The 72,089-nt window shown below is 38.0% G+C and overlaps 1 protein-coding gene and 2 long non-coding RNA genes across 3 annotated transcripts; all 3 read right to left on the reverse strand.

Annotated features, from left to right (window-relative positions):
* Positions 1–14,631: 14,631 nt before the first annotated feature.
* LOC122895840 lies at positions 14,632–22,000 on the reverse strand. The gene is made up of 2 exons (XR_006382322.1): positions 21,633–22,000; positions 14,632–17,557 (listed from the first exon to the last, which is right to left on the reverse strand). It is a non-coding gene; the product is annotated as an uncharacterized LOC122895840 (long non-coding RNA).
* Positions 22,001–38,219: 16,219 nt separating this feature from the next.
* On the reverse strand, positions 38,220–59,369 carry LOC122902359. The gene is made up of 3 exons (XR_006383797.1): positions 59,330–59,369; positions 51,365–51,407; positions 38,220–38,236 (listed from the first exon to the last, which is right to left on the reverse strand). It is a non-coding gene; the product is annotated as an uncharacterized LOC122902359 (long non-coding RNA).
* A 6,061-nt stretch (positions 59,370–65,430) lies between these two features.
* Positions 65,431–66,492, reverse strand: LOC122902365 (E3 ubiquitin-protein ligase RNF167-like). The gene has a single exon (XM_044241710.1). The coding sequence runs from the start codon at positions 66,490–66,492 to the stop codon at positions 65,431–65,433; it is 1,062 nt and encodes a 353-aa protein (XP_044097645.1).
* Between the last annotated feature and the right edge of the window lie 5,597 nt (positions 66,493–72,089).

The raw sequence follows: 72,089 nt of genomic DNA on the forward strand, positions 1-72,089 counted from the left end.
TAAATCATAACCCTTCTGATCCCCGATGTTCTGAACAACAATGTTTGTCTTCCTTTTAATTGTTTCTTTTAAAGCAATTTTCTTCACTTTCCTCATTGATACAGCTTTTGTCCCTGCAGTGGAGTTCTGTAGATTTCAGTCACATGATAGTTTCCGCTTCCTTTGCGGAATAAAAAATTAAAAATCTTTTGCACTGTATATTTTCTCAGGCCAATCACAGAGTTAAGTAAGCTACAGTAGAGTCCTGAACTTGAGAATTGAAAATCTGGCAACCAGCCCAGAGTCTGTTTCCAAAAAGAAGCAGCTCTCCTAGGCCTGTACAAAGGAGGTGGTTGCCCTAGCAACCGTTTCTGATAAAAGAAAATATGGCCGACAGGTACACATACAGATTGCTCCAGAAAGAGAAAAATGGCTCAGCCGCTGCTGCACTTACCAGTAAGGAGTCCTTGAGCAAATCTCATGTTTTAAAGCTGAATCCCTTCATTTCTGAATGCAGACATTTTCCGTGGGATCTTTATCTAGGTCATGATCAATGTGTTTCATAATTCGGCATTTTGTGGTGATTTCTGAGAATGAATGTGTCTCCCAACCTAAACACAACCACTACAAAGATGGCCAAGATACATCAGCTAACTCAAAAGGCCACTCTCAAAAAAGGTTTGCTCAAAATAAGCGTTGATTTTTTTTATCCAGTCTCTAATTACATTCTCTGATATGTCTCAGTTTCTTTTTTTTTTTTTAAATTGTACAGAACTATGACATTCATATGAAGCCTTCAAACTCCTCAAGGCCTTTGTTATTATAGTTTACATAATTAACTGTAATGTATGCTGTTGTATTTTTTAATGAAAAACTGCACATTTCTCGGTGTCCTGTTCTTTTGACTGAATATTTCCTGACACATATTTTGTGGAAATAACCTTAGAGATTTTTGTAAGAGGCTCTGAAACAGCTAAGGTCAGTAATACTGTTTCCTGGATTTTAAAGGATGGATGCATTTTTCCTGAAAAGCTTGCAAAGATTGCTTACTAGAGTATCAGTTTCTAAATGTACAATCTATTTATAGCTTTCCAGATAATTTATGAGTACAATGTTGGGTATTCACTCATATAGCAATCAGAACCTCAGTAAGAAGGTCATAAGTCACTGTTTAGTAAACCAGTTTTTAGTACATGTACTTTCACTTCCCACTCCCCCCACCAAATAGCCAGTGTTATTTTCAAAAATTATATGACATAAGGGAAAAGACCCAGATTCTTTCAGGACACCAGGTCCTAATTCTCATATTTCTATTAGTTTATGAAATGACAATAGTAGGGCTCTTCATCTCTTGAGATTTCAGAGATAACTTGATGCTTTTCATGTAAATGACAGTCCTCGGCTCTGCTGGTCCATGAAAGTAGCCTTGTATTGTAGCGAACACAACCAAAGGTTCTATTTGGATCAATACATTAAATTTTGATTAAAGCTTCTTTATCAAGTTTTCTTTACAAGTTTTTTTTTTTCCCCCTGCACAAACACTCCTGCTTTTCCTCAACAAATTAAATACTATCAGCTTTAAAACCATAGGTAAACAGTTCATTTTGTACAGTGAATGAAGAACTCTGGTAGACACTACTCAGGGGCATTTTAATGCTTTTTGATCTGGCTGTTACTTGGATTAGAGTATGAAATCCCCAGGACAAATCTAAAACCACACAGGAAGAATGTATTGATTGCATCCTAAAAATGTATAATAGCAAGGGGTAGAATAGGGCAAAAATAGAAATAACTACTTATTCTTGGCACTGGGGCATACTTACAGGTGATTTCAGGGTTTTTCATTATTAACGTGAACAGTTCTTTAATTTAATGTTTCTAAAATATGAACAGAAACATTTTAAAGAAAAAAATATTAACCTACATACCCTCTGTTGATTTGCAGTACTTTGACTATACTTGTAAATGTGTATAAATATAAAACAAGGTATAAACATCTTATGTTCAGAAGACTTTCTCAATTATAGAAACAAATTTACAAATTCAATATGAACCAAACTATAAATTCGATAAAATTAAAATTAATATTAATGTGGTTAATCATCTTGTTGTACTGAAATTTAACATTTGAAATTCTAATAATGTACTACTACCACATCATGGTTTCAAAAGCACTTGGCAAGCTTGTGCTGCCACAGCCATCTGTTAATTCAATTCACCTACCACTTTTCTCTACTCAACTCATGTGAAATATTTGTTTACGTAGTGCTTCATGACATCACTTGGCCTTCAATTCTGGGAAAACATGTTGAACTTTCGTGGTCTAGTCTTTTTTTTTTTTTTTTCTTGCTGCTGTCTATCCAAAGATGTAATCCAAATATCAAAAAGACATGAGGAACAGTTCTAGAGTAGTCATCTATGACATCCAACCTATGATCATATGATCCAACATTACTTTTTCTCTGTAATCATAAAATTAAAAACAGAAAATCAAGAAATCATGGTTGAATAGTCACAAAACCCCAGCTGGATAAACAGAAGCCTCGGGAATAATTATGTCTAAAATAAGTTATGCCTTTCTTGGTTTCCAAGGTAAGTATTCTCATGACCCAATCTCTTTATGTACTTGTGCTGTTGATTGAATAAGCAAGCAGTAGTCCCCCCTCTTCTTTCGCCTTCTGGCCTCTCCATGAAGATCTGAGAAGAGAAAGAAGCCAAATTCTCATTTTCACAGAGTAGCAACATGATTTTATGTTGGCCAATGAAATGGAAGTGGTGGAGTGTTTTGGATTTGCTAGAAATCTATTTTGCTTCACTGAAAAAAATGAAGGGTATGAAAGGATAAGTTGCTTATACTCTCTCTTCCTCTTTATTTCTCTCTTGGTAAGGACATTTTTTTGTTTTTTGGGTTTGTTTGTTTGTTTTTTTAATTACTGGAGATACCTCAGACATCTCATAACCGTGAGAGGCTAAGACATTAAGTGTAGCAGAGAAAAAAAATAAAAAGATCCTGTGTCCTTTGTGATTTCTAGATTTTTTTCTAGATTTCTTATTAGATAAATATATGTCAATATGGTTTAAACCCCTGTTAATCAGTAGTTCTAATTCTGATAGCCAGAAGCATTTCTGATACAGAGGTCCTATATTGTCTTTCAAATCCCCTAATTTTTCATTAGGTGAAAATAATCATCGGGTCTGGTGTTGGAAACTTGATGAAATACACCCTACTTATTATTCTATGAAGTATTTCACATGATATTTTATGTTTCATGTTCCCCAAATTTTGTATTACATTTGTTAGTTGTATTGGTTCCAGGATTAGCTACCTGTGCTAGGATATAATGTTGATACTAACTTGCAATAGGAAAAGGGGCTCTTTTCTGCAGAGGTTATTGAAATGGTTTAAAATTCTTAGTCCTGGCTCTGAATACATTTTCACCCCAAACCCCAGTACTTTCTGTTCTATCTCAACACTTTAATCACACAATTGCCTCCTCTCATGTCTTAGGTGTGACATACTCCCTTCTTGGATTTTGCATATGCTGTTCCTCTACCTGGCATGCTCCTTCTGATCCACTCCTCCTACCCCTGTAGCAACTCTAATTTAGCCTTCAGATCTAAACTAAACTTGACTTCCTCAAGAATACTCCATGAATCTCCCAGCCTAAACCAAGTCCTTTGATATAAGTCATAAAAGCCCATGTTCCTTTCTTCCTAAGCACTTGTACCAACCTGAAAGGACATATTTATTACTTTATTTGAGTGTCAGACTCTCCTACCTGACTCTTTGCTTGAAACCTATCTGTTTTTTGCTCATTAATGCATCTCTATACTCGTGTAGTCTTGGGCCCCTGCTAGGTACCTGATAAGTATTTGTTGAATGAATGCATGATTTAATGAATAAATAAATGAATGAATGGAAAACAACAGGAATAATTTAATGATATTTCAAAGGTGTAGATCAGTGGGAACTGGTTGCCTCTATTGGTTGCAAGAAATCTTTGTTTCAGTGTGTTTATTAGCGTCACTAAACTTCAGATCCATAATATGGATACATGCCTTTTTGTTCATTTAGCAATCCAGTGTCAGTGTTTTGGGAAATTCAGCAAGACACATAAGTGAAATTATGGTTCTGTATCTTAAAGGTAAAGATCTCTCTGTAAAGCATACTAACTTGTCTATTACATACAGATTTTCATTTTCTTTTTTTCTCTCTGTCCTTTGCTAAAACTAATCATATCTATTTTAGCATCAGTGTCACAGGCAGAGCTTTTTTTAGAGGTCTTATGCATTATTAAATAAAAACAAATATCCTACCTAAGATAATTTAAATGCCATAGGAAGTTCTATTTCCTTTTTTTTTTTTTTTTTTTAAATAGGCTCCACACTCAGCATGGAGCCCAATGCAGGACTTGAACTCATGACACTGAGATCAAGACTGAGCTGAAATCAAGAGTCTGATACTTAACCAACTGAGTCCCCCAGCTGCCCCAGAAAGTCTTATTTCTATTGAGTCTGAATCCCCTGAAAAGAATGAAGCTTTTAAGATTTACAGTTACCAATGCAAAGAATTCTCACCATAAATTATTTTGTAAATTTCTTCAGTGCGATTTTTTTCTTCCATTATATCAGTTTGCAGTCTTAAATGAAAATCAAATGTATCACTGTTTAATTTTTTCCACTTACAGATATCCTGAGACCCTTTACCTGATTCTTGGAATGAAAAGAACATTGTGATGACTTCTTCTATTCTCTTTTTAGTGCAGAAATCAGGAAGGATAAGATGTAAACTAAAAATTGGAGAACAAAAAAGTTAATATGTAAAAAAAAAAAGTTAATATGTAAAACAGAAAGAGTAGTCCTTGCAAGCTATTACTTTTAAAATTATTAGTTTATTAGTATATATTTTGTTTTATATTAAACTACACATTTTGGGAAATAGTCCAAATAGATGTGAAGAAAATATTTGGCATAATCATTGATACAGAGAAACGGAGAACACAGCTGTGTAATTTTTTATTTATTTACTTATAAGCCTACTCACTACTTGTTTATTTATATGCCTCCACATAAATTTGGCATTGGTTTAGTTTCTGTGATATGAAATAAGACCATATCTAGGGACCATGTACTGAAAGATGATAAATCTTCTCTTCATTTCATAAGTTTAAACTTTATTCTATTTGTCCTGATTTTAAAGACTATCTAATTATCCAGGTATTTTTGTTGTAAAAACAATCCATCATTTCATCATTGGTCAGATATCACCATTTTAATAAAATTAGATCATGTCAATATAGCATTAAATTATCAAATTGTATAAAAACTAACTCTTACCACCAAGGAAATAGAATTGATCCATCAAAATAAATAACCACTAACTCACATTAAGTCAATAGTACATATTGACTTGATAAAAAGTTGAACCGTTAGGACATGTTATCCCATGAGAAGGTGCAGTGGTGGAGGTGAGGGAAGGATGTGCCCCTGTGAATGTGTGTGTTATGAGCTTTATTATGGATAAAAAATAATAGGTTTTAGGAGAGCTGGGTTTAGCATGAAGAGCTTGAAGATTATGAACTGGATAATGGGGGAAAAGAAGTCATATTAAGTCCAACACAGTGGAAGGCCAGTCACTTCATTGGTATTTTACTGATACAAAAGCTTTTCTACCATTCTCAAAGGGCCTCTGTGGTGGGATAAAAACATGGTATATTAAGAAACCAAAACAAAGCCTATGTGTCTGGAGGGGAGAGTCAGGGAAAGAAAAAGGTATTAGATTAGGAGAGCAAGAACGGCAGACTCCAAATACTTCAGGGCTTTGTAGGCCCTGAGGTCGCTCTTTTGATGCTAAAGGTAATAGGATGTCATTGGAAGGATTTAAAGAAAGGTGACTGACCCAGTCAAAATGTATTTATAAGAGATTATCTGTGCCATTACCACACTGTTCAACAATTGTGCTTTTGGGCATTTAATCCCAGAGAAATGCGAATTTAGTTTCACACAAAAACCTATACATGAACATTCATTGAAGATGTATTTGAAATAGCCCAAAACTGAAGACAGCACAAATGGACCTCCAAGATTGAATATTTGACAAACTATGGTCCACCCATACCATGAAATGCTGTGGAATACTATTCAGCAATAACGAGAAATGAATTACTGATACATGTAATAACTTGGGTGAATCTCAAGGAAGTTGTGCTAAGTGGAAAAAACTATTCTCTAAATGTTACATATTGTATGATTCCATTACATAACTTTATTACAATGACAGAACTATGGAAATGAAAACATTAGTGGCTGCTGGGGGTTGGGGCAGGGGAGGAATAAGTAAGGAAAAGAAGTGGATGGTTATATCTTGGATCTGATACTGTACTATAGTTTTGCAAGTTTTGTCAATTACCACTCATGAAAATTGGATAAATGGTATATGGGATGGCTCTACACTATGTGTTCCAACTACATGTGAATCTACAATTATCTCAAAAACTAACTTCTAAAAGGATCCTCTGGTTCTAGTGATTGCAATGGGCAAAAATAGGTGCTAGAAGATGAGTGGGGGTAGGGCTTTTCTATTCACTCATTAGTCTTTACATCTCATGATACTGAAAAAGAGTCCCTCCAAATACCAGCATTTAGTGTGTACCAATCTCATTGACTTATGACCTTGGATTTTCTGCTTCTGTGTACCTGTCTTAGCTTCCTGATGAGACAGAAAACTTCTAAAGACCAGACAAAAGTGTGTAACTCCTATGACAGCCAATGACAGGCCTTCGGTGTCAGTTTTCTATGTTTAAATGACTTACTGTATGCACATACACGTACTAGGAACCCACAACCCTTTGAAACAATATGCTTTGGCTATAATTAGCTGCTACCAATAAAACTATGTGTATTTTTTATTATATCCTTTGTTATACACTAAACTGGTAAACATAAGTAAAAATAAGTAAATAGATTAATTAATTGAATGATTGATTTATTGATTAAAATACCAGAAGAGATGAAGATTCTTGTTCTTACTGTTAGGTCTGAATAAAGCTCTGTGGGCCACTGACTGGAGTATTTCTCTAGATCATAGTTCATTGACCCTGAAGTTAAAAGGGTGTCTTAGAAAGGCCCCATCATCTCTCTCCCTCATTTTTACAGAGTAGAAATGTCATGTGGCCTTTCTGAAGACCCACAGGCCAAAGGTGGTTGAGAAGCAGTGACTGGATAACACAAGAGGTGATTTATTTGGAAGAGCATCGGGTTAGGAGAAACTGCTCTCAGTAAGGGATTAAAGTTGTTTGTAGCTGACTGAAAGCAGATCACCTCGTTGGCATCTCCTGAACACGACTGTATGTATTTATGAGCAGATCAGTGATAGGTTTCACAGCGTCTGAGGACCATTGTACAAAGCCCTGATAAAACCAGAGAAACCAAAGAAGTCTTTGCATTCCCCACATTCTTGAGTGATCACTCACCTCTTGAAAACCCCCGTAGAAAGAAAATATATAGCAACAATAAAGTTTCTACTTCGTAAAAAACAATTTTCTTATTTTAGCATAAAGGAAGTTGGAGGGAGACAACGTCACAAAGTCATAGTTTTCTTAGTTGCCTAAGAAAACTATGAGAGAATTATTATAGAAATACTGAAAGATGATATCAGAATACAGTAGGGGTATTGTTACATAGACCAGTGGTTTTCATCAGGCTGCATGTTAGAATCACTTAAGGGTTTTAAAAATATCAGTGTCCAGACACAAACCTCATAGTCTTTCTTATTTATCCTGTTATTGCTATTATTATTATTATTATCATCATCATCATCATTGCACCTCAGGAGTTTCTGGTGTGCAGACAGGTCTGGGAATCACTCACATAAACCAAAGGCAAGATTATACATTCAAAATGCTCCATATTGTCCAGAAAAAATATTTCTCTCTATGCATCTTACTCTCTATCATTTTTATGAAACAGTAAGCTTTCTGTAAATCAAATTTCATGACTTATCTTCAGTCTTTGCCTGGAATTCCAGAATCAATTTGAAAAAAAGTAGGTATCAATCTACAATTGTTATTTGATGCAAGACAAGGAAATTATTACAAATATAAATATTACAACATAGGTTGTATTATCAAAAGCATGAAGAGAAAAATAAGCTAAGCTTTCGATTTTTTTTTTTTTCTGCTCATAGTCCTGGACACCAAAGTGAATGAATCTCTTCAGTAGACTTAGTTCAAAGGTAATGACATAGTCATGAGCCTAGAGCTCATGTTGACCCTCTTCTATTGAAAATGGTTCTAAACTCAGATTATTTAAGGTCGTACTAAGGTGTTTTCCAAGTCATGTAAATTATATAAATTATTCCAGTGCTTTTTATGACATCTCTAGACAATATTACATAAAGGAGTCTATTTGCTTCCAAAAAGGAGAAGAGACCAAACCTTTGAAACAGAGGGATGTGTCAGCATCGTGGCAAGGTAAGGCCATGACCAAGGAAGCAGAACATTTGTAAGATAAAAGGAAAAATGACACTTCGTCATCACTGGATATCCTTCTGAGTAGGACTAACTTTCTGGGGTGTAAAATGGACTTATGTCCCCCAGGAATCATTGCCAGGGGTTGTCATTTATTCCTCCTAAGTTGTTTGGGGAAGCTTGGAGAAATGGAAGTAGCCTGAATTTACTTGATGGCAATAAAATGAGAAAAAGCATAGAAATGCGTGCGTTATACCTTTGATAAGTTGGTATTTCTCCTTAGAAGCATGACTCAGACTTAAAAGTTAATTCATTCAGTATCTCTTGAAACCTGAATAAGTCCTTTGGGACTGTGGGAAATACAAAGATCATTACAAAGATTTTGTGACCTTAAATAGCTCATATTCTAGTGAAGAAATGGGAGTAATGACTGCAAAGGCATCTGTCTGTTTAAGTGCTGGATCTCGAGAGGGAGCCAGGTATTAGCAGCAGTGAAACAAGAAGGTAGAAACCATGAAAAATGCGAGAATCTTGGAAGTGGCCCTCCCATTTCTTATGATGTCATTTGCCCTTGAGGAATGCCAGTCAATGCTACACAGTTTAATTTCATGGCAGAGAAGTCTCTGTACCAGAAACTAAAGATGGAACAGAAACTGACTATATTGTATGGGTTCTCCCAACAAAATGCTGGTCAGTGTGATTCAAAAAGGAATAAAGTCCCATATGTTAGTTAATAGTTAGGATAGTTAGGATAGATAAGATAGTTAGGATAGAAGGGAAGTCACAGAAAGTGGTCACACATTTTGTTCATGAAGTAAACCTTTGAATTAATTTGCATTATTATCACATCATTTCAGAAGAATCTTCTGCTTTAATTGTCCAGGTTGTGGAATCTCTTCTATTCTCTTCTGGCAAAATATGCATGACTTACTCGTCGCAGATAAAAAGGTAGTAAAAAGTAAATGTTGCTGGCATATTTGAAAGAGAAATAGATTTCCCGGGAAAAGTAGACATAGGGCAAGAATAGAAGAGGAAATAGAATTATAGAAACTTCATATCCTCTAGGTTATGTTAGCAACAGGTTATAGCAATGAAGGTATCCTGCTGAGAAGGTCTGTCCAGCCGCTGTCAGTGAGTAACTACCATAAAAACCTAACTAGTAAGATGTAAACATCTTTTTAAGTAATAAGAAAATTTCCTTTAGAAATAATGGGGTTGAAAAGTCTTTATTATTGTAACACCAGCTTCATGAGCAGTCACACAAGAGCCCCAGACATGGATCAAGACCTGGAGAGCCAAGTGATGAATAGTGAAGATTCCAATAACTTCTCAAACCAGCAAACTCTTTTTTAAAAGATTGTATTAAATCCACAATTGGCAACACTTCAGAAAAAAAAATAAACTTCTTAAGCTATCACGGGAAGTTTGGCAAGATCCATCAAAATGTTAATGCCCATACTTTGACCAGAAATTCCATTTCTGAAAATGCATCCTAAGAAAGTAATCAGCGAATGTCTAAAGATATCTGTAGAACAGTACACATCTTCGTTTTACATATTATGTCAAAAATTGGAAATATCCCAAATGTTTATCAGGAGGAAATTAGTTACATAAGTAAAAAGAGGAACAACAAAATCCCAGGTAACCATTGAAAGCATGTTGGTGATTTGGGAGTCTTGTGTACATAAAAAGATGTAAATAACACTTTTTATGATCAAGTTATGCCAAAAAAAATAGAATGCATAGTAAAATTTCATTTTTATTTTAACTATATAGATACAGGAAAGTCTCCAGAGAGAATAAAATTAAATATTTAAGAACATACAACAAAGCATTAACAATAATTATTACTGGGCAAGGCACTGCACCTTAGGATACTTTATATCTTTCTGGACACATTTGTAGATTTACTTCTTTTATTTCATATTTCTGTATTTTCTGAAAATTTTCAATAAAATATATTATTTTATCATTTAAAAAACTATGATTCAATTCTGTTTTGTTTTAACTCTTAAGCTAACAGACTTAAATAGTCTGTGGTTATCAGAAGTCAGGAACAAGAAAAAGGTCAGCAATTCCCAGTGCCATGTCAATTAAGAACCAGCAATCAGAGAATGGGGGGAATTTGGCCTAACTCTGCTCGGTCTGTCTGTAACTTTTGAAACTGTTATTCATACTCTTCTTACCAGAAGTCCTTTCTTCCTTAACTTTGAATTCATCACTCTCGCCTGCAGAGTTAAAAGTTAACTCCAGTCCATGAATTTCTTCTTAGACTCTTCATGGTTCTTTTTGTTTTCATCCTATGAAAATAAGCATTTCTTAGACTTTTCTCCATTAGCCTCCTTGTTATTATTGGTTTTTTTTGGCACTGTTCCGGAATAATCTCTGCCATACTCAGTTTCATATAGTCCTCACCAGCTTTGTCAACTGACTTTAGAACCCAGATCCAGATAATTTTCCTAAGCTCCTGCCCCACATACACATCTGTTCCTTAAACATATCCAATTACATGGCCCACAGACTCCTAAACCAAAGTAAATATATTACCCACCTACCTCCTCTCTCTCTCTCTCTCTCTCTCACACACACACACACACTTCAGCCACACATTATCCTTCCCTGTTTTCTTATTGAGTAATGCTCTCATCAACTTCTCCAAATACCAGACTTTTCAGAGCCAATCTCAACCTTTTCTCCCTTACTACTCCACAAAGACTATAAAATCTGTCTCTTAAACAACTCACGTGTTTGTTCTCTGCTTTCCATTTCCACTGACACTACATTGGTATAGACTTTCTTTGCATTTATTTATTCTTAGAACCCTTAAATGTACTCCAAACCTTACACCAAGATAAGCCTTCGCCTCATATACATATCTACTAATGTCATTCCCTATTTAAATCCTTCATGGGATCATTATTGACTTCAAATTTGTCATGACCTTTTCTTACTTTTTCGGACTCAACTACCCATATATCCACATATATCTCCTTAAAGTCCCCTAAAAGTACTGTTCTTCCAGTACTTCCATACACTTTTTCATGTCATCTACTTTTAAGATTGAACTTGTCAAGGGATCCACTCCAGAGCCACTAGAAAGCTAACCACGAGTGCTCTACTCAGACATGGTTCTGTATCAAGAGAGTTATTTTTCAGAAGTCTGAGATGACATAATCAAGTAGACAGCCAGAATCATTCTCAAGAAATATCCAGATTAGTGGAATTTAAGGAAGCTCGTGGCAAAGCAATATTGCCCATAAAGAAAAAAAAAAAAAAGGAAAGAAAGAACAAAATAGAAGAGGTTAATTTGTGGACAGGATGGTACAAAGAAAAAAGAAATAAGATTTAGAAAATAGACCTTGACTGATGTTGAGACTTGAAACAACAAACTGATAGTCAGTGCTGGCAAGGCACTGGAAACTAGATCCTTTCAGGGAAAATGAGGAAAAAACAAGTGTGATTGCAGAACACAGGCTGGGGGTCAGAAGCTGGGACCCTTGGAATCAACCCCCAGTTGTCAGTTCTACCAGTTTTTCAGGCCATGGTTTGACTGAGTCAAGTGTAAGGCATATCACCCAAGCTGGACCCAAAGGCTCTCCCTTAGGAATTTATAAAGTGGAACAGGGACAACCGGAGATGAACAGCCATGTGGGCAGAGTTACATCATGGCAATAGCCTGTTGAGTTGTTGCTTTTGATCTCCCTAGAACAACTACGGTTTCCTTCCTTTTGGAGGTTTGGTTTGGACTATCCAGGGATGTCACTAAACCACTTTTGTGAGCAGAATACATCTAAATTATTTGGGAACAAGATAAGTTTGAGAATAATATATTCAATATGATTTCTTATGCTTGAAATTTAGATTTAAAATAACAACAAAATAAATCTGGACTCCAAGAATATGTTGTTTTCAGTATTAGTGGAAGGTGTCTGCTGAGTTTTGTGACCATAACAAGCCGCTCTCCTGGTTGGTGTTAGTGGCCTCTAGTTGGCATCATGCAACTTGATTTATGTGTTACAAAAACACTCAACAGAGATGGGCCCATACCAGTGAAGAGTGGCATTTGATTAAGAACAAAGTGTGTGTTAGTTGAAGCTACAATGAGTGCACTCCCCTTGAGAAGATCCCTTAGGAAGAAATGTTTCCTACACACCCCACCACTTGAAGTCAATGGATAGGTCAACAGTTTAGAGGTTTGCTTTCTACCAGATAAGAAATTAAAAGGCGATGTTGGAGTAATTGTGCCAGGATTATCCTGGTAATAGAAGTAACCATACAATCATAACAATTAAACCATTTCAGGAGAGTCACATTCAAATGGACTTACATAGCCCAGGCAGAAAGGAAAACCAGAATTGAGAAAAACCAAGGTCATAACCATGAAGATGCACTCTGTGACACATCCAAAGTTTGGGATGAAAACAGGAAAGGACATGATGGTGGTCAGCCTAGGAGACACCAAGGGTGAATCAGGATGAAGAGTGAGAAGGTGCTGGGGGAACCTCTGTGTTTAGAAACACTCTAATACGTCCCTCAATCTACAAGTTCATTACTCTATAGAACATTCACCCTACTGACCATCTTGTAGATGTCCCCTGAAACACAAAGCTTAATTCATGAATGAGAGAGACTGCAGGTTCCTGTCTAGGTCCTCAGCACTTAAGAGTATACCTGTCGCAGTTGAGACCGTAAGTGGTTGCTGAAAGCCTGTTGAATGAACTAGGACCTTAGAGGAAGATCTGGAGCATAAATAAATAAGTAAATAAATTGTATTTTAATCTAATCTAGATAAAGTTGCAAGACAATAGTGGAAACAACTCATTTAAATAAAGGTATTTCTGAAAATGCAAATAGACATTCTTCAGTTTCGTAAATAATCGTCTTATACAGAGAAACTTTCAAACATTAAATTGATGCTAGAAGTAGGAGAGAAAGAAGCAAATCCATTTTGCATGTAGCAAATTACAGTATGCATTTTCTTCTTTTGCCAATTCTAGGAAAATGATATCTTTGTTCTCTTCTTGCTTATTTATGATCATCTAGGGAAGTGTTTGTTAATCTTTAGCCACAGCAGGGATCAGTCACAATATGCTTAACAAATTATACCTTTGCCTTCACACCAAGTAAAATATTTGCACTGCATTATCAGACACTGAGAACTATACCTTTTAAAAACATCTTCTTCAGTTAAAAATAGAACTTCCCTATGACCCTGCAATTGCACTACTGGATATTTACCCCAAAGATACAGATGTAGTGAAAAGAAGGGCCATCCGTACCCCTATGTTTATAGCAGCAATGGCCACAGTCGCCAAACTGTGGAAAGAACCAAGATGCCCTTCAACGGACGAATGGATAAGGAAGATGTGGTCCATATACACTATGGAGTATTATGCCTCCATCAGAAAGGACGAATACCCAACTTTTGTAGCAACATGGATGGGACTGGAGGAGATTATGCTGAGTGAAATAAGTCAAGCAGAGAGAGTCAATTATCATATAGTTTCACTTATCTGTGGAGCATAACAAATAGCATGGAGGACATGGGGAGTTAGAGAGGAGAAGGGAGTTGGGGGAAATTGGATGGGAGGTGAACCATGAGAGACTATGGACTCTGAAAAACAATTTGAGGGGTTTGAAGTGGCGGGGGGGGGTGGGAGGTTGGGGTACCAGGTGGTGGGTATTATAGAGGGCACGGATTGCATGGAGCACTGGGTGTGGTGAAAAAATAATGAATACTGTTTTTCTGAAAATAAATAAATTGGAAAAAAATAATAAATACTGTTATGCTGAAAATAAATAAAAAATAAATTAAAAAAAAAAATCTTCTTCCTGGTGTCATCCCACCTTAAGATGTCCCTGTACCTAGTAAAGAACTGTTTCTTTGAAAATACCTACTCCAGCTTTGAAATCTCAGAATGCAGAATCAAAATCTGTAGAAAATCAAAAATTGGATTAAGTCTAATTATGTTAAGGTTTGTCCATGATCAAAATATGAGCCTAATTTGTCCCAGGGATCCTAGCGGTCCTCACTGGCAACAACAACAAATAAGATAGTAGCTAGATAAGCATGGGAAGTACAATTTTAATAAGTTTCTCTAGTATTTATAGAAAGATAATAAAAAATGTCAAAGGAATTTCTATGTATGATGAAGTCTCCCTCTTAATGAATATGTACAAAAGCTTTAGTGCTGTAATAAATGAGGCAAACATTTATTGTGAAAAAACCCCAAATAAAAGAACAAGACGTCCTCCAAGAGGCTCCATTTAAATGTTTTAATATTCCATTCGTTTTGTTTTTTTCCCCCAAGATTTCAGTGTTCAGAAAGGACATGTCCTGTTAGTACTGCTGAAGAATTTCAGAGACCCTAGAGAATGGTGGAAAAACATGGCTTGAGAAAGAACTAGAATCAAAAATGAGTGCCACCTTCGGCAAATTATGTAATCCACTCAATTGCAAGACAGGATCAATGACATCTGCCTCACTGAGTTGACAGAAAGAATGAAGCAAATGGGATAAAATGTAGCATTCCTGCTACAAGGTAGGTGCTAGAAGGAATTTATTCGTTTGAGGAGGCCCACTGTTCTTGTTTTGTTTCTTAATGCATGAAGATTTTGAATACAAAGAGGCAGCCCACTGAGTTAGAGAGGAAAGATAAATATGGTTGACAAAACAGAAGAATACAAATAGGCTGAGGTCTACATGTAACTTCTGGGTGAAAACCTGTGTTCGTTCCCTGGTATTACCATGGTTTAAGTACCCCACCCTCCCCCACCCCGTTCCACAGCCCTTTAGCATTCAGAAAATGATCACTGACTTTCCAGAATTTACGGGTTGATGAATCTGATTTTAAAAAAACCTTTGCTAAATTGTTCCTCTTTCATGTCTCGTCACCTCTGCACAGTGAGAAAATCCTCACAGAAATAATAGCCGGAATAATTTTGGGGAAATAGCCTTTCTTTCACTGCCTTTTGGACCAAATTCTAAGAGTTTGTTTTTACATCTATTACCTTAGATGAACTCCTCTTGAGATTGAAAATTTTTTCAATTTTTTGAAAATTAGTTATCATTAGCATCCCTCCTTTTAGTTGTTATTTATGTGCCTTTAGGTTTGGACGTAAGTTTTTCAAACATCTGGAAAATGTACTGCTGAAATAAACAATATAATAATAGTTTCTGTTAAATTCCACTAATCCTATCATCTTGACCAGAAATTTATAAAAGAACTTGAAGAAAGAAAGAAAGAAGGACAAGAAAAAAAATTTTTTTTTCTCTTGTTCCTGCTCAGAGGAGCACTAATGGGTTATGAACCCTTTCAGAGTCATAGAGCAGAGAGAAAAATGGTTGCCTTGGTAACAGGGCAGACCAATCAGCTGCATACACTCTCCCGAGAGCATCTAATTTATTCAGCAAATGCAGGCTAGAACAGGTGGCTAACCTAAATGATGCCAAAAAGCTTTAGCTCTCAAACATCCCCACCCTCCAAATTTTCTTATACACAAAGTTTCATTCTTGTCCCTCATACAGATTTAACGAGGTGCATTTCAGTGTGAAACATAACCTGTTAGTAATCAAAACAGCTCTCTGCATTTGTTACTTTTGAATTTTCTGACAAAAAGAAAGATACCTGATTTTTAAGAAATGATTGCACTGAGAGCTTAATTCTACCTGATCCTTTGAAAGTGGAGGCCACCCTAACTCTTACTATAAAATTCCATTATTTGTAGTTTTGATAAATCAAGTATTATTGTGCGTTCTAATAGCAAGAGGGTTTATCCCTAGATTTTACAATTCTTGCTTCAGATAATAAATAGTCACAGAAGTTCCAATTCCGTAAGCCATCTGAAAGCACAGAGGTTTTTGTAAATAACTGGATTCAAAATGGGAGAGAAAATAATACCCACCTAGTTAGAGCTCTGTTTACTATAAGGTTAAGCAATGCATTAGCTATCCCTAAAGACAGAAAAGAAAAATCTGGAAAACTAACACTAAGGTATAAATGTTTTAATACTCTATCAGGATTTTCTTATGATCCAGGCCCATTTTCCTTTTTGAACGCCATGTCCACATCCCAAATATGTGCTGATCTTTGATCAACAGGACGCCAATGAACCTGTCCTTCTTCTCGCTGCCCTTTGCATTTGCTGTATAGAATGTCCCTCCGACCCTGGGTTCCCTGCTCAACGCTTATCCTCTCTTCAAAGCTAAAAGCATTTTCTCTCCCCCAAAGCCTTTCCTCCTGCTCGCAGGAGGAATTCCAAGGATCCCTCCCTGTTCCCTCTGCAAGTGCTTCCATTGTTTCCTTGTCTACCTTCCTCACCAGATGGAGCCCCCCAAACCTTCAATGCAGGGACAGTGTGCTATTCAGCTCTCACCTCCCAAGAAGCACCTGACTCCTAGTGTGAAATCATAAATAGTTGGTAAAAGAACAAGCAAACAAACAAATGAGTGAAACTGTGCATTACTGACACAAAAACTTTTCAGACCTAGTATGTGACATTTTCAGAAATTAAAATGAAAGTTTCGCCAATTTAGACGAAGTATAATCACATGTGCTTGTACGAGTTACGACCCTGTGTGTCTCTAATGAGTTGAACGTTTTCTTCAAATGAAGTATCACACACGGCTCCTCTCTTTCAACGTGGATGTCGGGCCCTCATTTAGGCTGCTGATGTTGCTCATTGCCCCTTTTACAACATCTCTTCCCAAACCGCAGGCTTTCAAGAGCGCAGCTTAGAAATACTGGGCTCGACTTATTACACATTCGATTTTGCCTTCCTGCTTCCTAGTACGTAGTAATCACATAAGCAAGTGTTTGCTGCAAATGGCATTTAAAATAGGAGACAACATTAGTGAGGAAGTTCAGGTCTTATGCATTTCTCTATTGATCTGCTTTTGAAGTCTTCCAATTGTCTCCAAAGGTGACCCTTCCCTCCTGAGCATGTTTCCTTGGCAACAGGGGTGACTGCTTCCAGCATGTGAGAAAAGGCATCTCTGTTTGTTTGCTACTCGACTACCACCCAGAGATGCTAGATGGCTTCAAGGAAAGCGAGAAGCCCTCATTTTTATGTCCCAGGTCGTCTCTCCAGTTCATGGGCTGCATATTACTCTGGAAAACAAGAGATCATGATAATTACCTGGCAATAGTTTCATCATCTCATGAAAAAGAAAGACACAACCTCTATATTGATGCATTTTCATTCTCCTTCCCTAATTATCCCACAGAAAACTGAAGCGTTAATTGAACATTACCTTTTTCTCATGCACGCACGCGCACACACACACACACACACACACACACAAATACAAGCACATTTTTCCTGCTTACTTTTATTCATTCTTTCTTTCATTTTCTATATTTAAAGCTTTTTTCTTGCTATCAGTTCTCTGATTTCTGTTACCTATTCTCTATTTCCAATAGCAGCTTCTTTGCGCATCTCGGTTTCCAATATCTACCAATTATAAATCAGAGTTAAACGTCAACCAATCGTCACCAAAAAAAAGCCTGGTGAGAGCAACTGAAATTTGATGAGCTCTCATAACCCCATATTATTATAAGATGAAATGAATAAAATAGACCTTGAAATTAATGTCATTTATGATCAATTCACCTTGAATTCACATTGCTCCTATATTCTTTTAAATGGTATGGTAACATTTTATTTATGGTAACATTTTATGCCTCTCCAAAGCAATTTGAAAACATTTGTGTTGCAATCAATGAAACTTTTCAATGTCTATTTCATACAATTGCATAGTCATTTCATAAAAAGTCTAGAAAACCTAGTGCTCAGACATACCTTCATATTAGTGGAATTATTTTGTCTGGACTTTGTCTTAACAAAAAGGGGGGGAAATGAATGAGATTGTATAGAGTTGTGCTGGGAACACTTCTTCCTAAAAGATGCTTTCAAATATCTTTTATGCTAATTTCAGTAGGTAAATAACTAAATAAAGCAGGTTTACAGAGAGTGGATAATGACATATCACATGCTCATACTCAGAGACCAGATTTTTCAATATAAAGTGCACAGAATCCTAGGTATAAACAGTAAAAGTACAACTTTTTTCATGGCCAGAATATCCAAGGAATACAAATTTGAAAATATCATTCAACAGGTAGTGTTATAAATCCATAGATTCAAAATACATTTTATTTTAATGAAATTAATAATTTAAGCATCCTGGGCTCCTGGGTGGCTCAGTTGGTTGGGCCCCTACCTTCGACTGAGGTCTTGATCCCAGAGTCCCGCATCAGGCTCCCAACTCCGTGGGGAGTCTGCTTCTCCCTCAGACCTCTCCCCCTCATTCTCTCTCTCTCTCTCAAATAAATAAATAAAATCTTTAAAAATAATAATAATTTAGGCATCCAATGAAGTTTAGAAATAATGCAACCCGTATTTTACATGAATACCAGGAAAGAATGAAAAAAAAAAAGCCTTTGAAAATTGGTCTCAGACTTTGAGTGAATATCAGGAAGTCTTTTGATTCCTATTTGCTTACTACATAAAATGTTGCTATAAAATTCTTGAAGATGAGAATTGCATTTTGCCTTTATTGTTAAGTGTTCTATTTTATACCACAATGCTCAACTTTAACACTCTCTAATACATTATTTATGCATGCGGTATCAGTTAGGAATGCTTCTACTAAAAATAACAGAAAACACCAGTGAGAATGACTTAAGAGATATTGGTTTATTTTTCTGACATGGCAAGGAGTCTTGAGGGAGGCAGGCGGCACTGTTTTAGCCATGGTTGTTTTACCATGGCAGGACTAGCATACCTGAAATTCTCTCGGTATTTCCTCATGTCAGCCTCTTCCTGGTCACAAAATAACAGCATATGCTCTCAGCAGCCCATTCTGCCTTCAGGAAAGGGAAAAGGGACCATGCCAGATATGCTTTTCTTTCATATCAGGTAAATGAAATCCTTCACAGACCACTTTGCAAGACGTTGGTCATGTCTCAGTGCAGTCCAGTGTTATAACAGAGGTAACAATGGAAAAATGTATTTGGAATACCTGAGTGTGAGCTAAAAAAGATTAGATGCTTATTTTTAGATTGATAGATGATAGAGTAAACAGATAGATGATGATAGATAGATAGATAGACGTGAGGTAAAAATCAGGAAAGAACCAAAGATAGAAACCAAGAAAGATATCAACAAAGAAAGTAGGGGAAGTGTATTCCACTACAGTGTTAAAATAGAAAAAAAAACAAAAAAACAAAACGAGGTATCCAAAATGAGAAAGAGAGTGGATATAAATGTTTTCCAAATGCCTTCCTTGGTGGAATCCCAGAAGCATGCTCAGTGAACAGTGTCACTAGTAACTAAAGCAGGTCAACGAGAAGATATAGCAATTTCAGGGGACATTAAGAATCTGTATATTTTGCCAGTTCATGGGTCGAGAAAACACCAGGGAAACGATTGCTAAGAAACTTGGTCCCTTGGGAGCATCAGGAAGTTAAAATCATTACACTGTGTGAATAATGTAAAATGACTTTTACACAGTCTTCTTAGTGCAGAATTTAGAAGAACAGTATTACAACAAACAATTTGTTGGAGTTTTAAAGTTGCTTCTAAGTATTCTGAAGGTGCATCCTAACATTCATAGAAGTTCTTTCTTTTCCTTTGGGTCATCTTAGTTCAATATGAGAAGCAAGTAGGTTCTTATATTGAATTGTTATAGTATCAAGTCACTAAGTTCAATTTCTGGGTCACTCTTGCCTCTTTACTTTTCTGAGAACAAGTATGAAAGTTTATGCTACCTCTTAAACCTTGGTCCCTGGTAGAAAGTAAGCTCCATGGTAAAGGCTCTGTTTTGCTTGCTGCTCTCTCCCAGTGCCTGGCACAATGTTGTGATTCAATACATAGTTGTTGCCTTGGTAGGTAAAAATTAATCCTTCGTATATCATTTACCCACCAGGCAAGTGTTATTCTACTTTGCGATGAAGTTCAATAGATTTTGCAAAATTCTCTTCCAAGATGAGTTGTATAGCAATGTAGTTAAATAACATCCTTCTTCAGAAAATAACTCTTTGATCAAAAGGATTAGGCTATAAATGACTTGAGAGTGAGAACCACATGCTTATCTTTTTGTTGCCAAGCCCAGTGCCTGGCACATAATAAACGTTTATAAAATGAACTGCTGACCAGATTTTATAGCGAGTGATCACTAAAGTGGTAACAATCAATATTTTGGATCAAACCTTAAAATAAAACTGAATTAACATGTTTTCAGTGAGCACTCAACCTCTGAAATTCATTCTTAAGAATATTATTCAGGCTCAAAGGTAGTTTGAGCCTGAATAATACTGGTTGATCTCTGGTTGATCTTTCCAACCAGAAGGCTAATGAAAATCGGAGAGGAAATTCATAAGACCTAGGTCACTTAAGCTTACATTCACAGCTGCATGCACATGTCCACATACCACATAGCTTGTTTTCTCCTATCATTCTGGGCTTGAAAAAATTAGTTGTTCTTAAAGAGAAAAAAGGGGTATAGCTAAGAACCCTTGTGAGCTTGTCTGTAAGAACATAAAACAAAGTAACTGTATGGAGAACAGGATTCTATAAAATCATGTTTGTTTATCTCTATGTATGCAATTGTAAACAATTTGCAACAAGTATAAATAAAGATAATACATTTCTTTATGGCTGGAAGATGAAGAATATTGCTTTGTAGAAATTAACTTTTTATTATTGTTCTTGTTAGTAAACAAACCAACCTTAAAGCGGACTCGCATTAACACCCACCATGGTAAACACCATCCTACACATAACAGAAGATGTAGGTGTTCTCAACAAATCAGACGTTGCGTTTACTGAAGCACTTAAAACAGGCTCTACTCTTTCCATTCTGATAGTTTTACTGTCTCAGGCAAGCAGAGCTAAGTGAGTATGATCACACATTAATATCCTGTAGGTGTGCATGTACACATTTTTTTTAAAACACTATAATTTCTCCAACTCTTATTGATTTCAGCAAAGCCCTGAGAAGTTCAGAATCTTTCTCCCATTACTGCAAGCACAAAGATATTTTTAGTTTAAGCATTTTATTCCGTGAAATGAAAAGGAATACCACCACCAACAACAAAAAAGATCCAAAGCAAAATAAAAAAATTAAAAAATAAAAATAAATCTGTCGGAAAACAGAAAACTGAAGCGTTAATTGAACATTACCTTTTTCTCATAGTGAGGAAGATGCATCCTGGTCATTTCTATCTTTTCTCACTGTGCTGATTTAAAACCCCCAACTGAGAAGGCAGCTGTGCAGAGCAAGAATCTGGTGAGCTACACAGCAGGAGCCCCGTATCCTAGTGCTACTCCCAGAAATTCATGCTTGCTTCCAGTTGCTGCGTTGTCATTAGTAATGCCAGAAATGTGAAATGCTGTCCTCTTTCCCACAGCAGAGCTGCAAAGATCACAGTGATCTTGTCTTTAAAGACTTCAGAAGCCTGGATCACCCTGTTTTTATTGTTATTTATTTTCAATGCAGCCTCCAAAGGGAAGGCATTGGCTTCTTTTCAAGGTATTCAAAATTCTGGAGACTTTCATTCATCATCATGTTAATGGAATAGATGGCAAAGCAGACGTAAAAGTTGAAGCATATGGAGAGGGAATGGGAAGGTTGCTGGCTGCCCCCTCCCAAGCCAAAAAAAAAAAAAAAAAAGACTTCACTGTCAAATAGCATTTTTTTCCCTAGATTGCAACAAAATCCTTATGCACAAAAAATGCTACATTGCACGCCTCTGGCAAAGGTAGCTTTACAAAATTAACTTCAAGCTAAAATAAAGAGACATTTCTTAAAGCCCTGGAAAATGGAATTAATTTATTTCTGTTTCCAGAGAGTGGCATTAAAAATATTTTATGAAGCACTCTGGAAACGACTTGAAAAATAATTACAGGGAGAGGACTGGGCGGCATAATGGCTGCAGTTGCAACGGCAAAGACATGATTGATGTTACAGCATTGTCACAAGTGAATAAAGCGCATCATAGGCAGAGCTAGGAATTCTGGTGGGGTTTATCCTTCAAAATCAGAGGGTATAAATTGTTTGATTCTGAAGGTATAGATGTTAAATATATATTTTACAGAACATGTTCTGAAGACATAAATGTTAAATATAAATATAAGAATATATATGCTTCAAGTATAAAATTACATTTATATGTATAAAATATGCATCTATTTTGGTACAATCAAGACCATTAGGTCTCAATATTTGAAATAATATGTACTATAAGTGCATCAAGATTTAAAATAATTATTAAAATATTTAAAATAAAACCTGAACCTCAATTTAAAATATATACCCCATTGGTAGATTTGCTTTTTACCTGAAGTTACAATTGGATATCAAAGTCAGTACAAAATAACCAATTAAGGGAAATAGGGCCTAAGTCATTTTAGGAGTGTCTCCTATTTATATTCAGTTAATTTTGTAAGTCCTTTTTGGGAAAGACAAAGAGCTGAAATACTAACATTTAAACATTCTTATTTACTTACGGATTATGTCCTTTAGTAAATATTTATGAAAATACACTTGGCGTCTACCATTTTGCCATGCTGACTTATACCCAGATGCATAAAACAAAAATTTGAGTACATACAACCCTGAAGCATGCCCTCTTTACAGGAAGTGTCTTTTGTTTTTCAAATAGTGTTCGAGTGAAAAATACTTAGGAAAACAGAAAAGTGATACATTCTTTATTGCTGCAAGCCAAATGACCACAAATTTAGCAGCTTAAAACAAAACACAGTTGTCTTATTTTGGGAATTGAAATGCACTAATTTTAGAAAGAAACATGCAACTCAGAAATGTTGCCTTAACAACTCATTGCATGTTTATATCCCTTTTATTTTTATTCATTCATTCTTCTATCTGTTTATAGTATCTATTGTTGTGATTTCCACCAATAGTTGAAATTTTTGCCCTGAAGAAACTGTTTAAGTATTTTGCCTACTAATACATTTCTAATACCATCAAAAATTTAGTTTTACTCTCAACACATATATGAAAGTCTGCCCAAAGACGCTCTTCCATATGCAAAAATGAACATGATGCATGATCAGCAATTAAGTAAATAATATTTTAGGGATACATGTTTCACCATTTTTTAAAATAATTTTGGGTAGATTGAAGAGTTCAACTGATCAAATTTGGAAGAATGAAAAGATGTATGAAAATAAAAACCCAAAGTCAAAAGTTCAAAGGAAGAATATTGGCCAATTGAACTGCATATAATTTTTGATATGCTAAAAATTATTTTTACAGTAGACTATAAAAATTTTTGGCTGTTACTTGAAGAGATAATATAGATTCAGTAAGAAATATAAGGACTCAATGGGCTAATTGAAAAAAAAAAAAAAGAACAGATAATTTGAAAAAGTAAATGCAACCCATAAAGACACAGGTAAAATAAATCCAATCTCACAAATAATTATAGAAACTCAAGAAGTTAAAAAATTATATTCCATTTTTGCTTATTAAAGAATTCATGTTTAAAGTGTGCAGCTCATGGGGCACCTGGATGGCTCAGTGGGTTAAGTGTCTGCCTTCCGATCAGGTTGTCTCAGGGTCCTGGGATTGAGCCCCAGGTCAGGTTCCCCACTCGGTGAGGAGTCTGCTTCTCCCTCTTCTTCTGCCCCTCCCACCCCTGCTTCTGTTCCCTGTGTCTTAAATAAAATCTTAAAAAAAAAAAAAAAAAAGATAAAGTGTGCAACTCACAATAATGAGGGAAGGACAGTATCATAGATTATTGTTGATCATTCAAGCTGGTATATGGCAATTTAACAGGAAAATAGTGGTAATAGAGATCAAAAGAAAAATGACTACAAATTGATGCTAATAGACATCTCTGGGAGATGTCTATTTTAAGGAAAAAAAGAAAAATTGCTATATATATAATGGTATCAGCATATCACCTTATAGAATTGAAAGAGTGGAAAAACCTAAGTTCTAACATTAAGCAAATGTTTTCAGAAAGTGAAAAGCAGCCCTGGCAGCAGGTGGTTAGAACCAGGCCATTACAGGGGCTCCTGGGTGGCTCAGTTGAATAAGCGACCAACTCTTGGTTTCAGCTCAGGTCATGATCTCAGGGTCATGAGATTGAGTCCCTATTCCAGCTTCATACTCAGGGAAAGAATATGCTTGAGATACTTTCCCTCCGTATCTAACACTTGCACTCTAAATAAATAAATCTTAAAAAAAAAAAAAAGTAAGTAAGTAAGAAAGAAAGAACGAAAAGAACTAGGCTATCATAAACAGCACATGTGAAATCACACTCATCAGCTGTGGCTATAACTGAGTCTAATAAGACAGAGGCAAGGACACTCAGCAACCACATAAAACAACTAAACAGCCCCTTCTTTGTACTAACACAAGTGACTACTACTTATTTATCTATGACAACCAACACTGTTTTGATCTTCTCCCCTCTTATAAATAATTGCCAATACAGAGGCACCTGGGTGGCTCAGTCAGTAAAGTGTCTGCCTTCAGCTCAAGTCATGACCCCAGGGTCCTGAGATCGAGCCCTGTGTTCAGCTTCCTGATCCTCAAGGAGTCTGCTTCTCCTTCTGCCCCTCCCCCTACTCATGCACTCTTTCTGGCACATACTTTCTCTCAAACAAATAAATAAAATCTTTTTAAAATGGTAATAATTACCAAGATAGCCAATCCCTGAATTGCCCCTGAATTCTGACCGTTTCCAATACAGATATGGCTTCCTCTTCTTTAAGCCATGCTTAGAAACACCCAACATAAGCCCACATCCTTTAGGAGACCTTTGCCAAAACCCTCCTACTGAGACTTCCACAGTTCCTCTGGAGAGAACTCTCACTCACTCCAGAGGCCTAAAGTTATCCTTATTTTGTTTCACACAGACATGTTATGATCTTTGGCTGGTGGATTTCAGTAAGCTAAACTGTGACAGCCTGTTACACTGAGAATACTGCAGCCATTCTAATGATGCACACAACATGGTAAAGCATGATTATAACTACATGAAAAATGTGTGAATGAAATGTATCAGGTAAAAAGCACTGAGTTTATCAGTACTTTTCCTCCCAATAATTTCTTGCTTATTTTCTTCTTTATTTCCTAACATTCTTAACATTGAGTAAACTATTGCTAATGAAAAAATTATTTTGTTAAAAATTTGCAAAATATGAATGCCTTAATCCATTTGGGCTACTATAACAAAATACCATTGGATGGCTTGTAAACAACAGAAATTTATTTCTCACACTTTTAGGAGTTTGGGGAAGTCCAAGATCAAATAGCTGGCAGATTCAGGGTCTGATGAGATCCCACTTCCTGATGCAGACACAGCTGATTTTTCACTGTGTCCTCATGGCATCAGAGCGCTCTGAGGTGCCTTTTATAAGGGCACTAATACCATTCATGAGGATGCTGCCATCATATCGGGGCTTAGGTTTCAAAATGTGAGTTTTTAAGGGACATGAACATCCATCTCATCTCTACCAGGGGAAAAAACAAAATCCCTTCAGTTAAATAGGAGAGTTTATACATCGTCTTATACTCTTGTTCTTTTCTCCTTGATTTATTCAGCAAGAAATAAATGTGCACATAATCATTAATTGATTCATATTATTAATTGATTTGATGGTCCTAAGTTGATAAACATGATTTATTAGTTCATATATGTAATTAGTTGATAAATTGATACATGTAATGAGTTAATTTATGTGCATTGGTAATTATTTGATATATATGCAATGAGGCAACAATTCCTTTCCTTACATGTTCATTAATTTATTTTGTGTGTTCAGTCAATTATTATTTCATCGAGTGTATATTGAACTTCTTTACTTTGCCCAGACCCAGGGCTAGGTGTTGGTGAGGCAAAGTTGAACATGATTAATTGCCTGCTAGATGGGAGCTCACTCTGTACTAGAGAGGCAGAGAGGGAAAATACATTATCAAACAGAGGGATACATGCTCTATTCTTATACAGATGATGCTGTGGGAGCAATGTCAAGAGGACACTTACTTCCTTGTGTGGCAGAAGGCGGGAGTGCTCAAGGATGACCTCAAGGATGAGATGATGCTTTACCATGAGTCTTTCATAACAAAAATGTGTTTTTCAGGCAAAGGAAAGAAGGAACAGTATTCCAGGCAGTGTAAGAGTCTATACTTAAGAGCTAAAGTGAGAAAAACAATTATTGTTTCAAGAGATTAGAAAAGGGGATCCATGTGGGTTTAAACAGAGGAGCCTGTAAAAGAAACAATACTTGACCTAAATCTTAAAAAATTAAGAAGGTAGGGGCGCCTGGGTGGCTCAGTGGGTTAAGCTGCTGCCTTCGGCTCAGGTCATAATCTTGGGGTACTGGGATCGAGTCCCACATCGGGCTATCTGCTCAGCAGGGAGCCTACTTCCCTCTCTCTCTCTCTGCCTGCCTCTCCATCTACCTGTGATTTCTCTCTGTCAAATAAATAAATAAAATCTTTTAAAAAAAAATTAAGAAGGTATAGAAGTGGAAAAAGAAGATTCAACTGCAGTAAACGCATAATCCATTGCCCTAGTCTGGGACGTGGTAGGTGATATAAATTGGCACAAGATAGTTTACTTCTGTCCATGGAGTCATCAGATAAATTAGGAAACAAACTTTCAGTTTTGAAGCAATCACCCTAAGGACAGATCTATTAATTACAAATTAAATCAGATCTCCCATGTGACAGAATTCATTCTTGTAGTAATAAAGGGTCACTCATTATAGTATCTTTCTTGAACCAAGGGAGGTTCCCACACAAAGAGCTGAAAAGCTTACATGAGAACTTTCTGATCTCATGTAAGATGTCCCATGAAGACACCATCTATCTAACATGATTGCTTTTACACCACTATAGAGAGATTTCTGAAACACTGCTGCATTTTTGTGTTCTCTGAACTCAGAGTTGGGCCAAAAATGATCAAAGTAGGAGGAAATATGTCTTTGAAATTAACTAGCTTTTTTTTTTTTTTAAGGAAAAAGGAGATAAGGAAAATATCGGTCAGATATTGATAGAGAAAACTTATGCCAAGTTTCAAAGGCATAGAAATGCAAAATACAGAGAAGGATATTTTTCAAACTTCAAATTGAGTCTGGAAATGTTGCAGGGATGGTTACATATGGCAGGCAAACAGAACACATGCCAAAAAGGGGAAAATGAGTGTGAGAAGGTGTGAAGATTGATCTGTGCATATGAGGGAACATTAGCAAAAGAAAATATCTGTATAGGAAATGGGCCACATTTGTATAGAAAAGAGAGGTCAATAGAGGGAGAAGTTTTGAACATTATTGGAGTGAGGAACTAGACAAATTACAGCCTGACATTTTTAACTTCGACTTCATGTGATTTTTATTCCCCACTCTGGTTTAAATAACACTCTTTTACTTCCTTATTTCTCTTCAGATTTTTTTAATTAAATTCTAGTTAGTTAACATATAGTATAATATTGTTTTCAGGAGTAGAATTTAGTGATTCATCACTTACGTATAACACCCAGTGCTCAACACGACAAGTGCCCTCCTTTAAACCTGTCACCCATCTAGCATATTCCCCAACCACGTTCCTCCATCAACTGTCACCGTTCTTTACTTCTTTACCTACAACCACCTGTTCCTCTTTTCTATCCCATTAGCATGATGTGAAAAAAACCTGCTCCTCTTGTAGAGTTAAATTGTAGACACATCTAGGAGTAATCAAAAGGCACAACCAAACATTTATTTTGTCCCATTTCATTTTAAGGGTATATCTTTCTTTCTCTCTCTTTTTTTTTTTTTTTTTTTTGTCTTTAATGATTGGGAGTCAGTACCAATTTCGGGGAAAATCACATGAAAATGTAATAGAATGACTCATGTGTTAAGGAATTCTCTTTGAAATATAGTAGTATAGGGGCAACTGGGTGGCTCAGTCATTAAGCATCTGCCTTCAGCTCAGGTCATGATCCCAGAGTCCTGGGATTGAGTTCCACATTGGGCTCCCTGCTCCATGGGAAGCTTGCTTTCTCCCTCTCCCACTCCCTCTGCTGTATTCCCTCTCTCACTGTGTTTCTCTCTGTCAAATAAATAAATAAAATCTTTGAAAAAAAAAAGAAATATAGTAGTATAGAAAAGTATTATTATATTATTATTCTGAAAAAGCAGAAGGCATAACATTCTTTGTGTCTTGTTTCAAAATTCCTCTTTACAGAGATAACTCTCTTAACATGTACTGATGCAGAACAAAAGTATTTTCACAACATTTCAATATCATCCCTCTTATTTAAAGGCAGAAATTCCAGGCATGTAGGTGGCACAATTGGTTAAGTGTCTGGCTCTTGATCTCAGCTTGGGGCATGATGTCAGGGTTGTGAGTTTGAGCTCAGTGTCAGGCTCCACACCCAGTGGATTCTCTCTCCTTTTCCCTCTGCCCCTCCCTGATTGCACTCTCTCTCTCTTTAAAAAAATAAAAAGAAGAAGAAGAAGAAACAGAACTTCATCTGTGGCTTGGTTTTTGTTTTTTTGTTATTTTCTGGTGACTTGGTTTTAATATTATATAAAATATATATGACAGGATTATGTAATGCTACATAACAAATTACCCCTAAATTGAGTATTTTAAAAACAGCAAACATTTATTATCTCACAGTTTCTGTAGGTCAGACACCATGGTGCAGTTGGGCTGGGTCCCCAGGCTCACAGTCTCTCATAAAGCTGCAGTCATGTCAAGACCTGACTGACAGAAGTGACAATTCCTTAGCAATCATTGATTTGGCTTCTATTTCTACAGTATTTCCTCTTCCAGAATCTCATATAACTGGAATCATAAAATACATAGCATTCTAATACTTGCTTCTTTCACTTACTATATTCATTGACGATTCACCTATGTCTTCACATGACTTGATAATGCATTCTTTTTATTGGTGAGTAATAGTCCATTGTATGGATATACCACAATTTGTTTTTCCATTCACCTTTTGAAAGACATACTGATTACTTCCAGGTTTGGGTAATTATGAATAGAACTCCTATGAACATTCATGTGTACAGGCTTTTGTGTGGGCCTAAGTTCTTGGGTCAGTTGGGTCAATGCCTAGAAGTACAAAATGATGGGTTATACGGGAAGTTGATGTTTGGCTTTATATCAACTTTTGAATCAATAATGTGTAGATATACTAAATTATACAAATTTTTAGAATGATATGCTTTATACATTTTTTCTCACTGCCCCCTCCAGAAACACGCTTTCTAGTAAACCTTAAGAAAGTTGGGAGAGAACAAGGTCAACAGTTACTATAAGGTAGCATTTCTTAGATTGAATTCTACTGAGAAGGGAGTCAGTGGAGAAGAAAGATTAAAATGGAGACAGAAAATGTCAGTTAAGTTGTAGAGATGAAAGAAGTATTTGAGGAAGTAGCCATCAGGAATGGCAGGATGTGTTTCATAGCTGAATTTGGGTTTTAAAATGCAGACTGGAGAGGAATAGCAGAGAGTCTATTTTAGAAAAGATCAGTCCTGGGAAAAGAAAGACATATGAGAAAAGACAGGCACAGAGTAAGCAACTAGGAAGATGAAGAGCAGAGTGAAGAAACCATGAGAGTACAAGCTAGAGGTCCATCATGATGGCTGGGGAGGTGAGCTCTTGAATCATTAGAAGGATAAGGATTCGGGTGTAGTGTACCTCCTTGAGAGCAAGCCTAATGGCAATCTCAGTTTCTTTGATTGACAAGAGACTTCAATGAATATTTTTAAAAACTGTTCCTCCCTGTGCCATCACCCCTTTTCATGCCAATGTCTTTTATAGGAATGTTTAACAAGTGTTCACTGAATCTCCTCACACTCCACCCACATCCACTTCTCGTCTATGTGGGGACTGATTATAAAAGTCATAAATGTAATAAAAAATGAAAAGGATCCAAAAAGTTGTTCTATAATCCAATCTTCATGCAGAAATGTGATGTTTAAAATGTAATATATTGTGGCTTCTGAAATGTTCCTTCTAGGAGCATGTGAATGGATGGTGAATGAATATGTGACACTTAAATAATCAAATGATCATATGAGGAAAGAAGGCACAGAAATGCTTCATCAACAGATGTGGTGGCATTGCTATAACCATCTCACACAGAAAAAAAACATGCCTTCCTCGGTGTTGTTTTCTGCACATGCTACAAGGGAAGTTCTTGGCTTGCCCCCTTTGGTCTCTGAAATTATGGTAGAACTAAAGTGTTCTGATAATTGGGAGCCCAAATTAAGATGCTTGTAATGGATGCATGATTAAACATGATTATTTTGTTTGTTTGTTTCTAAAATATATATTTCCCTTATAAACTTCTAGAACATTCTCATTAGACTTGGTTTCTGTTTTGAGCCATCCTCACTTAAACACAATCTTAAGTCTCAATTGTCACCAGTATTTCTTCAGAACTCTGGAACACAAAGAACCAAAATTATCAACTGCAAAATATATGCATAAGTGAGCTAACTCATAATTCTAGCATTGTAAAAATATAATGAGCCATTTAACTTCCTTTATAATCTTCTAATTAAATAACAATAACCTTATTGAGTGCAAGTTAGTGTATTCTTTTTTAACTATTTCTCCATCTCCACCATTTCCACTCTAGGATTATCTATATACAAAATGTGGAGGGAAAAATAAAATTTGAGTCCTTTTGTAATGGCTGTCTTGTGATATACCCCTGATATGTGTGTATTAACCTGTCATCATTTCTTGATTCTAATTAGCTTCATATTAAAAAGGTTTACAAAGTTACCACTGATATGAGAGACACAGGCATATATATTTTAAATAACCAAAAACGCATAAGAAGCTGAGTCTAAAGGTAGTTCTCCATATCACTGGACAGTGAGACTCAGTGGGACATTAAGCAGGCAGCATTCACTACATTAGCATGTAGGAGTCTTCTTTCATTAGGTAGAGGCACTAGATCATATGAGACAGGACCGCAGACTTGCAAGGACCCTCCGTAAAAACCCATCGATATTTTCAAAATGCATCACATTCTTTTTGAACTCCTTTGAGATACATTAGCAACCTTATTAGGTTCTCTGCTCTGAATTATCTCCCTGTCTTACTCCTTGACCTACTAATGTCTCAAAATGCATTAAGACAACAATTAGTTCCTTCTCTTTATGCTGATGGGGCATTTGGCACTCTCAAAAGCATAATACAACTCATTTTTCTTCTCCTGCTTCATGTGATAAGGCTTTTATTTTAAATAAGTGCATATAATTTACAGCATGATGCCTAACAAACCTCAGTGAGAAGACTATGGGAGTGGATATGGGATAAAGGGAGCAGGGGGGAGAAGAAAATATTGAATTGGGAGAATATTGATGATTCAAAATAATGTTATTTTAAACCTAGTAAATAGAGCAATTCTTAACCATCTTATTTTATGTCTGAAAAATTAATTTCAAGTCTTACATTTGAAGTATACAGTTTGCTTTATTTTCACTATTTTTTTCCTTTGACTGATTTTCCAGTAAATAAGCTTTCTATTTCCTGTCACCACCCACAGATCCTTCTCTTTGATGTTTTGTGTTCTCAATAATATGTCATCACTTCTCTATGTATTTTAATGATCCAAATAAGAGTGCCAAAGTTCTATGTGTGCACAAACATATATATACATATATATAATCATTAGTACATATATTACATCTAAATGTAATTATACATGAAAACAGACATTCATGGAAACCAAAATTATTCTAAATTATTGCCAATTCTTCCTTAGTCATGTGATAATTTTCCAGGACCCTCAAAATCCTTCTCTACCTTCAAACTAGTCTTACATATGAGCAGCTAATATTACTTCCAGTCAGAAATGCAGTTGCTGGGGTACCTGGGTGGCTCAGGTAGTTAAGTGACTAACTCTTGATTTCAACTCAGGTCATGAATCTCCAGATCTTGAGATCAAACCTCCCATCAGGCTCCAGCTGAATGTGGAGTCTGCTTAAAATTCTCTCTCTCTCTTTCCTTTGTTCCTCTCTGAATGTTCTGTTTCTCTTTTAAAAAGAAATGTAATTACTAACCCACACAAATTTTCTTGAAGGATTTGTGCTCATATAACAGAGAAAGGAGAATGGGGCAGGGGATCTTGACTTGATTGGAGAATTCAGAGTAACCTATGTACCAAATTGAGACAAATATTTTCACCATCTTTTGACCCTGTCACTGAAAAAAGATCATCTTTGATTAGTATCTGATTTACCTGGGCAAAACAGAAGGTCAAGCGAGTCTGATGCTATTGACCTGAGCCAAGTGCAAAGACAGAGACAGAGACAGAGACAGAGAGAAAGAGAGACAGCTGAATCTAGAATGAGAAACACTTTTGCACTGGAGCCCGGCAAAAGGAAGCATTAATTTTCAATCTTTGAATTTGATTATTACTCTGGTCTAGACGTTCTAATGACTGAAGTGAAACTGTTCTCTGGAATTTTATTTGAGCTCTTTATTAACAGAGTGTAATTGAATAAAACTCTGAGGCACATCTAAGAGTTAGTTAAGGGTAAGGAGGGGACTATCCCAGGATCCAAATAAAAAGGTTAGTGGCAGGAAAAATGAAGTTTATTTTCTATTTGCATCTCAAAATCCAGTCAGTAAAAAGATTACAATAGCAAGGTATCCAGTCTGAACTTCCACTGCCATTTGGACAGGGCTGGACTTGTCTGACCCGTGGGTAGGAGGAGCCAAGGCCATTGTTTTGACCTGATGCTTTGTTGTATTTTATTTGGTTGGTTTGGGTTTTGTTTGGGGTCAGCACCAGAGAAGAAAAGATTATAGAAAACCAGAACTGCTCCATGATCAGTTGCATGAGCTCCTGACTGGGGTTTTAGAAGAACATTTCAGGCAGAAGCAAGAGAATCTGTCTTCACCAAAGTACACCTGAGAAGCAGCATGTCTGTTTTGGAGCATGAGGGGTGGTTGTCCTTCCTTGATACACACACTGTAATGTGCTCAGGCAGAATGAAGATTCTAAGAGATTAACATCACATCAGAACTCTAGACCTCATACTTTGGGGAGTATAGGAGATTAATTTGTGTCCTCGACTCAGGCCAGTCCCGACAGACCTTGGCAGCAATAGTCACTCTGAGGTGTCACCCAGGTGACTCTGAATGAGCCAAGGTGACAGAACAAAGAGAATGTGAACCCAAAAATAGGTTATGTCAGCAGTTACTATACTTGTAGGCCCAGGGACACCTCCACGCTCTTATTTTATTATACACTACCAAAAATCATGTTCATTAATATCACCATTGTCTCAGTTCACTCAGACTGCTATAACAAAATATCACAGACTAAAACTACAAGCATTTACTTCTCACAGTTACAGAATCTGAGAAGTCCAAGATCAAAGTGACAATTAATTTGGTTCCAGGTGAGAATGCTCTTGCTGGCTTTCCGATGGCATCCCTCTCACTGTGTCCTTACAAAAATGACAGAGAGAGAGGGAAAGACAGAGGGACAAAAAGATAGACAGAGGGTCTACAGTCTGTCAAATAATAGCCTCAATGTCACTGTCTCTTTTACTTTCTTTGCTATTGGCTTAGGTCAAAAACATCATACTCAACTGACCTTCTATTTTGCTGAAATAAACCAGGTACTAATCAAGGCTGATCTTTCATCAGAGGCAGAGCCTCATGATTCACATGTGAAAATACTTCTTTAGCTTTGATAACATAGGTTACCCTAAGTTCTCCAGTCAGTCAGCAGCCCCTGCTCCAGCCCCGACTGCCTATGATTCTCCTCACTTTTTCACCATCCAGAGCACAGTCTGATCTCTCTTTCTTTTCTTCTAGAGCCTCTAGCCCCATCATAGGAACCCATCCCCATACCTCATCCAAACCTCATCTAAACCAAATCACCTCATGAAAGCCCCACCTCTATGTACCATCACACTGGGAGGGTTAGGTCTTCAACATGTGACTCTCAGGGTCCACAAACATTCATCCATAACAAACCAATCTTATCAGATTAGTCTATACATATTGCGAAGCTGTTAAACAGAGGTGAAAACCAGTCTTTTTGAATACTTTTCTTCATTTGAAATATCCAATTTTGTCTCAGCTACAAATATTGTCTTTGGTTTTCCTTGAAGTGGAAGGCTCACTTAATTCATTTTTCCCCCCCAACAAAAAAAAGGTCTCCCGAATATCCTAGTCTGAAAATCAGTTGGTCTGTTGGCTGTTCTCTAAGATAGAATGAGTTTTCCATGAAAAAGCAACCAGTTCAGTTCCTAACTCAAACAATTTTACAAGTGCCTTTCCCTCAGAAACCTTCACATATCATCGCCAGCATAATAAAAAGACATGTACTCAAGAGTAGATTTAATAAACTTAATAACCTCCCAGCTTCGTCTAAGACATTCTCAAGTGAAACTAGCTTTTTCTTTTTTCTTTTCTTTTTTTTTTAATCCTGTAAGGATATTTATGGTGGTAGGGAAGGGAAGGACTACTAGTCGAGTTTGGTTCCGCCGCCTGAGTCATGCTAAGGTTCTACCAGTTTCCCACTCCAATGCCTTTACACCTTCAGTGAAAAAGACATATTAAATCTATTTCACTATTATTACAAAAGTCGTTTTTGATCTTTTAGTCCTCCCGAAAGAGTGCTGAGAATCCCACAGGATCCATGTACTACATTTGAGACCTCTTGGACTATATCATAGAGTAATCAAGAGGAACAAATTCAGCGGCTCATGTGAGGGAGAGGGAGCATCCTGGTGTCTTGAGGTGAACTGGCGGAAGCGAAGTCACATGAAGCTGGCACTGGAACCCAGGCGCCCTGGCTGCAGATACGAGACAGGCTGTTTCACACCACAGTACACTCAGGATTAACTGCTCCACTCCTTGCTCGTGAGGCTTAGTTAAAGCTACGTAAACATGCTCTCCCATCCTTACCATTTTTCAATACCTTACCAAAAAAAGAGAAAGGTGTCAGATAAGTTGATTATGCTGAATTAAACCACAGGATAAGATGCCTGTCCTGTGAGCCCTGTTGACAAGTGCATTCAGGTAGGGAACTCAATACGTGTCAGGAGAGAATTTGCGCTATTATAGCCACAGTCTCTCTCACCAGCTTGGTGACATGGTCTTAATAGAGCTCTCTGGCCACCAAGTGACAGGGAATGCACAGAAAGCCAGAACTGGCTTTTAGAAGAGGAGGTAAAAATTTTTTTAAAAATTGGTTGCTTTTGTTTTATTAGAAAGCACCCTCCTATACCTGCCGGGGATGGTCTTCATCCGGCAGAGTTGGGTCCTTTAGGAGCTGCGGAATGGAGGACCTCCCTTTGGCAGGCACTAAAACCAAAAATATATCCCTCACCTCTCTTGTTTAAGAAGGAAAACTAGAAGAAATCTGGAGCAGTTTAGCACCAGGAATAGAAAACGCTGTAGGGATGTGGAGGCGGGGTAAGTTGGGGGCAGAGTGGTGACAGATTTTGAACCCAGGAGGGGCTTGGTATTATGGTGTTATCACTTAGCTTACAAAATGTAAAAAAACAAAAAACAAAACAAAACAAAAAAACAGCCTGCTCTGCCTAATGATCGTGCAGCTTGGGTTGGGGGCACCATGTGGGCTGAAAATATTCTCTGCTGATTGATTATGAAAGATGTGAGTAAGGAGAAATTTTCAAGGCAAAAAATGAATGTTATGTGTAAAGAAGGCATAAAATGCCAAGGGCACAAAGAAGTGGTAGTGTTTATAGTCCGTAGTTCGTACTTAGAATGTTCAGTCTATACGATGAAACAAAAGCCAACCCTGAATGTTTCATATACACATGTACATATTTGTTATATCATAGTGAACAGTCTACAATAACCCAAAGCTTCAGAGATAACATAAAGAGATGGATATCCATTATTCAAAGGATCTTTTAAGCTTACTGTATAAATGTTACTTCTCACTCCTATTGCTCTCACCCGTTTGATTATTAAAAATTTAGAAAAGCTAAATAGTATATTTTATTGGACTTATAAGTACTGAAGTGTTTCCATGCTAATGGATTTGCCCAACAATTTTGGAGCTATTAATGATATCTGCTATATACTTATCTGTGAGAATTTATTAAAAGATTATGTTTAATGATTTTTTATGTAACTATTCACTTTGGCTATATAAAATCATTTTTACTTACTAAAAATGGACAGTATAAAGACACAGCATGGGTCAGCAAAATTATTTGTTTAAACATACTGAAACAATTTTCAGTACCCCTGTGATTCCCTGTTTGAAAAATTCTATAGAGATGTCTCCTAAAGCAGTGTTTGTTGTGTTTCTAAATGTGGAAGAAGAGATCAATAAGGGGTCTACAGTCCTTTGATAAGCTCAATGGCTTGTGTCAGGGTCAATGTCTGTGTCTTTCAGAATGTGCCATTTTTTCTAAATCAAAACTAGTAACTATTATACATCACTTCTCTGTGTCCTAAGTAAATTTGCACAATGACATATACATGGTACAGTATGGTTAAATACAGCTCTTTGTGTGAAACAGATAGAGCTATGAAATTCTGTGATTTTGACAAAACAGAATGATTTTCTTATGAATGTCTTTTATTTCAGAGAAATGTTTTAATAAACTTCTATGCTTTGTTTTCTCCCATGCATGCAAGTTAACTGCAGAAATACTTATATGTCAGGTATATCTAATGTCAGACTCTTGACAATGCTTTATCAAAGACAGTAAAAGACTTTAAGGTGATACTCAAATAAAGAGATGATACACTAATTAGGGTCTTATTAAAATAATGGCAAATGAAAGGAACTGGCCTTTCTATTCATGTTTCATTTCAGTGCATATGAGAAATAATTGATATTCAGGGCAAATGTGGAAGAGAACAAAAGTGTTGATGACTTTATCAAGATGCTCTTTATAGAATCTTTATTCCAATAGTCCAGTTCTCGGGATTCTCAAAATAGCTTTTTGTTGACACCATGAAAAGAGGAAATAAATAGTTTTACTTTCTTTTAGTACATTTAGAAATAATGCTTACTAAGCTACATTCAAGGAAAAATCTGTCCATCAAATTAAGAGGAAAAAAGAGGATCACCCACTCACCTGCTAATTGCAGAATTATGCTAATTCGTACAATACAACAATCAATGTCTCCGACTGACACTCTTGCTTCTATTCCAGTGCATTCTTCCTTCCAAGTACAATAATCTGCTTCCCTTACTATCCTTTTTTTTATTATATGATGTTAGTCACCATACATCATTAGTTTTTTTTTTTTGAAGGTTTTATTTATTTATTTGACAGAGAGATCACAAGTTGGCAGCGAAGCAGGCAGAGAGAGGGGGAAGCAGGCTCCCCACTGAGCAGAGAGCCCGATGCGGGGCTTGATCCCAGGACCCTGAGATCATGACCTGAGCTGAAGGCAGAAGCTTAACCCACTGAGCCACCCAGGTGCCCCAGATCATTAGTTTTTTGATGCAGTGTTCCATGACTCATTGTTTGCGTATAATACCCAGTGGTCCATGTAATCTGTGCCCTCCTTAATACCCATCACCATGCTTCCTGTAGTATTCTACATGCTCTTGAACCACAATGCTTATCCTTCCATAGTCTTTAACTTTGCAAATAAGTCTACATTCAACATACTTCTTGTATTTTCCCATACAACAAGCTTTAAAGACAAACTCCTATTACCATTTCAAATAATTAGTTTCTTAGAGCCCACTCCATGGTTGGCATTGTTGGAGACAAATATTCTGATATTTCTGGCCAGGAACTTTCTACTTTTCTGAGAAGGGCAGTCGCAGGGACACCTGAAATTAGTGACACAGTGAGAACTGGTTGGCATTACTAAAACCAATACAGATGCATCACACTCAGAGTAATTTGCTAAAATGGTTACAAATTAAAAGAATTGATTGCCTTGTTTTTTTTTTTTACTTTTTGCTAGGTAGGCAAGCCCATGTTAGTCATTTACAAACCATCCTTCGAATGAAAGTTATACTTTTGATCAACCCATCACTAATGAAGCAGCAGGAAACCCCCCCACTTTCTATCACTGGAGATAGTACATTTCAAAATGACAATTAAAGTGTTTCTGATCACTATTATCTAAAATCTGAAATGGACAGCATCACTCTAAACTGCTAAAATAGTTCTCCTAGCACAGCTGTAGAGGCTTTCATTTTAACAGAAAATTTACCCCATTAAATATTTGTGTGGTCCAAAACAACATGTTTCTGGAAGATAAAATCCTTCGGCCACATTCTCTGACTTTGACTTCTCTATTCCTATGCAAAAAGGAAACAAAATACACAGTGTCCGGGTTCTCTTCTACCTCTCAGATTCTGTGACTTCTCTCATGTAAAATACATCCTTACTTATTCAAAATATCTAAAAATATACATTTTAGGCATAGCTTTACTCAATACATCATATACAATGCTTAGTAGGACAATACATATTAAAAAATAAAAATGTCCATTTTAGTCTCTAAAATAATTTTTAAAGGATAAACATTTTGCTCTAAGAAAATTGAAGCAAAATAAGATAAATTCATATTTATCTCACGTAGGAGTGCACGAGCAAGAAGATTATTAACTTTAAGAACTTATACTTAGGGTTAGAACATTAGTATTTTCTCAAAACTGTACTTAATTTTCCTAGACAAAGATCCTAAAATAAATGTTAGAATGTTAGCCCTACATAATAGAAACATAACTTCTGCCCTTATTGGGGCCAAGACTTTGGTATTCTCTTTACACACACACACACACACACACACACAATCATTACTATGCTTGTGTTTTCAAAAAATTCATGTTGAACCCTATCCCCAGATGTAATGGAATTAAGAGGAGAAGCCTTAAGGGATTGATTAGGATTTGATAAAGTCATGAGATTGGAATCCGCATGAATTAAGTGTGCCTTTTTAAGAGTCACAAGAGAGGTTTTTTCCACTGCTCTGCTCTCTGTCATGTGAAAATACAACGGGAAATCATCTGTCTGCAACCTTGGAGAGGGCCCTCATTGGAACCATGTTGGCGACCTGAGGATGAATTCCCAGGCCCCAGAACTGTGAGAAGTAAATTTCTATTGTTTATAAGCCACCCAGTCTATGGTATTGTTACAGAACCTAAAGATAAGACTTAAAGATAAGACCTTAAGGGATATTCATGCAGGCTTACTTGGCTTTGCCCAAAAACATTTAATGAGCACCTATTATGATGAATCTTATGCAGGCTATTTGTTGAATAATAGTCATACTGGGGTTCTGCTCTCTATAATACCCAGTGAACCAGGATGCTATAGACTCGACCAACTCATGATGCCAACCTCTCAACAAGAACCTTTAACTGTTTTCTGCAGCAGGGTTAACAATACTGTCCAACTTTTTTTTTTTTTTCTAAAAATGGCACATATCACTGTGCTCACATTTGGTTGTCAAAAGAAGGCACTTAGCCATGCCTGACTTTAAGAGTCAGGGGCATGTAATCCTCTAAGGAGTCAGGAAGTAAGGGGAACTAGGAATATTGGTGAGCAAGAGTAGTGTTTGTCATGAAACTCAAATTTAGCCAACCTCCTAAAAGATACTTTGATGTTTGATGACATTTCACCTGTAACTTTATAATATACAATTTGATTGGAAGAGGGCATGTCATGTACTCTTGTATATTTCCCAAAGTGTTGGACAGTCATTGGAAACTCAAAATTACCAGAATTAATTAATTAATTAATTAATTAATTAATTACAGAACAAAACAAGCAGTGAACATTTCATTGTCATCTGGGCATGTGATTGCTACAGGGAGATGAGATTTTCTCTAACAAAGAATAACAGGAGCCACATGAGGTCAAGTGGTGCTAATCAGGGTTGGCTGCATGCCTAGGCTGAGTAAACAAAGCATCTGGAGTGAGTTGAGGGATGAAATCCTGTCTATCCAAAAGAAGCCCTGCCATTTCCCTATCAGGATACCTTTTACCTTCCAACAGCACCTAAAGTACCCATTCCTAACGAGCAGATTTATGCATTTTTCTCCAAATTTTGAAAGCTGGGGCATTGCCTTAGAAAGGACAGAGTTAATGTTACTTATCATAAATGACTGTTGGACTGACTTTTTGAATAATGATAAAGTTAACTAAAAAGAAACAAAAATGCAAGCTTTGGCTCTCTTAGTAGACATTAGGTATCAGAATGTGGAAGGTAAGAGGCTCAATTCTCAATGCTTCTCAGTCCCCACCTGGAAGAGTGTGCTTGGGGAACTCTGCATTTAGGAAAGTTGTCAATATACTGAAGCTTACTGAAAGATGAAATGCTGGCAATCTATATTGTAAAAAATATAAAGGAAGCCTTGAAGTCTTGAGCATCTTTTATGCCTGAAATGCCTGGAACCATCTTCTTCCAGGTCATATAGTCTGTCTTAGTCAGTCTGGGCTGCTATAACAAATTAGCTTAGACTAGTTGGGTTAAATGACAGATATTTATTTTTTACAGTTCTGGAGACTAAGGAGTACAAGGTTAATTGAGATCCTGGTGAAAAATTTGTAGACAGCCACCCTTTTCCTGTGTGTTCACATGTCTGAGAGGACGCTAGTCTCTTTCTTTACCATAAAGGCACCAATCCCATCATGGTGGATCCACTCTCATGACCTCATCTAAACCTAATTGCTTTCCAAAGACCTTACCTCCTAACAACATCCCATTAGGGGGAGAGTTTCAACATATGAATTCTCAGGAGACATAAACATTCCATACATAACATGGCCTTATAACACTTTTCTGGGGCAAAACAGCAGCTCTCTTATTCAACCAGCATTTATACATTAGGATCTGCTTCAGTGAGCGTGAACCCAGAGCAGCTGAGGACAGAAAAACACATCATAGGCATGTGCTCAGGTTATGAATTAAGAATCTAACCTGCCAGTTTGTTCCTCTCTGAAATCTAGTACAGATTTCAACCAAAACAGGATTATCAGAGTTCAATCTTAATATATATGCTTCAATAGTGCTAACATAATGTGCCAGCACTCATTTCTTGTTTCTGACATGACTTTCATTTTAATAATTCTGAAAAGCAGATATTACAGGGGAAATGAAATCATAAAAGAGAAAATTATATTTGAATATATTATTGTCCTATATATCAAGGCCAGACTGTAGTGTCCCCTTCTCATATAATACTCTAGTTTTCCTCTAAGCACCAAATTGATAGTGAATGGAGGAAATGACATGTCAGATTTGCAGAATCACTGTCTTTATAAATAAAAAGAAGTGCTTATATCTAAAGCGGCCAGACACAGAGGAACATGCAAATAAGTGATAATACATCAATTTAATAGAATATCATTCCACATTTAAAATAGGAAGATCATGAGTCAGTTTTCTATAATGTTAAGATTAATGGCATACTATGTGAAATGAAGGCACATGTAATAAAGTGATGTTTGCCTATGAAACATTATTAGAAGGGAATTTAGATTAAAACAATTATGTTAAAACAGTTGATATTTTAATTAAATTAGATTAACTATGTTAGTCATATTCTACTACCAAACCTCTGCTGAGTTTCACTCATTCATCTAGAAGTCATTGTGCTAGGTTTGAGAAATACTGAGATATAATCACTTTTCTCAGAGCACCGGAAGGTCTTTGTACGTAAAGAAAAAAAGAAGAATAAAAGAAAGCATTTACAGTACAGTTTGGTAAGAATAATAGAAACAGAGATCTGCCTGAGGAGCTAAGGGAATCTACAAAAGACACCTAACCTAATCTGGGGCAAGATGGGTAGTGAAGATAGGGTGTAAACTTCCTAGAAGTCAGGTTGCCTGACTGCCATCTTAAGGCACAAATAGGAACTATCCAGGAAAAGATATGGCTGTGGGAATGAATGATGTTGGGTGGCAAGGACTAGCAAGGACTTACCAGGACAATTGCAGGTGTTCAGCACACTTGGAGCTCAAAAGGGAAGAAGAGGTGGCAAGTGTGAGGAGAATCTGGCAGGCACCTAATCACAAAGAGCTCGCAGAGTTTGTTATTCTTCTAGGGACATAGGACCTCATCCAAGGCAGACATGAATTCTGCAAAGGACATTCTGATGTAGGGTTTTTGATTCTTGTAGTAGTTCAAGAGGAACTACGTAAGAACTTGAATGAAGCCCGTGACAGTGAGGATGGAAACAAAGAACTCAAGGCAGTAACACAGTGGATGAATGGAGCTTGAGAGGAGACTGAACTTTGGGACAGGAGAGAGAAGAAACTCCAGAATGATCTTTATGTGGATACTTCAGTCAACTTGATTCCTCCAAGTGGGAAGTACAGGAAGAGATGCAGGATAGGATGGAGGTAAGTTTTTTGGGGGTTTATTATAGGTCAGTGACCATGACAGAGGTTAGATAGATGACCTAGTGTGGGGGGGAAGATAAAGACTAGAAATAACAATTTGAGGGTCATTAGCATATAGGACATATTTGAAGGCATAACCTCTTATGGAGGTGAAGACCTCTCAAGGAGGTTTGGTTGTGCTAAGAAGGACATTGGGAAATCCTGGAGGAACTCTAACATTTAAAGAGAGGCTGGAAGGAGGGAGAAAAGTCCACAGGCAACTGGAAAGGAAGAACCAGAGAAGCAGAAGGGAAAGCTGGAGAAGGAGCTTTACTTATTTATCAACTACAGCCAGAGTCTCAAAATTTAGGGGTGGAAAACAGAGTCAAATGAAGCAGAAAAGGCATTGCAAAATGTCTGTTGGCCTTGTAATGAAGAAAATATGGAAGCAGCCACAGGTACTTTCCCAGAGTGATGTGACAAAAGCCAATGCTCAGGGGTTCCCAGGACAAATAAGGGGACAGGAGGAAATGGGCAGTAGGAAAGGAGACAGCAATAAACTTTCTCATAAACTTGGATGTGAAGCCAAAAGAGACAAAGTGGGCCAGCAGAGGAGCAATGAGAATGGATGAAAAATAGGAAAAGAGTGCAGTAATCAGATTTGCTTGACAGTGAAAAGGGAAATTACTTAACTTATCTTAAAACCATTCCATTTTCTCCATCCACAGTGACACAGTCTTATATCAGCTTGCTTTGTTTGGGGCTGGGATGATGATAATGAGTCCGCATTCCTCTCGTATCCATTAAATGGGCTGTAGAGGGAGATCTGTTTGGGTTTCCTTCTGTAGTTCTGTTTTTTTAAAGATGAGAGACTGTTGAGAAGATGAAGGGTCAAGAGAAAAAAATCCAAGAACTGTGAAGAATGGAAAGACTAAACATTCTAGAAAAGGGGAAAACAGAGAGTGGGAAGAGTGGGCATCTGTAACAGAGGCCAACAATTCACTTCTGAGGAGGGACATTTCTATCTCTGAGCAAAAGAAAAATGGACAAGGAAGGATACAGACAGATAGGATTACAGGCAGGGAGGGAGGAGAAACAAAGTTGAAAAAAAAAGTCCTTTTTTTTTTTTTTTTTTATGTAGTCCTTTTTTAAGCAGCCATTATCACAGCCAATGATATAATGTGACAGATGCTTATTGATGGCATGGCCCTGAAATCAAAAAGTTTAGTCTGGTGGTTGTAGGAAAACCCTAACAAAGCACTACACAGCATGTAATCATTGTTAGCAGGGCAACCAAGAGCCACAGGATGGCAATTCTAGCTAGGCTGATCAAAGATACCCTTGAAAGGGAATCTTTAAATCATTTGTGAAAATGATTTTTTTTTTATTTTAATGGGGAAAATAGTGCTATCTAATTTGCAGGAAACTATCCAGTCTATGATTCCTAAAGATACATGTCGGGATTATCTGGACCCAGGGTGAGTCAGTGGAGATGAAGGGAATAGGAACAGGAAAGGACCAACTGGTGATAGGACAGCACAGAGGTAAGAAGGGGACAGAGCTCCAGAGAATGCCTCCCAGGACTCACCTCTGTCACCTGTGACCACTGTCTCTGGTGACACAGAGGTCCCGTTCTGGGTCCATTCATGCATCCAGCAACCTCCTCACCTGCTGGAATTCCTCCTTGTCCGTTTCTCGCCTTCCCTTCCCTATTCTCACAGTGTTTATAACCTAATTCGTTTTCCTCCATCAGGCAGAACTGGCAATTAGAAGAAAATTTACCCATTGGTAGAAACCTCCATCCCACCAACCCTGTTTAGTCCAGGACAAAATTATGGAATGTTTCATATTCAGTCCCCCTGACTTCCTTGTTCTTTGTTATTTTCCTACTCGAAATCTTTGACTCTCTTCTTGAAGTGTCTGGATGTCATGCTATCGTCCAAATTCTCTGCTCCATGTTATCCCTGCTCCCATGCAAGGAACTGGCAATGCCTTTAAAGTATTGGAGAATATATGATCTATAGTTTGTTTTTTAAAGATCAAAGTATTAATAAAAAGATATTCTAGGTAAATATTTTATCCATGAGGAGGGAGAAGTGGTTTATCTGTTTTAGGAAAGGAGGTGGCCACCATAATGACCATGGTGGGGGGAACATGGAAAACCATTGAATTGAAGAGGAAAACATTTTTTAAATGAGAACTCTGCCTTCGGCTCAGGTCATGATCTCAGCGTCCTGGGATCGAGTCCCACATCGGGCTCCTTGCTCGGCAGGGAGCCTGCTTCTCCCTCTGCCTCTGCCTGCCTCTCTGTCTGCCTGTGCTCGCTCTCTCTCCCTCTCTCTCTGACAAATAAATAAATTTAAAAAAAAAAAAAGAGGAATTCCTGTTTAGGTAATGTTTTCACTTGCTCTCAAGGATTAAAAGAAAGAGTATGTAGAGTGCCCTGCACAGTGCTGGAACACAGCAGACCTTTCTAAACTTTTTTCTTTCCCTTTCTTTGCTAAGCATTGCCAATAACCATAGCCACAACAATACGTGTACCCACTACAAAAGGAAACTTTTTGCACAAAACTACCAACTCTACAATATCATAAGCAAAAAGTCACAGTCCCTAGTAATGTCTGGACTGCTGGCATTTTTTTAAACCAGGACAAGCAAACAAAAATTCAGCATGAAACTAAAACATTCAAAAAATATCTCCGGGAAAAGATTTTTAAAAAGATAAAACAATGGAAGAACGGGGGCGGGTGGATTCGGAGCTGAAAATTCTCAGGCAAGAAAATGAAGAGAAAATGAAATTTACTAGAGACATAAAAATCACATAAGGAGCAACAAAAGGAGATTAGCAGCACAGAAAATATGCAGTTAGAGACACGGAGGTCAGGCTTGACAACATGAGCACCCATGACCACACTTTGAGTCATGTACTGAATTATATTCTAAATAATGTTTCGGTTTAAATTTTTTTTTAAGATTTTATTTATTTATTTGACAGAAATCACTAGTAGGCAGAGAGGCAGGTGGGGGGGGCGGTGAAGCAGGCTCCCCACTGAGCAGAGAGCCCGATGTGGGGCTCGATCCCAGGACTCTGGAATCATGACCTCAGCCGAAGGCAGAGGCTCTAACCCACTGAGCCACCCACGTGCCCCTAAAATTTATTTTTGACCACTATCTGGCTCTCCTTAGGAGGTGTGATAATTTTTGTTCAGGTTATTAATAGTCTCCTCCAGAGTCTCTGTTTTTTTCAGGGTTTCACCTGATGCTAACTTCCCTCTCTGGCCGTGGGCTTCCTTAGGTCAGACATCCACCAGCTGGGGACCTTTACCCGCAATCCTGGAGAGAGTGATGAGAATGTAGCCCTCTTTCCTCTGAAAGGCAACAAAATTCTAGGACTTTCCCATCAAGGTACAGAAAGAAGCCTTCCTATCTTTTTATCTATAGCTTTGAGAATGTAGAGGACTCTGCTCAGGACTTTAATTTCTTTTCAAGGCCCCAAGGGTAGGAAGGGGGCAAAAGAAAGATACATATGGACCAAAGCTGACCTTCCTCCTGAAGAATCAAGAATCTGACAAATGCATGGTCTTTCCCCCAAGTTTCTCCTATATTAGCATGTAAACTCTCACCCCCATGAAAGGAAAGAAGCCTCACTCCCCTTCAGAGAAAGCAAGAGGTCAGAACTTCTTGGCTCAGGGCAGTAGATGCGTTTAAAGAATTGAGATTGAACAATCCAGAATCCACCTAAAGAGATTATCTAAAGGTGATAAAGAAAAGCAGATAAGAAGTACCAGGCAAATCCGAGTTGCAGAGAATGACATAAAAAATAGTGAAATTGTGTTAATTTTCTCATCTTTATAGGGAAGGGCAGTAGTTGTTTTCGAAATGAAAAAAAAAATCTGAACTAAGATTCTATATTGCAAAAACAAATTGAAATAATTCTAAATTATCAAAAAAAAATCAAAATTGAATGACCAAAAACTGACAAAGATAGTTAATTCTGAAGCAAAAGTAAGGGAGGAATCTAGGATAGAAAATAATAGAAGAAAATATCTCATTTACAACAGCAGCTCAAAGAAAGCACAAGAGACTGAATAAAGAATAAACCTAATAAGGCCTATGTAATAGGTCTTTCTGTGAAGAAAATATAAAAACTCTCCTGAGATACATAACAGAAGACACCAATACATGAAAATAAGTATTGTGTTCTCATAGAGGAAAAGTAAGTATTTTAAGTGACCCAATTATCCCAAAATTTATTGATCTGTTTAATATTCCCAATACAGTGCTATAAAAGAAGGTTTTAAAAAATCAACAACCTTATTCTAAAGCTTATATTAGAAAACAATGTGTAGGAATACCCATAAAATTTGGTATTTCCATGAAAAAATGGTTATAAAGATAAACCTGCCAGGTAATAGAATAACAATCAAAACATTTCAGTACTGGAGACCAAATAGATCAAGGCATAGAGTAGAGAATTCAGAAATATCTCCAAAATAAATAAATAAATAAAAGTAAAAATAAAATCATGGAAGGATTTACTTGTAGAAAGATTGAGTAAACACACTTTCAAAAATACTTTTACTAAGTACAGTTTAAAATGCTAGTCATTATCTATAAAACAGAGATTAGAAAACTGAAATGAGGACTAGAAGGATGGTAGCTATGAACTACAAGACATGTGAAATTACTCAGTGGTGAGTTCCTTGAATTTTTTTTGCCTAATATATTACAGACTTGGAGCTGAAGCAGCCGAAGTTGACAATCTGGGAATACTAAAGGATCCAGAACAAAAAATAAAAAGCCTGCTCTCTAGCCAAAAAAAAAAAAAAAAAAAAAAAAGACAAAAACAGGTAAGACACCTAGTAAGGTAGAAACTTTTTTTTTTTCATTTAAATATTTATTTATTTATTTATTTATTTATTAGAGAGAGAGAGGGAGGGAGAGAGAGAGAAAGCACACAAGCAGGGGGAGGGGCTGAGGGAGAGAAGCAGACTCTCCCCTGAGCAGGAAGCTTGACATGGGGCTAGATCTCACGAACCTGAGATCATGACCTGAGCAGAAATCAAGAGTCAGATGCCCAGCGGGATGAGTCACCCAGGAGCTCCAGTGAGACAGAAACTTTTAGACAAAAAGCACTCTATGCCAGCCAAATACTACACACAAAAAATTTTCGTCTTCACACCACCTGCTTCAGTGGGGACTAGGATGAAAAATGTAGACTTCCACCCCTTTTAGGCTGTAACCAGAGACCTCACCCATGACTACTTTAGGGAGTAACAGAGAGAGACCAGTCTTCCACCGGCAGCTGGCACTAAGAAGCCACTGTCATACCTCCGTGAGAGTATGGTGTCAGGCGAGGTCTGACAGAGTCGAAACTTTCCCTACTACCCAGCAGTCATGAGGCCACCCCACTCCTCTGTGGGATCAGTGACCATGTGGGCAGTAGTAATGAGTTACTCCAAACTCTCCCATCCAGGGAGCCTTCAACAAAGACCTACAGGGGATCCCAGCCATAACAAAGAACCCCAACACCAACAGGACAGAGATGTCAGGATTATCTGAGGAAGGCTTTGAGTCAGGCATCATAAATATTCTTCAGTGAGCAATTATAAACTCACTTGCAACTAATGAAAAATAGAAAGTAGCAATAAAGAAATGAAGTCTATAGAAAAGAACCCAATGGGAATTTCTTTTTAATTCTGGTATAGTCAACAGACACTGTTATGTTAATTTCAGGTGTAAAATTAGTGATCTGACAATTCTATACATTACTCAGTGCTCATTGTAATAAGTGTGCTCTTAACTCTCTTCATCCAAATAAGAATTTCAGGACAGAAAAATACAATAACTGAAATAAAATCTCAGTGGGTGGGCTCATCAGCAGAATGAAGGGAGCAGAGGAAAGAATCAATGAACTTGAAGCTAAATCTATATAATTTTCAAAATCTGTATAAAAAGAGAGAGAAAATCAACTGACAAAAGAAGAAACTAAGCCTTAGAGAAATTGTGACTTACCTAATATTATGTAATTAGTAAGTTTTGGATTCATAACCAGCTGGTCTAACTTTCAACTCAGGATTATCTTCACCAACATCTAATTTTTTTTAAGATTTTATTTATTTGAGAGAAAAAGAGAGAGAGAGAATGAGCAGGGGGAGGGACAGAGGCAGAGAGAGATGCAGACTCCACATTGAGCAAGGAGCCCTAGACATAGGGCTCTGCCCCAGGACCTTGAGATCATGACCTGAAGTGAAGTCAGACGCTTAACAGACTGAGCCACCCAGGTGCCCCTACACCAAAAATTTTTAATTAGCTGATGTTATCATTCACCAAGACAATTTTAATTCAAAATTGTTAGAGTATGTTATAAAAATATCTTTAAAATATAACCCCTCTATTTTATTTCTTCTTAAATGCACGTAATTCAGAAATAGATGTGCCTGCTATGAGGAAGCCATCATTCCATGTAGACACGTGGCTGAAGAGAAACATGGTTTCTGGTTCTTATTTAACATGGTGGTTCATGAGTTAACTGTCAGAAATTCGCAAAATACAAAGTTGTGAAAGCTATATAATTGACACTCTCAGGTAATTTATGGAAGGGAAGGTTTACGACTTCTCCCCTAGAGCCCATCTTAGAGTATCAGGAGATGTTTAGGAGTTGCTCTAAAACCTGTGTGTCAAATGATATAAAGGGGTTTGTCCAGCTGTAAGGTCCATTAAGAATAATAGAATAATAAATACTTCTGCCACAAGAAAACTTTTTTAATTTATCAGTTAGTGCCATGATATCAGTAGTCCGGCTCCAAATGGAGAAATGAACTCGAGCAAATTTGCTATTGAACTGCTGTTACTTTGAACATCTTTGTCTCTGTTGGCTCAACATGGTAAGCAGCAAAATACAGACATTTCCTGGCATCCTGTCCCATTAGGGGCACCAGAGATTCCTTCTTGTTCCCCAGAGCTTTGAAAAGCTGGGGATCCATCACTACAAAAAGTCTCCTTACTGGGCCACTAGCAAATGGCAAGGGAAACTTTTTGACATGTCTGCTAATGGACTACTATGTCAACTCATGGCAGCCAGAGTAGTCTAATAAAAATATCTGATTATTAACTAAATACAATCCTAGTTCCTTTATGAATTTTGTGCAGCGTACAGAAAAATGACACTACTGAGGACTGTGTGATAAAACTGTGGTATACAAACAAAAATAAAATGTAAGCTTCTCCTTTAGGTATAACCACATATCTAGAACTATCTTATCAAACTATAGACTGTAATGACAGTCACTGAAGAATTTAACTGAGCTTTGTGGTGAGCTGTGGAACTCTTTGCCAAAATATTTAACCTGGATTCACAGTGACAAATTATCTGTATTTCCCACAGCCACCCATAATGAACCTAGAAGGAAATATGGCTCCCATAGCAGGCAAGCTGTTAAAGTGAATAATAAGTGGGAAAGTTCATAAATTCAGTAAAAATGACCTGTTATGGAAAAAACAGCCACCTTCTGACAAATTTAAGAGTGTTTCTGGGGGTTTGTCAGTCAACAATTATTTATTGAGCACTTACTGTGTACAGACAATGTTGCTGGAACAGGGGATACAGAAGTAAACAAAATAGTGGATATCAATTCTTTAGTAATTTATATCCTCAGGGCTGTGAGGAGAGTGGCAGCTAATATACACAGAAACTAATAATAAATCTGATACTCTCAGACAGTATGAAGAGCTATGGTTAAAGATAATATCCTACCAATGTGGAGTAGTCAGAAAGGTACTTTCTGAAGGGTGACAGCTATGTTAAGAAAGGACATTCATGATGGTGGGGGGGGGTGAGTAAATATCCCAAGAGAGAGCAAGTTCAAAGACAATTTCTGAAACCAGAATAACCTTCTGAATTTTTTTGTCATTGTTAATTGAATCTCACGTTGACGGTACCCCCCACCCCTGGCCTGGATATGAAGTGCTTCCATATATAGGAATTTAGCTAGTTCTCACGGCAACCCTGAGACATGCATACTGTCCTCCCTATTTTGCTAAACAGTGATGTTTAGTGACTTTCTCAAGATTACTTATGCATCTGTAGCACAGCCTGAATGTAAATCCACTCTCTTAATCTCAATTCCCATGTAACACATCATCTTTCATAGATGTCAAAGCTCTAGTGGGTTAAGAAAAAATGGGAGCATTTGTAAGATTTCTTGGAGTCATTATTATTATTATTATCCAGGATAATAAATATGTCCTTTGACATATCTTTGCTATCACTATTAAAGAAAGAAAAAGTAAGGTTGTGGTTTCTTTAAGAAACCAGGTGTTACAGCTAAGTATCTGGCCTAAGGAGGACTCCCCTGGAGTATAGAGTAGTTCAAGCAGTTGACATTTCATTGTATTTGTCACTTGTGAATAGACAGTTTGGATTCTTTGTGGAAGCAAAAGAGATAATTAAGAAGAAAAGGGCAGAACTACAGGAGTACAGAAACTTAAATTTCGGATGAGAAGAGGACATCATAAATCCAAAGAACATGGAAACCATTTGGATCAGTTGAAATATAGAATCATCCATAAAGAACTGCTTCAGTGTTGTATTCAACGTGGCAGAATTCCTGAGCACTTACTTTTTGTTTACTTTCACCAGGGCTCAAAACCATAGTGATGAGACTGAAAAAAAAAAGAAAAAAAATTAAAAAGGAGAAAGAAAAGAATTCAAAGACATAGAAAATTGTCATTAGCACAGCAAGACATTACTATTCCATGGTTTGATATGGGTGGCATGCAGCTCTTTTTTTTCCTAATCTGAATTTTTAAACATAAATCTAAGGCACATATATTGAAGATACACCTTCTCCTGTCAATTAACCATTTCTGAAGTCAAACTACCCACATGACTGTGTAACCCTCATATGCCCTTACCTTTCATGGGGGAGCAGATTGTGATGGTAAAATCATAGTGCCAAAGAGGAATCACATAATTTAGAATCTAAAGGTCTGTTTGATCCTAAACTTAAATTAATAACATAAAATGAAAATTTAGTTCCCCAGTCATACTAGCTGTATTGCAAGAGCTCAGCACACAGGTAATTCAAAGCTCTTGTATCATGCAGCATAGAATAGAACGTTTCCACATCCCAGAAAGTTCTACGGGACATGACTGGACCAGATGGCATTTGTGCAATGACATAAATCTCACATTCTCTCTACCCAGTCTCTCACATGCCACATGTTTTTCACTCCAAAAATCTCCTTGCCCCACATCTCATTCTGGTCTAATTTTGATGTGTTATCTTTAATCTCTTTGCCATATTAGTCATAGCATAAAAAATTTATAGTTGTGAATATATCTATATAAAAAATTTTATAGATATAGTTGTGAATTTAATTGCATCTGCTCCAATACCATTATTTTATACATGAGGAAATGCCTGCTTATTGTAGTGAAATGTACCCATTAATTTAATAAGTATTTAATTAGTTTCTATATATTCTAAGCACGTGGGACAGACCAAAATCTAACCCTCATGGAACTTAAAATTGAATGCAAAGGACAAACAATAAAAAGATAACAAACAAAAAAACTGTATAAGGCTAGGAAGGAAGTTAATGCAGGACAAAGGGACAGAGGGAGAGGATGGGGGCAAAAAGAAGGGAAGTGGAGAGAGTAGCTATAGCTCCTCCACGGAAAGAGGCCGGAGAGAGCTTTTGTGCATTGCTTTTGTGCAAAGGTGATACTGAAGAAAGACCTGAAAATGTGAAAGGATAAGCCAAGTGAAGATATAGTGTAGGATCATTCCAAACACAGGGAACAGCAAGCACAAAGTCCAAATAAGTTTGATGTGTCCAAGAAGAATAAATAAGGGCAGGGTTTCTGGAGAAAAGTGAACAAGGGGAACGTGAAGGGAGGTGAGGTCCGAAAAACAGCCAAGGACAATCCTCTAGGACCCGGTCTTTGTTATCTACTGCTGTGTAATAATTACCCAAGATGCAGTAGGTTGAAACTGCATTTGTTACTATTCCACAGTTGCTGTAGGTCAGAAATCTGGGTAATACCGGGCTGGATACTCTGCTTCAGAATCTCTCACAGGCTGCAATTCAGGTGTTGGCAAGAGCAGGGGTCATCTGAAGTCTCAAGAAGGGTCCATATTAAGCTCATTTACATAGTTGTTGAAAACATTCAGGTTTTTTTGGGTTTTGTTTTGTTTTGTTCTGTTCTGTTCTGTTTTGTTTTGTTTTTGTGGTCTTCAGTTTCTCAGTGGTTCTTGGTCATCAGGCTACCCTGATGGAAGTCACAGGCTTTGTGATCTAATTATAGAAGTCAGGTCCCATTACTTTTGCCTTATTCTATTTGTCAAAACAAATGGCCAGGTCTAGCCAACACAGGAGGGGAGGAAATTACACAAGAGTGTGAATAGCAGGAGGAGGGCATCATCAAAATACATTTTAGAAGTTTGCCCAACACAGGTCTTGTGAACCAGGGTAAGGAGTTGAAATTTTATGTTAGGAAGGACTGGAGGCATTGGAGAGCTTTGATCAAGACACTGATATAATCTGATCTTCAGTTCAGGACTGGCTGTCATATGGAAAAGAGATGTAGTAGGCCAACTGTGAAAATAGAGACAACGTAAGAAGCTATTGCAACTGCTCAAGTGACTGAGTTAAGAAGATAGTGAAACACGACCAAATTTGAGATCTGTTTTAAAGATAGAGACTATGGTATTTGGTGATGGGTTGGACATGGAGTAGGAGAGAAGGAGAAAGAGACTCTTACAAGAAAGCTTGAAATAGATGGACAAGTCCCCACAGAAAGATTTCCCTGGAAAATCTTCCAAAACCTCTACTTCATGTTTCCTTGGATTTTCTCTTTTCCTACTCCTTATATCTCCTTTAACACTTATCTGATGATCAAAGTCACTTCATAGTGTTGATGCTTAGGAAAATCTAGAACTTCCACGCTTTTAATATTCTACAACAGAAGTCACAGTTTAAGAACTGCAGAGAAGGGGGAGCATCAAAAATATAGATGGTCCCCAATTTATGATAATTCAGTTCATGAATTTTTAGTTTAAGGATTGTGAGAAAGTAATGCACACTCAGTAGAAATCATACTTTGAAGCTTGTATTTGGATCTTTTCCCAGACTAGTGACATGTGGCCTGATGCTCTCATGATGCTGGGTAGTGGGGCAGCTCCCAGTCAGCCTCGTGATCACAAGGGTCAGCAACTGATACACTGACAACCATCTGTCCCCATACAATCACGCTGTTTCTCACTTTCAGCACAGTAGTCAATAAATGATGCGAGTTAATCAACATTACCTTAAAAAATAGCCTTTGTGTTAGATGATTTTGCCCAACTATAGGCTCATGGAAGTGTTCTGAACGTGTTTAAGGTAGGCTGGGCTAAGTTGTGATCTTTGGTAGAATAGGTATGTTAAATGAATTTTTGATTTATGATATAGTCATCCTGTAACAGGCTCACAAAAATTACCCCATCGTAAGTCAAGGAAACTCTGTAGTTGTCATTATTCATTACTAAAAGTATGAGACCAACTTTCTAAGTTTGTGCCCCAGTTTCTCATATTCATCAGGAGATTTAACATGCCCTCATCATTCTTGTTTTCTTTAAAAACTGAAAATACTTTCATTGTCTTAAGGAAAAAAATCTAATAGAGAAAATGAATTGCTTTCTCAAATATAATAGGAAGCTGATTATACATTTTTAATATTTTGACTTCAATAAAAAATTGCTATACTCTCTGAATTCATTAACTTATAGGAGATTCTGACTTACAGCACCCAACCTCCCTACACCCACTAATTAGAACCCAACAGGTTAGAAGGGGTAATGGACATATCTCATGGGCCACCCTAATTCACTCGCTGATGTATTGTCTTAAGCTGACACTGTTTAGCCAAATACCAAATAAACAAAACTTAAATAGGTCATAGTTAATAGGAAACAATACATTTTTTCTTCCCCAGGTGTAATAATTAACCCAGATTACTCACAACTAAAGCAACTGATACCATCTTTGCCCTCAGATGAATACAATTTCACTTGGGAATTAGTTCACTTTCCCTTCATGCTTCTTTCTCATATCTGTCCTACTCACTCCCTACACACAAGCTCCTATCTTGGGTTTGTGTTCCTTATTGGGAATAGAATCTCCCCAAAACAATTAAGACCCGCAGGAAGAAATACCCATAGAACCTGAGCTCCTCCCACACTCATCCTTAATGTCACCAGACAGGTAACATTGGCAGATGCCTGAAAGCATTGGACATCCTCCATTTTATATGAGACATGTACACTCATCAAATCTCTGTGACAACTCCTTTGTGTATTCTAGTAAAAGTGAGATTTGACCTAATAACAAGGGAACACATTTTTCCTGATTTTCATATTATGTCCCTTCAGGAATAACAAAAAACAAAAAACAAACTTAGACTGCTTCTCATAATCATTCCCAATAGTTTCATTTTTCCCAGGGTAGAGAGACAGAGAGAGAGGAAGAGGGAGAGGGAGGGAGGGAGGGAGGGAGAGAGAGCAAGAAAGAAGGAGGAGGAGGAGGGAGTAGAGGAAGAGGAGGAAAAAGGAGGGGGATAGGGAGAGGGAGATGGAGAATATGATAGAATAAGGCTGGAACATTGAAATAGAAAAGGGAACTGACACTAGATTTAGTCTTGAAGAGCCCATGGTGAGCTGCCTATTCCCTGGAAAATTTGCCAGCTCTGGAACTACATACATGTATGTTCATCCCAGGATATAGCTATGGACAAACTCCTCAGACACAGACATTAGGTGACATGCCTAAAGCCATGTAGTTAAGGGGCCGGTTGCTGGGGGCGGGGGGGGGGTGCAGAAACTGAAGAATAACACAGCCTTCCTGACTGCCACATTTAAGTTTCTAAGGCACTCACAAAGACCCAGAACTTTTGTAGAGGCCTTCATGTCAATGAACCCAAGGCTCCTTAAACTATACACATCCTTCTTTTTAAATCAATTCCTTAAAAAAATACATCTTATGCCATTAATTTTTACTGCCAATATTGATGATGAGCAGCTAGACATGTCTTTCAAGTAACACGTACAGTGTCAGGTCTGGAGAACACAAAGACAGATAGGACCCCTTGAAGTCCTCTATTTCAAGCCCCTCTGCAATTCAATCCTGTTTTCCATGCCCCATCAACAGGCACCCCAAGAGACCAGCCTCTCCACACTGGCTTCAGTCTCACTGTTCTCAAATCTACCCTTCACGCCAAGTCAGCTCAGATATACAATTTTTCTCTGCCCTGCCTTAAAATCCTTTTCTTCCCATCGCCTATGTTTCTATTTACTCTTCTGCCACTTTTCCACATGGACCTAAAACCTTCTTATGTTTCTTGACCTAAACTTCCATCTTGCCACTGCACTAACATTACACAGTCTTTTCCTTTTTCCCATATGCCATTCTACACAAGGTCTTCCTTACAAAAGTCCACTTGTACTTCAAGATGCAGGCCAAATCTCATCCCTCAAACTGACCTTCTTTCAGGCCTGCATTTTCACTGGACTATTTACCACATGATATTATAATCAGTAATTTATATGTCTATCTTCCCATCGTAGTACAAATCTTTCACAGGAAAGAATGGACCTTAATTCATTCCCAATGCCTAGACTAACTAACTAGCTCTTTGTCAAGAGCCAGTACAATTTTCTAAATGAAATAGTTCATGGTGATAGTTCATGAAAACAGGTAATATTTACTGAGAACCAACAACATTGTAGGCATCGCTATAAGTGCTTTTCATAATTCATTTAATCCAATCCTCATATCAAGCTTATGAAGTAGGAGCCATTATTATCCCCATATTACAAACAAAGAATCCAGAGAGGAAAGTTAAATCACCCAAGGCCACAAAACTAGGAGATGAAAAAGGTGGAATTCAAACCAAGGCACTCTTAACCACGGGGCAATTTGTTGCTGTGGATGAGGCATCAGCAAACTTTTCCTTCAAGGACCACATAATAAATAGTTCTGGTTTTGTGGGACAGATATAACTATTCAACTTTGCTGTCACAACAGGAAAATGGCTGGAGACAATATATAAATGAATGAGTGTTGTCATGTTCCAATAAAACTTTATTTGTAAAAATGGTCATTGGCCTGATTTAGCTCAAGGCATGCGGTTTCCTGACCTTTACTGTAGACTCTGCCTTATGTATCCAATACTGTGCACTGAAAATATCTAGAGAGCACATTCAAGTACTTGAGTACTAAAAATAAACCCACTGGGTCCATTACAGAAAAGTAAGAGACATTTCTGATCAGCAGAAGAGGAAGCAGTTGCTAAATGCCAAAGACTTTTCCTGCAATTTCATCTTGGTGTGGCTAAGGATGGGGCCTCCAGGACAGCCATGCTGCTCCGCATCAATGGCTACATGCCTAGAAGATGAATTAGGATGAATGCCAAGAAAATGTCTTAGACTCTTTCCTAGCCACTCAACAATGGCTTTGCTCAGAGCTGTTACAAGCCTGGCTCATGGAACTTCCAGGCCAGGCTGGCGGAGGCCCAAAGGCCACATTTCCCAAAACAAAAGCAAAATAAATGTTATATATATATATATATATATATATATATATATATATACACACACACACACACACATATTCTGCTGACGGAAGGGGAATGACTACTGGTGGCCTCGCTACCAGCTTTTCAGATTCCTGAGGAAAAGAAATCAGCCCTGATCTCCAATATCTCTTTATAACCTGTGCTTTGAACCCACCATACAACCAGTGCTCTTGGCCCCATGTTTGAGGAGCCTGCCCTGCTGCTCACCTTCTAGACCTGTGCTGTCCATTGACATGGACTGGCTCGCACCACGGTGGGTTCAACACTCCTTGACTCTGGGCAGCAGAAACCCCTGAGTCTGTATTCTTGCTGTCAAGCCCCTGCCTGTTCTTTGTTAAACCCAACTGGTTCCTTTAAGCAGGACCACTGTCTTCAAAGATTTCTGCCTCTCTGCCTTTGCAGATTGAACTCCTGAACGGACTGGCTCCCCCTGCAGCAGACCTCCTCCTGTTGTCCCAATCTCCTGCACCCCCCACCCTGACTACCTGTCTCTCATTCACTCCCCCGCTTGTCCAGTTTGACGAAATCCCTCCTTTCTGGACTCTCGCCTTTCTCCTTGCTTTCCTGATTTGGCTTTTATCTTTTCTTCTGGTCTTAGTATTTTTATAACCATTCTGACAGCCATCTCATCTCAGCCCAGTTCCTCCCCTTCCTACGGGATTCCCTGGGGGCATTTGCCATTATCATTCCTCTGTTTCGGACAGAGAACAAGAAACTGTATAGAGATTCTGCCACGTCTTATCTTGTAGGCATGGTTCGGTCTCCCACCTGCCATGTCCAGTCCATCTGCACCACTAATTGTGCTTTACAACCTCTATGTGGAGGACTCTTCAAGGCTTTTTTTATATTATTATTGCTCTTCAGATCTTGTTATTCCCTGTCCAAATTCTAACCAAGAAAAAAAAATAGTCAGGCTGAATATTTAAGAAAACTAGTGGCTCCATGTGTGCAATTAGAAATAAAGAAAACCTTACTGTTTGCTGTCAGTCAGTATTTGCCTACAAGGGCAGGGGGGAAAAATGACATTTTTTATTGTTTACATCTTTTTCTGTAAAGAATACAGATAAAATGGGTTTAATGACCCATTCAATGAAAATGTTGTTCAGGTACTTGCTTGTACATTAAGGAATAGCTCTAAGAAGTCCACATTTTATGCCCACTTACTGGAGGCACAAAAAATTAACCCAGATGGGAGCCATTGCTGATTTTATTTTATCTTTGTATCTGTTTTTTTAATCTGTAACATGATCCAAAAGACATGAGCATATATTTTTTCTCAGTTAATTTTCAGATCACTCCAGAAAGTGTCCAATATTGTGTTTCTTTGTGCATTGTTCAGAGGCAGCTCTGGTGGTTTGAAAGAGACAAAAGACATCCCCTAGTGAACACTGCCATTCCTCTAGGGGAAAGCTCTACCCATCTAATAGCTATTTTAAGATGTTGAAGATGCATTACCACAGGCTGCAATTACTCTGTGAATTCCAATTTGAATTGAAGTATCATCTCTCAAGGGTGTAATCCTAGGGTCACATTTCCTTTTCCAGGCAAAGTAAACCATCTCTTTGACTATTCAGGCCACTATAAGAAATCTCAGACTGTCAAAGTTCGTCTTTATTTTTAAGTAAATAACATTATATTTTAAATACAAGCGATTTGGAATTCACAAAAACAATAGCCTACAGTGATTAAAGGAGCAAATCAGCCACAGATAATCACTAAGTACGGTCAAATATTGAATAAAGTTCACACGTAACTAAGGAAGATCCTTTAAGCATCATATCTATGTGGTACAGGAAGAAATCACACAGAAACCTATCGATGATCTTTAAAACTTCGAATGGGCTTTTTATAAACCAACGGTGCTATGTCTTTATGCAACAGTTACTATTTACTGTATTTGTCTTCTTCCAAAATTAGTGTTCCAAATGACTTAATGCCTTTTTTAATCAAGTAGGCAGAAGATACAAACCTGAAAGTCCCGCTTAGATTTTTGGTCCTCAGTTACTTCAAAGGAGAGCACAAAAGACCCTGGCTCTGCATGAAGCCTGTCCAACAGCATTATATTCACAGACTCAGGAGAGCACATATATTAAGCACAGTCTGGCATCTTGTTTTGATTTCGTTCCCTAGGGAAACAGCAAATTTACAGATTACCAGAAAGGTATCACCTATATTTACATTTCCTTTTTTTTTTCTTTTGAGCCTTCTCAATTTTTAAAAAAAGATTTAATTTATTTATTTGACAGGGAGAAAGAGAGAGAGCACAAGTAGGCAGAGCAGCAGCAGAGGGAGGGGGACAAACAGACTCCTGGCTGAGCAGGGATCACGATGCGGGGCTCCATCCCAGGGTCCTGGGATCATGACCCGAGCCACAGGCAGAGGGTTAACTGACTGAGCCACCTGGGCACCCATGCCTCCTCAATCATAACAGAAGCTAATCAATTTTGCTAAAAGGAAAAACTAAACTATAGTTCTCAAAAATAAATTATCAAAAATTACTAGTTTTACAAAGATGATACAACAGACCTGAATAGAAACAGATTTTTACCTGTGTCTTCTGACTGCAAAGACTTTCTGTTTTGGATCTTTTCTTGTTCTCCCAGACCCACATAACAAAGAGTTTACCTGAATGACAACATTTTTTTTTTCCCCAAATCCCTGAGCCATCACCTAAGGTCAGGTGACCACCCTCTCTCGCGTGGATTACTGTACCACCTTCTAATTGGCCTCCCGAGCCCTAGTCCTGTCCCCCCTTGCATAGTAACCCGTACTCTACACTTCATTCATGATGAGAACGCCAAACCCTCTAACCAGTTAATCTGAGGCTCTCACATTCTAGCCTCTTCTCACACCGGCAGCCTCACCAAAACGTCCTCCCTGCTTCATAATCCAAGCCCTAGGAATACTGCAATTCGTTTTGCTCCTAGAACATGTCACATTCTCTTCCCCGTAGCTTTGCAGCTGTTGTGCTGCAGTCTGCCTGAACACTACTGCCCTCCACAATCCTGGGCCCAGCCCTTGTACACCTGTAGTGTGCATTTCCTCCTCCATGCTTTTCTAGATCCTTCTTCCCCACCTGAAGGCCTCTACTCGGAGAAGTACCAGAGACATATTTTTTCTGTCCCATTTTATTTGACAGACTTCATATTCTCTTCTTCCCAAGAGAGCAGGGCCTTGCACACTGTTATATAACTAGAACACAGGCTAGTATTTACAGAATGAATGACTGGCTTATCAGCTGGTTGAAAGGATGGATGGATGAATAGATTTTTTTTTTTTTAATGTATGGAGTTAGGGTGACTATTGAGAAAATCAGAGACAACACAGCTGGTTTTTGCATCTTTGAAAACATTAATGCATCTTTAAAAACATTCCACTGCACATTGCTTTGATAGAAGACATATTAATTATAAAAAATGTTTATGACCTCATTTATATAATCAAGTTTTAAAGAAGTAATTTAAAAATATTTATGTATTAAAAAATAAGAAAAAATAAAAATATTTATGTATTCACTTTAGGTATATGACAGTGACGGAGCTCATAGCTCATGATAATTAGATAAAATTCATTGTTTCTTTCTCTAAGAAAGTTACAGTCTAGGTATGTGCTATACAATAAACTTTTTAAAGAAAAAGATAGTTTTCTTAAAGAATAAAATAAGCCACAAGAATTCTGCATTTGTCTTTTTAAAAACAATTTTACTAATCACTTTTTTAAAGTCTTAAAGAATAGTAAAAATGGTTTTGACGGAAAAAAGCATGAATTTTTAACTTTAATCTCAAAGATATTTCTTATTTCTCAAGTATTCACTCTTATGAATTCTATAAAAATTAACTAAAGCTTATCTATGTGAGGAAAAGAGCAAAATAAATGTGGAGGAGGAAGACTTGAGAACTGGGACGTAGGAAAAATGATCTGGAAGGGCTGAGAGCAGAATCTCACCTAAGGAAATGCTCTCCTATGGTGAGCTGAGTAGAACACTCCCTCACAGTCTCTTGAAGGTAATGAACCTATCACATTCAATATGGAAGCCAGGAGCTAGAGGAAGTAGCTCTGCCATTTTGGGTGATGTATAGATGGTGCTTTCCAGTGACGTGGGAGAGGCTTAGGTTTCCCAGAATAACTAACTCAAAGAACAGTGAGTACTGAACAGAGAACCCACACAGAGCCAGACTGTCTAGAAGCATCTCACGAGGGAAAGCAGGTGATTTCAACAGTACTTATTAGGTTGTCGCAAAAATGTGGTTATAGCAAAAACAGGAGGGACTATAAGAAGTGCTGCACTTGAGTACCTTCCAGTCCAAACAACAGCCAGTGCTTTTGTGATCAGCAGTGCTGACTGCAGAATGAAAAGAGAGCCTGTGAGTTTTATCTTCATCATGATCTGCTACAAAACAGAGCACAGTCTGAGAGAAAGGGGAGGAATCTGAATTCGGCTAGCCATCTCAGCTAAATCTTCCTTTTCCTCTTCTTTCTCCCCTCATGTCATCCTTCCTGATTGACTTACATCCCCTTACATGTGCTCCCACAGTAACTATGCCAATTTCTATACTGGATCTGCTTTATCCAGTGGCTTGCTGGAAAAAGTTTAACAACCTGCTCTTGTAGGAAAAATGCATCTATGTACATAATTCTATTATAATCTCTACCTATGCAAACAGCTGTTAGTACACAGTTTAGGAAAATAGTAAGATACACAATACACCTTATTATAAATATGACATAGCTAATTTATCCTCCCAGAATACTTAGCCTGGTTTTTGCTGAACTCTTGCATTTGTAGCCAAAGTATGATTGCAATTCAACCATAATTTCACAAAATTAGACTATGAATAAATGTTTGATTACTTCCCAGTTCAGTAGTTGTTCATGCTACTGACAAACTAATATAGTTCTGGTATAAATATTAGTTGAGATTTCCATTTATCTTAATGAGTAAAACTAAAGGGGGAAAACTGTGGATGTATGGACAACTTCACTCATTCATCAATGACATGAGGATTTATTTGTCAGAGACTAGTTTTAAAACCCTGGAACGATATTTCATCAATTTTTTGGTGTTATTTGTCATGTAATGGCTGGAGACAGACATCATATATTTAAGTTTCATCTGCATTATTAACATTTTCTCTATTACTTTCTTATATCTAGATATTGTTAACATTTTCTCTATTACTTCCCTACATCCAGATATTATTAACATTTTCTCTATTACTTCCTTACATCTAGATATTATTAACATTTTCTCTATTACTTCCTTACATCTAGATAATCAACAAAACAATAAAGCTAATCCTGATAAAGTGAGATGATGGGGGAGCATTTCCCAATTTCTGTGCTATAAATACTACTGTCATGACCAATTTCAGGCACCAATGTGATATCACTGACACAGAGATCAGGAGATACGCACAGCAGCACAAACTTTATGAGAACTACACCAAGACAGAGCTAACAGACATGAAGAATCTCTAGAGCATAAATAAGAACAAAATAGTCAGGAATTGATGAGTTTTGAGTATTAACTTTGTTTTTAATACAATTTATTTAATGGTAAGTTTATATAACTTAATTTTTTTTTAAAGATTTTATTTATTTATCAGAGAGAGAGAGGGGGAGAGAGCGAGCACAGGCAGACAGAATGGCAGGCAGAGGCAGAGGGAGAAGCAGGCTCCCTGCCGAGCAAGGAGCCCGATGTGGGACTCGATCCCAGGACGCTGGGATCATGACCCGAGCCAAAGGCAACTGCTCAACCAACTGAGCCACCCAGGCGTCCCTATATAACTTAATTTTTAATAACACCTGCATTTAGCAACAATGTGACAAGGCTTCCGAGAAATTAACAACTGGCTCTAATAAGCCAGTATGAGCCACTCCAGCACACCAGGGGATAATTCTTCCTGGGTCATCCACGTCCTCTCTTACGAGTTGTCACAGGCATTACGCTATGTAATGACTGTTTATTTGTTTTCTTCTGAATACCAGAGAATTGGGAATGAGATCTTCCTTTTCAGGGTTACAGGTCCTTGCAGCTCCTGGAATGTAATCAAGCCTTTGGTGGATGTTCAGTAGACACATAGTGAGTACACGCAACTCTCAACAGTCACCCATTGCTGGCCCAGAAGCTGGGGAAATCCTGCTGCACACTTCCCAGACTTCACTTATTTTGATCTCATCAGCAACTCAGCTTAACGAAAGCCACTCTCTCCATATCGCTTCCCATTAGAGGAAGCTCGTACAAATATTAATTAGGCACTTTCCGTATGATGCTCCCATCCGGTACTCACCTCAGAGTATTGTATTGTAACAGAAAGACCCCTGCACAAAGTAAGCTACTGAGGTTTCTCACACTGGTTATTCTTTGGATCCACCCACTTTATAGAAACTGCCCAGATTTCCACCCCGACCCCGTCAAGACTGAGGCGCTCATTCCTCTAGCTCCTGAGGGTTTTCAAAACCAAAGGTTCTCAGGTGAGTTTCTCTCCAGAAACTCTCCTTGTCTGAACAAAGCTACCCAGCCCAAGATCACTCCTCTCCACCTGTGTCAGCCTGTAAGAAATGACTGGGCACTTCAAGGGCATGAGGACCTGCCCTCCTGCTGTGATTTGGGACACCTCTAGAGGGCCATCCCAGTTACAGTCCAGTGAACCAGTCTTCTCCCTCTGCCCAGTTCTGCTTCCTTAATTCCTTGATCCTCAGGATCTCTTCCTTGAGGACCCCATGGTTCTGTGGCCCTCCATACTGCATAATGCTCCTCAATGCATACATTTTAATACACTTTCATGCCAAAAGGATGTGTATTGTGAAAAATATTGAAGTTAAAACCTGGAGCATAACATTAATGAATAGAACAAATAATCGATCGCAATAGAATTTACAACTGATTTAATAGAACCATCTCAGTTCTAAAACTGTGGTTTTAAATGCATCTTTATAGAAATAAAACTCTATATTAGCTTAAATACTACATCTTCTTCTGACTCTTGAATTTGTTTCCCAATATAGAAGTCTTTCAATGTGTTGTATGAGTTATTTCAAGGCTTTCATGAAAGAGAAAACTCTAATCTAAATAACAGAGTTCTACTGAGAGTATTATTCGTTTGCGTTACCAACGCAGTGTTCGAAAGATTGAGGTGAGCTGAAATTGGGCATACAAATAAGAACTTGCTTAGCTATCATTAATAATCATTAAAAGGCAAAAATGACCTTAATTTTTAAAAAGGAAGGGTATAGTTAATGATCCCTTATTAGCAAATTCCCATCTTATACAATTACACATAGGCAGCTCCACAGAGAAAATATGGCTGAACAATCACCACTCTTAGGTGAAAAGCATTTCAGGTAGCACGGTTCCTTCATTTGAAGAGGTTTTTAGTTCCAAGATGTGAAAAGATAAATCTAAAAAGCATTCTCTTAAAATTCTACCCCAATTAGCCATATTTGAACTCTAAATGACCACATGCTATAAACCAATTAAATCTGTTATATTTACATAACCACTTAACACAGAAGAAGAGCAGAGAACAGGTGACCTACAACTTAGTTATTTTTTTGTCATGACCACACAGACATTTCAAAAGTTTCGCACTCTTTAAGCATTAAGAGATGACAAACATTTAGATAAGTGTAGATTACTCAATTTATATTCACCCCTCTCAAAAATGGTTGAAAGAAATTCACTGAAATTTTCACAGATAGGAGAAATTGCACTGAGGCCAAATATGAAATGTTAATATCCCAAAGTAAATTTAAGACACTCTGAGTGATTTAAAATAATGTCCTCATTTTTTTATCCTTGACACAAACTATAAAAGTACATTCTTTCAAATTGTTTTTGACAGCTTTCTGAATACTTTCTTTTTAATTCCAGAAAATACAATTTTATTAACCCAGTAAGTGAGGACCCCATCCCTTTCTACACCAATCCTCCTCCAAAGGATAGGGTTGGGTAAGGGAGAAAGAAACCTGGGGTGGAAATGTCCCCTATCCCTCAAAGGGGAAGACAGAAAGGAGGAAGAGGGACTGTGCAATGAGGTCTCAAGAGGAGAGGGGAGCTGGAGAAGGGTATCAGATCAGGACCACAGCAGAAGAGGACGAAGAGGATGGAGATGGTGATGGAGCTATTGAAGACCCAGGAAAAACAAGGGGGGCTGGGGCTAGGGAGCCAAAGGATGTGGGAAGAGTGAGGCTGGAGCCCAGAAGGGGGGTCCGTTCTGTGGCAGGGTGGTCCCTTGGCTCCCCTTCTTCATCACCCTCTTGCCCCTGAGTTGCTTCCTCCTGCTCCCCTTCTCCAGGACCCCTATGAACAGGCTGCTTGCAGATGGGGCAGGTCTTCCGGGTCTGAGTGAGCCAGGGGTCCACACAGCGGCTGTGATAAGCATGAGCACAGGGAAGTACCCTCAGCTTGTCTCCATCCTCATATTCGTCCAGGCAGATGGCACAGACGTCGTAGTGGTCTCCTTTCTGATAGTCATGTATAGGAACCTGCTTCAGTTGCTCTTTGGTCAGCCGATTCTGCTGGAGCTGTTTCTGGTGCTGGATAAAACGAACTATCAGCCCTGCTCCCATGGCCAAAATCAGCAGTCCCATTAACCCTGTGAAAGGGATGAGGCAAAAGCCCAAGAGGAAGTTATTGTCTGGGACCAGGAGCACTTGAGCTCCCTTCTCGTAGACGAAGAGAGCACGCAGGTACTTGGAACTCCTTTCCCCAATAAACACAGACGGGATCCAGATCTGCTGCTGGATTTCCTCACTGTTCCACACCATATTCAGAAGTTCGTTGGAATTTACATTGTGTACCACAGCTGCACCATACCCAGCCTTCTGAACGTTTAGGACCTTGAGGTCAAAGTTGCAGTCGAATCTCCGAAGAAGTGCAATAAAGACTGACCCGTTGACCGCAGCTGGGGGTGGCGAGGCAACGGGGCTGCAGGCGTTGGCCGGCTGAGCCTCCACAAGGAACCCCTGAAGTCCCTCGTGCCTCAAGGCAGATCCAAAGAGAGCTGGAAGGTCTGCAAAGTCCATGCTGCTATTGTGGTCAGAAATCGCTCGAACGAGCCCCTGGATGGGGACCGCTCCCCATAGCAAAGTGGCCATAAGCGTGCAAAGCAGGAAGGCCGCGGGGTGCATGGCAGAGGGGGAGGCCGCGTCTGGTAGCAGATGCAGAAGGCGGATTCTGTGCCCTCTCCGCCCTTCCTTCAATGTCCCAGGAGTCCAGAGTCCAGACATCCCCAGGCCCCACCTCCCAGCTACATAGGGGTGTGCGGCAGGAACCCCAGCTCGGGGAATGAGATATCCAACCGGTTCAGCGGAGGTAGTGGGGGAGACACTACAAGAATTCTTTTATACTCTACGGATACAACACTGAAAGGGAGCAAAGGCAAGCACAAATGACAGATAAACTCCTGGAAGAGCAGGAGCGGTCAAGGAAGCAGGACCTCCAGCCAGGGGGGCGGCTTCCTGTTTCCCGGAAAAAACGGTTTCCCACGGTTTCCCACTGTGAAAGTCAGCGCCCTATCAGCACAGGGCCTGATCTCAAGATGAAGGACTTCCGGTCCTCCTCTGCTCCCGGTGGTTGCTGGGGCTGTGGTATCTTCAGATCTCGCGAGAGTGTTCCTCACTCTTCCATTCCCACCTGCTGAAAGCTTAGCATGCCTATCGCGAGAAGTCTTCCTGGCTTATCTGATACACCGGAAGTGACTACGAAGGAGGCCGCAGTAAAAAATTTCTATATTACTTTCAATGTAGGTTTTATTGCCCATGAGTTCAATGTAAGAGTGCACATCAGTATCTACAAGTGTGAGTCCTTTGTTGGCCTAGATGAAGAGGGGGAGAGGGTAGGAGCGAGTGTGTGAAATCTGAGATAATTCACAAACGCCCCAATATCATACGGATAACCAAGGATCAAAAGTGTTTAACATTTTAATGATTTTATCCCAGTAACTCAGTACAGTCTTTTAAACTAATAAGCTCTATTTCCATTTCAGCTATGACGTGAACAGAAATTAATACCTCCATAAAATCTTACTTCTTTTTGAGGACCGGTTCAGGCTAGAAGTCAACCTGCTGGGTGTTTGGATGGTAAATTTTTCTAACCCATTGTAGAGGCCCGGAGAGTATGCTGCGGACTCCAGTCCCCATGACCAAGGAGATCACTGGATTATTAAATCATGGGAAACCAAGATAGATTTTTTTCTTGTGGGCCCATTTACAACATGAAGAAGTATCCATTGCTTCTCAGACTTGACGTTTCCTTACAGCTACTCTTTCTGTCTTTAAGTGTAATACCTAGAAGTCAAAATCTAGATTAGAAAAGGAAATTATAGACCACTTTAAATAAAGATGTGCCTGATTGGCCAGGTCAGAAATGGAAAGGTTTTATTCTGAGCACGCTGCCCTCCAGAACTGGGTGGCCACCTTCTCACATGACGGGAGTATCCTGCCATTTTTGTACCACTGGTGCCATATGCCAAAATGTTCTTTCATCTCCATATTCCTGTGTTTTCCAATTTGGGAGTGTGACAGATTATCACAGGCCATTCTTTCTGCTTCAGCTTAATCTTGCTAAGGTAAAGCACAAAACAATAAGCTTTAAGTACTCTTACTTTCAAAGACAGATGCTAAAGCACTCCTTCAGGATTTTTTAAGTGGAGTGGAGGAGAGGCGACAGCAGTCCCACACTGGTCCTGCTGGTGTGAGCTGGTTGCTGACCTCAGTCTAAAAAGATTGAAGGACTGAGAAGATCTCTTAAGAACGAGTTATCAGAGCTATGTTGGCCCACACACACCCATGGGGAAGCAGAGGTGATGTTTCCCCTTAATCTCAAGCCAAAAGAAAGTGACTTGAGAAATTCAAGGCCTACAGAAAAAGAGAAGGGAGTGTATTAGGTCAATCTGCATTTCCACGGCCAGAGAAGTTTCTCAAAATCCAAACATAGACCTTGCCACGGGATGCCCTTAAAAAGACATCCCTTGAAGGGTTCTATCTGAAAAGGCAGAGGGAGGCCAAAACAGAGAGTGGGTAGTAAAACAAACCTAGGGGCAGAGGAGGAGTCACAGGTGGCCAGCCCACAGAAGACACTGTCTTCATCAGTTGAGACGCCGAGAAATTTCAGAAGAAAATATTGCCAAGAAATACACCAAAGCTCTCACTGTGTAAGAGTAAAGGGGTAAGTTTGGGATGATTCGCTATGCCAACAGACACCCATTCCACATCGCTACTGCACCAGCCACTTGTGCTTAGTCCCCCTGAGGCCAGTCCTAGAGAGGTCAAGAGCAGAAGCTAACCAGAGCGGGAGGGAAGCAAATAAGAGAAGCCTAAAGTAACTGCGCCCACACACCAAACACCCTGAAACTTTCAAATCTGAATTGGAACCAAGCTGGGGCAAGGGAAAGACTATGAAATGAGTCTGGGGTTTTATATTATATCAGACTACACTAGCATTATGCATTCTGAACAGCACACATAAAATAATCAAAGGCAGGGATGGATTCGGGCATTTCTAGTCCTGGAGTTTATCCACTTGGAAACCTCCTTCAATCAAAAAGACAAAACACTTGGGATGCCTGGGTGGCTTAGTCGTTAAGCATCTGCCTTTGGCTCAGGTCATGATCCTGGGGTCCTGGGACTGAGTCCAGCAGCAGGCTCCTTGCTCAGCAGGAAACCTGCTTCTCCCTCTGCCTACCGCTCTTCTTGTTCATGCTCTCTCTCTTTTTCTCTGGCAAATAAATAAATGAATCTTTAAAAAAAAATTGTGGTTTCAAACTCAGAAATAGAGCCTTATGGAGGTGTATGCAAGTAGAAGACCATGAAACATTCTTCCAGTTCAGGGGAGCAAGGATCTTCTCTATTGCCTCTAGTACAAGGATTCTGTCCCAGAAATGAAGTTATTGTGTAGGAAATATTTTTACATAAATTTTGTGTTAAATATGTATTTTATACACACATAAAACTTAAAAGTATAATATATATTATGTCTAGAGATATTTCTATAGATAATATATGTAATATGTACATCTGTATAATTATATATGTATGAATATATACTGTTAAAATAGTTTGTACACATATATTAAATATATTTATATACACATATTTTATATGTAATCATATCTAGAGATATTATCTCTAATAATATACATTAGATATATCTAGAGATACTATCTCTGAGATAATATATTTTTATACAAAATAACATGTACATAATTATGTATATGAATATATAATTTTAAAATAACAGTCTCTTAAGTTAAATATAAGTTCATTAGCTTAACCCGTGAAGCTGTCTTCATTTTGTGGTTAGATATTCCAGATCAAATCCTCATCCATTGTCACAGATGACAGGTAATTATCTCAATCCATAATGTTTAGCTGATAATGGTGATCAAAGTATTCTGCCTTTGTTTGTTCACTATTCTTCAGATGAGTTGACATATTTGAAGGATCTCCACATTCAGCAGCTTCCTGATCTATCTTTAACTTTTCCAAAAGAATTCAAAGTTCTCCTCCCCCTCCTCCATTTAGTAATGGCCTTCTGAGAAAACTCTAAACAAAAGGAAGTGTTTAATGTAGAACAATAAGGTCCCTTGATATAGTATCTGATTCTCTGGAGTCCTGTACAAGCCTTCAAATCCATATTGTGTCCTTCCAGTGGAAGAAAACAGTCAGTCAGTTCAGCCGTGGAAAAAGAGTGAAGTTGTTGATGGGCATTGCATTATCTAAACAATTAGTGATTATATAGATTTTTCTCAGTTTTCAACTCATTACCCATACAGCAGACAGAGAAAAAAATTATTTTATTGAAATGTAATCATTAATTACTCCAGCTTGCAAATATAAATGATTTCTAAGAGATTTTAAAAAGATATTAAATGTGATATATGCCAACACTGCTACTGCTCTATGCTTGACTACCCCTTTTTATAGATTTCCATGGCCTCTTCACTATTCTTTCCTACTGGATCTTTTTGGGTAAGATTCTTTGTTTTCCAGCTTGTAAGGGATAATTTACATTTAGATTATGGAGCCATTAGAGAGAAGGAGAAAAATGAAAAGTAGAAGGAGCTAAAGCAGGGTCCAGACTCCTGAACTTGTCATTCCTGTGCTCCCAGCCAAGACAAACCTTGCTCGTGTGTGTTAGATGCCCCTCCTTTCACGCTCCTGCAAGGTCATTCATTGTTGTAGCCATTCTCCCTCTGCAGAATCATCATTTTCTGCTCCCCTTTAATGGATTAATCTGTTGGTCTATAAACATTTCTCCCAAGATTAAATATGAATGAACGAATGGATGGATGGATGGATGGATGATAGATGAATGAATGAGTGAATAGATAGATAACTGAAATGTAGGTAAATAAAATAAAAGCTCTCTTTTGACCTCCCTCACTTTCCTTCCCAACTGTTGTTTCCCATTCTTTTCCTTTTTAGCAAGAAGAATGCCTCAAAAAAAAAAAAAAAAACTCACTATAACTCACTTTCTCTAATTTCTTCCTTTCTGTTGAACACTCTTCAATCCTGATTTGTCTCCCTTACTCCACTGAAACTGCTCTTCTCAAGGCCACTGTTGATCTCCATATCACTAAATCCAATGATCATTCTTCATTCTCATCAGAACTGACCTATCAGAAGCATTAACCTATCTGATCATATCCTCACTCTGGAAATGCTTTTGTCCCTTGGCCTCCAGATCAGTGCCTGCCCCTGTTTTCTCCCTATATCTCTGGCTTTCCTTTCCTGTCTCTTCTGTATTCCTTTTCTTCATCCCATGTCTAAAGATGGCAGTGTCCAAAGGTTAGTCTTTGTAACTCTTCCTTGTGCTATCTTTATTCACTCCCCTAGGGATTTCACCCAGTTCCACAGGATGAAATAGCACCTCTGTTCTCCCAAATCCATATCCTCTGCTGAGACTTCTCTTCAAAATCTAAGCTCAAACCTATGTATCCAGCTGCCTGTATGACCTATCCATCTGAGTATACAGTAGGCATCTCAATCTTAACTATACCCCAAACTGAGTTCTTGTTATTTCTCCCCAGACCAACTCATCCTCAGTCCTCATTATCATAAACAATAACAACTCCATTATCTCTCTCTCAACTCCCAAATTGTCCATCAAAAATAATCCCACTGATGCTGCCTTCAAAATATGTTCAAGATCCTGCCCCTTCCTATGACCCCTTATCATCAACCTGGTCCAAAATACCATGATTTCATGAATTATTGTAGAAGTCTTCTGATTGAGTTAATTGTGTCTACCTATGCCTCCCTTCACTCAAGTTCTTCTTTTCTCAACTCACAGTCTGTTAAAACATAAGTTAGTGTCACTCCTTTACTCAGAAATTCCCAATGACCTCCACCTCATGCAGAATAAAGAGAAAAGTCTATTATATGTAAAGTCACATGAATTCGTTGACCCCCACCCCCCCTTTTTTTGTGTGCTGAGCCCTTTTCTTACAAACCTTCCTCTCTACTCCTTCCGTCAGTCACAGAGGCTTCCTTTCCCATTCTTGGACATGCCAGAATTACTCTACGCACAGATTTTTTGTACTTGGTGTTCCCTCAACCCAGAATGCTTTCTCCTCATTTATTTGCCTGGCTTGTTTTTTTCTTGTCAGTCCCCTTCTCAGCAAGAACTCCACTGGCCACCACTCCTTCCAACAGACATTATAGACTCATTATTGCTGTTTTGGTTCTTATTATTTATTACTATCTATTATTTATAACTGTATGTA

This window comes from Neovison vison, chromosome 1 (genome assembly GCF_020171115.1).
Source record: "Neovison vison isolate M4711 chromosome 1, ASM_NN_V1, whole genome shotgun sequence".
In the NCBI taxonomy this organism is placed as follows: Eukaryota; Metazoa; Chordata; class Mammalia; order Carnivora; family Mustelidae; genus Neogale; species Neogale vison.

Coding starts and splice junctions, on each gene's coding strand:
- LOC122902365 (XM_044241710.1), bottom strand. CDS start 66,492: ATGCACCCCGCGGCCTTCCTGCTTTGCACGCTTATGGCCACTTTGCTA.